The 55,683-nt window shown below is 32.6% G+C and overlaps 3 protein-coding genes across 3 annotated transcripts; 2 read left to right on the top strand and 1 right to left on the bottom strand.

The window, feature by feature from the left end:
- The first annotated feature begins 29,056 nt into the window (after nt 1-29,056).
- On the top strand, nt 29,057-37,329 carry LOC133195042 (sterile alpha motif domain-containing protein 9-like). Its single transcript, XM_061330927.1, has 5 exons — nt 29,057-29,354; nt 29,524-29,734; nt 30,931-31,052; nt 31,588-36,425; nt 37,234-37,329. Exons 1-5 carry the CDS (start codon nt 29,057-29,059, stop codon nt 37,327-37,329), a joined length of 5,565 nt encoding a protein of 1,854 aa, XP_061186911.1.
- Nucleotides 37,330-41,431: 4,102 nt separating this feature from the next.
- LOC133195658 (uncharacterized) lies at nt 41,432-45,781 on the top strand. Its single transcript, XM_061331548.1, has 2 exons — nt 41,432-41,970; nt 44,913-45,781. The coding sequence occupies exons 1-2, from the start codon at nt 41,591-41,593 to the stop codon at nt 45,736-45,738; spliced, it is 1,206 nt and encodes a 401-aa protein (XP_061187532.1). The 5' UTR covers nt 41,432-41,590; the 3' UTR covers nt 45,739-45,781.
- On the bottom strand, nt 42,159-46,838 carry LOC133195656 (uncharacterized). Its single transcript, XM_061331547.1, has 5 exons — nt 46,733-46,838; nt 45,775-45,947; nt 44,443-44,597; nt 43,827-44,098; nt 42,159-43,687 (listed from the first exon to the last, which is right to left on the bottom strand). Exons 1-5 carry the CDS (start codon nt 46,821-46,823, stop codon nt 42,948-42,950), a joined length of 1,431 nt encoding a protein of 476 aa, XP_061187531.1. The 5' UTR covers nt 46,824-46,838; the 3' UTR covers nt 42,159-42,947.
- Between the last annotated feature and the right edge of the window lie 8,845 nt (nt 46,839-55,683).

Below are 55,683 nucleotides of genomic sequence, written 5' to 3'. Positions count from 1 at the left end.
TTAGATTCAAGCTACATTTACATGATCGTACAAAACTGGAAGTTGAAAGTTGGATAAAAAATAGACTTGGCAACAACAAAGAAAGCATAATTTGATTGTCACTGGAATAGTGCGGGTTGTTGAATAGGGTCAAAAATGCACATTTTAGAACAAGGACTTAGTCTACAAAAACAACAAAAGAGTTTTTACATGCATGTAGCACAATTCTCTACGTACAAGTCACTCAATATGGTAAGTGTATAGGCTTTCATTGTTTTGACTTGGCTACATTTTTATCAATAAATGACCTTAAAAAACATTTTCATAGCATTTTCACATTATGCATCAAGCTAAAGGTGAGAATGTAATTTATTTACCAGTTTCAGTATAAAACAGGATACGCTTTCACAATATCCAAGTATAAATGCAATACTAACAAGCTAATTCAGAGAATCTGTGTCCCCTGTTTAAGGAAAAAAGAAGAGCATGTACGGATCTAGAGGGGTGATTGGGGTTGGGGGACGGGACACTTTAAGAGGAGCGGGCGGGACCATAGGGAGTTATGATATAAAATTTCATTGCAAAAGCTTAAAAGCTTCTTGAGATATCGCTCGGAAATGAAAGTTTTACACACAAACAGAATGTATAAATTTTTGACATGACCTTTGACCTTTTGACATCGAAATCAATAGGGGTTTTCTTTAGTTCATATGGAGTTGTGGTTTAAAATTTAAATGCAAAAGCTCGAAGGCTTCTCGAGACATCGCACAGAAATAAAGTGTTTAAACAGACAGAATTTATGAATTCATGACCTTGACCTTTGACCTTAAAATCAATGGGAATCTTCCCTAGGCCACAGGAATTTTTTATGCAAAATTTCATTGCAAAGACTCACAGGCTTCTCGAGACATCGGGCCGAAACGAAAGTGTTACAGAAAGACAGACTGACGGACAGATGGACGGACAGACAGACCAAAATCAATATCCCCCACTTTCAGTGAAAGCGGGGGACAAAAATGCAATTTTTATATACCATTGTGACCTTGAACTTTGATCTTCTGTCCATATTTACCAATTCATGTGATGCTACATGTAGTTATTGTCCACCAGAAATGTAATTTTGTTTATTCATGCTGTTTAAAACAAAAGTATTAGTTGGGACACAGAAAAAAATGTGCTTAGTTTCCCTTAAATTTCTATCTAAATCGAGCCATTTTGACCTTTGACCTTTTGTCATGAAAATTGATATTTCTCTTTGTTTTTGCTATTGTGTAACTAAATTTAGGTTTAATCCATTTTAAAATACTCAGGTATTTATATGGAAACTGACTGTAGATATATATTGCTCTTGTCTGGAATTCTTTAAAAAAGCATAAGTTTGTAACCATGGTAACATGAAAACAAAATATGAATACCAAGTGTTATATGGACTTTCAAACCAATGTATTTATTTTTTCCCATATGTCCGCAAAATTTTATACCAGGCTTTTCAAAAGAGCCTAAAATCTACAATTTTTCCACAGAAAAATCCTACCTAAAACGGGCGATATATTTAAAAATTTAGCATTTTTGGGCCATAAAAAATGTATGTTGGTTGCCATGGTAACCATTGACCATAGCAAACATTTTTTGATGAATTTTAGTTTCATACATCAATAAAGGAATGTGTGCCAAGTTTCATAAAAATCTAAGATCTAGCGTGCCACACTCCCTAAATAAGAGTTTAAATGCTTACAGAGAATGGCTATTAATACTTGAAAAATGTCATATAGATCACAAGCAGCATTAATGAGAGTCAAGTATCTATGCATACCCAATTATTTAAGGAGTGCAGCATTTGAAGTTTTGTTCCCCAGAATGGAAAAACTTTAATCAACTTATTGTTCTCTGATTTATATTTTGGAAAATAAATAAAAAAAGAACATTTTTACCAAATAGAGTTATCATTTACTGGGTCTGTCTTTCAGATCTATATTTGTATGATCAAGAGTGCAATACATTAATTTTAAAAATCCAACATATACGACAAAAATACTTCTATTCATGGTTATAAATATTTTATAATCAATAATGATTTATTTGGATAAGTTAGCATTAAATCATTTTCAGGTTAATTAGTAAAATCTGTCTCTTTTTCAATTATGTCAATCCAAATGTGTTTCATCTTTTTTTTTTGAAGTTTTTTTTTATGAATGTTAAAAACACTATGAAAAATTGTTGTATTATTTAAAAAATTCCCACCCAACTTCATTGAACAACAGGCACATTCTGAATTATTTAATGCTTTACAATTCTATTTTATAAAGACTCGCTTCCTCTTGGTCAGGAGTGCAAAAAATATGCTAGAATAATACGAATATAGAAAATTCGATGAGTAGAATTTTTCACTTAGATCAGCTGTGTGTCACGTGACATGTTAAACTATCATTGTGAAAAGTTTCATGAAAAAAGATATGTACAGCTACAAAGATCGTGAAAGTTCAACGATATACGAATATCTTTTCGCTATGAAATTGATTGTGTTTTCTTTGAGAAAAAATTCATATCATAAAAAGTGCTGGGAACATTCTTATGCCAAGGAATTATGTAAAATTTAGCTTTTTTTCGATAAACTTCCTACAATGACATAATACTCACTGAAATAATGTTAAATTACAGAATAAACGAACAGCGCACAGCCAGCTCCCAGCACTTTTCAAAATAGTAGAAATACTTGTAACATTTTTTTTAGAAACTCATAATTTGTACTGAAACGGATATCGATGGACTTTTGAGATTTTCGAGGAGCTGCATCTGTCATTCAAGTACTTTACTGTTTAAGAGTGTGCCTTACTGCGGCTGTAGATGAAGTCTTTACATTTTCAATTTAATTAGATTATAAATAATTGATAAATATATTCAAGAATATATATCTGGTTGATATGTTTTTCAAATTTGGCTGGAAATTCCCACCTCATATGTTTTTCCAAAAAATATTGTTGGATCATATGAGTGTTGAGTAATTACCATGAAAACGGTATCTAAATTTGACTTTTTCTGAAAAAAGCAATTTTTTGGAATGTATTTTTTGTTATTTTTGAAATGCAGCTTCTTCATGTTAGTCACAGATATAAGAAATATGACATCTAATTTTAAAAGACATTCAAAAACATTGTTGGTATTCTATCTCTAAATATGAGAAATCTATGGTTAAAATAACTGAAATTCATTTAAAAATTGAATTATATCCCTTTCCTAATTGTGAGCTCTTTAGTGTAAGAGATAAAAAATACCTTTTTGTATAATCTGCACGCAAAAGAGTAATTTTCATATGTGAAATTGACAAGACCACATGGTACAGGAAATCAGCTCTGTACACATTCATGACATTGATGCCCTAGCTTCAAGGAGTTTCAAAATGGATAAAAGATATGACTGAGATATCAAAATTATATTGAATTGGTTGTAAGATTGATTGATTGATTGTATGTTGTTTAACGTCCCATTCGAGATTTTTTTAACTCATAGAGAGACGTCACCATATACCGGTGAAGGGTTTCATATTTTGACCTTTATTCGGCAATCAGGGCCATTGAGCAGTGAGGGATCTTTATCGTGCCATTTTATCTGAACATGTTCAGCAGATTTTTACATTAAGATATTTGATTAAATTTTGGATATAGCAGATCTATTACGTAGATCCAGGCATATTTCGGACGAAATATTTATCAACAATGTAAGTTATAGCGAAGATTGCACAGACAGACGGACGGACTGACAAGGTAATTTCTATATACCCCCAAAAACTTCGTTTGCATGGGTGGGGTGGGAAGGGGTGGTATGGGGTTATAATAACAAAACTCGGCCTTTTCCTCTTTATTTAATAGACCTTCAGATATTCGACTGGCATGTTTTTTTTTAAATTGGTTTTCCAACCCCTCAAAACTTTCGCGGTTTTTGTCTTGCTTGATAAATGTCAGAAGCCTTGGAATTTTAATTTTTCAGAATTTTTGAGTTTCTTTGTGAAAAGTTACGAAACAATGACTTTTGATCCCCCCTGAAGAAATCCTGAATCTGCCCCTTAGAAGAGAGAACTCAAGATAAGGAGACGAAGAGAAAGGAAAGATAGAAATGTTGCACCATTTTATCTTAATACTCGTACATATGATATTTATCAAAAATACAAGAAATATGTCCAAAGGACATGAAAGCCCAAGGATCCATTAGAAATGAAACATGAAAATTTGTATTAGTGTATGAAGTTTGAAGAAGATACCTTGAACAGTTTCTTTAAAACTTAGTTTCATACACAATAAATAGTAAAGTCAAAGGTCACAGAGAAGACCAAGGTAAAAAAAAAATATGGACACAGTTGATTAATTCTCACCAAATAATGTATCAGTTCATAGGCTTACCAAAAAAAAAAATAAATTGAAAGTTTCTTTGAAATAACCGTTCACGGTAGCTCAGTCGGTAGAGCGCTCGCTCTGTGATCGGGAGGTCGTGAGTTCGAATCTCGGCCGCGACAGACCTAAGTCGATAAAAAATAGGTAGCAACTGTTACTTCGCCATGCGCTCGGCACTTTGAAGTGAAAGTTGCGGGTCCTTCGGATGAGACCTTAAAAACCGAGGCCCCGTGTCACGGCAGGCGTTGGCACGATAAAGATCCCTCACTGCTCAATGGTCCTGAGTGCCGAGTAAAGGTCAAAATTTGAAGCCCTTCACCGGTATATGGTGACGTCTCTATATGAGTGAAAAATTCTCGAATGGGACGTAAAACAACATAAAATCAATCAATCAATCTTTGAAATATATTTTTTTTTTGAAAAGTAGATCAAGTTCCAAGGTCACAGGGCGTAAATTAAATTAAAAAAGCAACAATCATGGAACTTCTGAATGTTGTGAACCCATTTTAGTCTCAAATTGCAACATTTACAAATACATTTTCAAAAGATATTACTTTTTTATTTCGTACGATGGAACCTATATAGTCTTAATGATATTACAAACACTTAATGATATTATTAACAAGCACGCTATGCTAAAACTGTTTGCATTTCTATAATAAAGCAAGCAAAATGGGCCGAAGAAAGAGTCTAAAGAAAAAAAAATCAAAGTAGAACTATTGCAAAAAAAAAAAAAAAAAAAAAAAAAATCTAAGATTACTAATTATGAATGTCTGAATGCTATCAAAAAGGGCGTACAAACTCAACTTGCTGATACCCTGAATCTTTGTCACGTAAAATTTTATGCCAATGATATGAATCACAATAAATGTGAAATGTAGAAAAAAATATTGTCTCATTCTGCAACTTTAGTGTATTCAGAACAAAATTCTATTTCCCTTGAACGTTTTACAATTTTATAATTATTTTAGGTACTGTAATTCAAATCCGGAAACGTAATACATTTTTTATATCTCATACACGCCCAAGTTGGGGAGAAGTTCATATCACAACATTTCATAAAATCATAAATTAATAATTATCTGATGGAAAATAAATAACAAACTGAAACGTTATAAGAACCAATTAGACAATATTAAGCAAATTTTAAAAACTTTTGTTCATAACTTTTATGTATGTTATTCCATCAAAGCAAAGAAAAAAAATAAACGCCTCATTTTCCCATGTGCACATTCTAACACAACCACAAAGAGATCGGCCGATAATAGTTTTCTTTTAAATACAAAAGTAGCAAACAACGAACATCTAACTTTTGCCGACCCATTTTAGCTTCATATTGCAAATTTGCATGCACATTTTCAAAAGATAACATAATTTAATGTCGTGCGGGGAAACAGATAGACTTACAAATTAAATATGAAACCGTTTCTTTTGTTATGAAAATTGCAGACAAAAGGAGTCCATGATATCATCACTCTGACTCATCGAGATATGAAAATATTAAGCAGTCAGTGGTGTGAAAAAATTTAAGGTATCTATCTATATTACCCGGTAGCCGCTTTATTCAATTTTGATGGTTATATGGTGGAAGGTTGATCAATTTTTAAATGTTAAGACACGGATATATTTTGTGGGGTAAGTGGAACATTTTTATTTAATTTTTTTTTTATTAATTACATCGTTCACGTTCTTTTATTTTCAATCATCCCCTCCCAAACTATACGTTCATGCCTTTTGAGAAGACTGAGGGATTTAAACAATTACATTTGCAAAACTACAAAAAAAGACCTTAAGCAAACCATGACAGTGATGGAAGGTACATATATTTGCCGTCGTCAATATATAAATGTAATATTTTTTTTTATATAAATATAATATATATAAATGTAATTTTTTACGCAGCTATGATATGAGTCATAGACAGCATTATCGTCTATATTCATGTGGTTAAGTGTGTCATCTTACATTTTCTTGTCAGAAACAAAACGATGATGTTTTTAAAGTGCTTAGTATACGAAAAGATTTTAACTTCAATGAATAAAGGTTAAACTAAGGAAATCGCTTTGAAATACATCAAGATGCTCGATTAAAACTAATTGTATCAGGAAATACTCAGAAATCTCAGGATACAAACTACATATAAGGTATGCACAGAAAATCGCAGAAATATAATCCAGGCCAACATACTTCATCAATTGATATCGCAAAAGCAAAATAAGCAAAAAATAAGCAAATAAATAAATAAAAAAAATCTGTTTTAAGAAGATGTTTCCAGATTACTGCTAATTAAGAAAATCGTGATAGCTCTTAAAAAAGTACAATTAAATTCTAAATTCTTTTGCCTTAAAAGCCTACTACCTTTGATGTTTATCATGTTAGAAAACTATAAGAAAGATATACATTTTCGCAAGTCTATAGCTATAGAATGCAAACCCTCCTTTTAAAAAAAAAAAATGTTGATATGTTATCATATCTGTTTACTTTTAATACAGCACTTATATGAAATACAAATCCTGCCTTTGAAAACACCAAGGATCGGATTAATTTGACTTATCAAAACAATCTCGAATGCCTTTGGAGTATCTATAGAAAAATATTGTTGATGCTTTTCTTACTGCAAGGGGTCTGGGGTCGCAGTAATCCCTCTCCACAGCGGATCCAAGTGGAAGATCCCTCCCCCCAAAAACTTCAAAGAAATTGACAATATGTATGAATGTTAGTTTGATTTGAGTTTAAGCTAATGCAAAGAAAAAATATCTTTGATTAATGAAACAAATTTATCACACGAATAATTGTCTACTTTTTTGGTTTTATTTCTTCGGTATTTATGCCAATTACAAATTATCACAAGAGCCAATTGCTTGATCATCGTCATAAAACAAAAAAAAATCTGACAGCTAGTCCTTTATATTTATATGATTCCATAAATTTACGAGCGCAAACCACGTCCCGCCCATTTCTCTCTCTCCCGACCCGCACGTGATTTTTAAACCAAAGAAATCAAGTTAATTTATTTATTTGAAGTATTACCTCGGACAAAGAAATTTGAACATGCAAATATTGAAATCTATTCATGTATTGTGTATTCATTTATGTTATTTCTATTTATTTATTTTTCTTTGAAAAAAATAATGTTGTTTTGGTATACAGGCATATATGGTAGCGACGCCACTGAATGCTATTTTTTAAAGAGCCAAATAATTATCTTTTTTGTGAATTACATTACAATGATTTACGTTACATTTGATTCGTGTAATATAGTATCTATAGCCGAATTTATCTGTGAGCGATTATTATTTTATATTTCACTTTTTTCCCAACAAAAGTTGACAATTAGAAAAATACCGAAAAATTTCTCTCTATTATAAGGTATGAAATATAGTGGAGACATTTAAATGGACATTGTCATAGCTTACTGAAATTAAGAGCATTTTGTGTAATGACAATGTGTGTATATTTTCGCTGCCAACAATATGTACAAAATGACAATATCTACAAAACGAATATTTTCATACAAAAATATTTACATTTGCTGTGTTTTTCTTCTAAGTCAACTGTGGAATTAATTTGAATGTCATTTTTTATATACTCACGCGTAGAAATATGCACAGAGAAAATCGCGCTAAAATGACGTCACAATGAGCTACGGAGACGTTAATAAAAATGTAACGATATAGGGCAACGAATAAATCAAACATTAAATATATTTTTGGTGCTTTTGAACATACATGTATAAAATGTAAATATAAGGAATGTTTTTAAGTTTATCGTGAATTATTGGTGTGTAAATCACACATACTTGCACGTAGGCATATTTATCATGAAGCACTAGCGCGCTTCATGAAATATGCCTACGTGACAAGTCTGTGTGATTTACACAACAATAATTCATACAAAACTTAAAAACATTCCTGAATTAAAGCACAAAACACTCCTCAGACCCTCCCCTTCCTTTCACGTACTTACATGGAGCTAAGGTCCTGCATGCTAATATTTTTCCTACAAGAGTGTCAATAATCATGTTTTAAGGTAGAACCAATGTCGGAAAAGTCTTTGTCACAAGATTTTCAAACTTTTCAAAATGATAAATTAGCACTCGGTTATCAATAAGTTAAAAATATATGGTATGTTTCTTTGTTATTAAATGTAGTGCAGTCTGTGCAACTTGGAATGATAATTTTACACTGCGACTACATATTTTCAGCCATTTTTAGGGGTACTGGTCATAAGGAGAATATAATAAATCACTAAAATACTTCTTCAAACATCGTCGTTTATGGACTTTATTAACTGAACCGTATTAAGCAATATTATTCAAGAATAAATTCTTTTTTATTCAATTTACATAAAAGATTAAATCCACATTTCAACGAATATAGGCAAATGTGCTCAATATTTTTTTAATCAATTTACCACCTAAATTTGAAAATATTTTTTCAAAAGTCTTTGTCAGAATGTTTTCAATCTTTAAAATGATGAAAAACATACCCAAATATTTGCAAAAAGTGATTAGAATATATACCTTTCCCCGCAAAACGAATGAAAACACTCTATTTATCCATACTTTTGTTGACCTTTTTGCACTTACACAGGGTTTAATTCTCAAATGACTGTTTTGGGGCTACGTTCAGATTTATAATGTAAGTATTTCTCAAAAAATGTATTTTTTTATTTAAAAAGATAATATTCTAGGTAAACATTATTATTATACACCAACCATTATGAATAATTAACAAATAATTATGAAGGGGAATGCACGTCATTTCATGATAGACATTACAAAATTCACACACAATTTATAAAAGATCTTTGACTCAGACACATTTCATCAAGATATTGTACTATTTAGATTTCTGAGAATTTTTGATTTCCTTCAAAATAGTTGCATATCATTTACATTATCACAGTTGTGTAACTTCATTACATGAGACAGTCTTAAAGAAAGTACGGGAAAAAGTAACATTAAATTAATTATGGCGTCATAATGGATCTACCTTCAAAAAGACGGTCTAAACTCATTTACTTGGTATGACGTCATACGACGTAGGTTCTACGTTGATAGAGTTGACCAGCTGCCTAATATTGCAAAGTTAGGCCATCTTTAAAAAAAATTATTGTTTGCCCTCTTCCGACCAACTGCCTAAAAATGGTCCGATCCAAAACGTTTTAACCCCCAGAAACGATAAAAATTTTACTTTCTATTCCTGAATTTTCTCATTCTGTCAATATGAATGTTGAAATTTTCCAGGAAAATATTTCCCCTCTTATCTACGGACCATTTTTCCCCGAGTCGAAAGAGGGCAAACAAACATTACTTAAAAGATGGTCATTTAAAAAAAAAAAAAAAAACTTTCTGATATGTATGTAGGTAAAAAATAAATGACCAGAAAAATTTTTATGAACCTGCACTGAAAATACAATAAAGGGAATACATTTCTTCATCTCAGCATTTGTCTTTTGATATTGTCTAAATACCTGGCAAATATCTCTCTGATAACTCAAGTCACAAAAAGTTATTCCCTAAAATGATATTAAAAATGTCAGTAGTGCAACAACTTTTTGTGACTTTTGAACATTCGTTGTTTTTAAAGATATGTGAAATAAATAAAAAATAGATTATGTTGGAAATTAAGACTTTTCCGATAACATTCGGAGTATTGATGTTTAAGTGTAAACTTTTGTTTGACAAAGTTGTGGTTATGGCTGATGCTGAAAAAAAAATGTTATACCATCTCAGGATTGCAACAGAAAAAATGAAGTGATGTCTAAAAGATTGATTTTTAAAATCTGCATGACAATAAAAAAAAAGAATTTTCAAAGAGTGAAACAATAACTGATTTACCATTTAATACTTGAAAAATGTCATATAGATCACAAGCAGCATTAATGAGAGTCAAGTAATTATGTATACCCAATTATTTAAGGAGTGCAGCATTTGAAGTTTTGTTCCCCAGAATGGAAAAACTTTAATCAACTTATTGTTCTCTGATTTATATTTTGGAAAATAAATAAAAAAAGAACATTTTTACCAAATAGAGTAATCGTTTACTGGGTCTGTCTTTCAGATCAATATTTGTATGATCAAGAGTGCAATACATTAATTTTAAAAGTACAAAATATACGACAAAAATACTTCTATTCATGGTTATAAATATTTTATAATCAATAATGTTTTATTTGGATAATTTAGCATTAAATCATTTTCAGGTTAATTAGTAAAATTTGTCTCTTTTTCAATTATGTCAATCCAAATGTGTTTCATCTTTTCTTTGAAGTTTTTTTTATGAATGTTAAAAACACACTGAAAAATTGTTGTATTATTTAAAAAATTCCCACCCAACTTCAGTGAACAACAGACACATTCTGAATTATTTAATGCTTTACAATTCTATTTATAAAGACTCGCTCCGTCTTGGTCAGGAGTGCAAAAAATATGCTAGAATAATACGAATATAGAAAATTCGATGAGTAGAATTTTTCACTTAGATCAGCTGTGTGTCACGTGACATGTTAAACTATCATTGTGAAAAGTTTCATGAAAAAAGATATGTACAGCTACAAAGATCGTGAAAGTTCAACGATATACGAATATCTTTTCGCTATGAAATTGATTGTGTTTTCTTTGAGAAAAATTTCATATCATAAAAAGTGCTGGGAACATTCTTATGCCAAGGAATTATGTAAAATTTAGCTTTTTTTCGATAAACTTTCCACAATGACATAATACTCACTGAAATAATGTTAAATTACAGAATAAACGAACAGCGCACAGCCAGCTCCCAGCACTTTTCAAAATAGTAGGAATAATTGCAACATGTTTTTAGAAACTCATAATTTCCACTGAAGCGGAATCGATGGACTTTTGAGATTTTCGAGGGGATGCACCTGTCATTCAAGTACTTTACTGTTTAAGAGTGTGCCTTACTGCGGCTGTAGATGAAGTCTTTACATTTTCAATTTAATTAGACTATAAAATATTGATTAATATATTCAAGACTATATCTCTATTTTGGTCAGAGCACACTTTTTTAAAATCTTAATTTTCATATTTACATGACAAATAATAGCGTGATCTACGCCTCAGAGAAACTGCGTGTCAAAGTAGTCCCTGACGTCACCTGCATCTCAATGCAGAGAGATCAAGATGGCTTTAATTCTACAATTAAATACTGTTATTATGGCAAGTTAAGTTTCACATTGATTTATGTTTACACTATTTATGAAAAAAGACTGTATTGGAGTGTGTATAGTTTTCAGGTGACGTCATAAACGTTTTCCAGAACATCTGCTTAAGCTGATGTAAGAATGAAAGTCCTTAACCTAGCTGAGCATACTTTTATCTTCAAAAATACTTTTAGTTAGTTTTTAACATAAATAGGGAATATAAGATATAAAGTCAAGCTAAAATATTTTATGTGTTTTAACCATTAACTATTTACATCCACTGAATATTATATACTATTTCCTTTATTTCGAAATAATCAGAAGAAATCAAATATAAATTAATATTTAATTAAATATCAAATGTGTCATTTGCAAAAGAAATATCTAGTGACCGACCCTTCAGCTCCTTAATGGAGACGTTGAGCAATTGTTAGAAGGTTACATATTGTTCAGAACATTATTTTGAACTTCTTTTGTTCAATATTGTTTATCAAAATATTTCCCACTTTCGAGATACAAAGCGTCAAAGATTAAGCATTCCGGCACCTTTTGGTCCCCTAGTTACGTAACCTATGATCACAATTTTAAATAATATAGTTGCAGATTGCTTTGATAAACAGTTTTCCTTTAGTAATTTATAACAAAATATTGATCGTTAAAGAGTTATGATGAATAAATTTTGGCTTCTCTGAGCCCCTTATTTGGCGGGTCAGCCCTTTTTTCTGATATCATTTGAAAGATCTTGCCATTCTACACACATTTTTTTCCTTACATTTGAAGAAAATATACATAGTAAAAAATTCATGATACGAAATGTCTCTAAAATTAAGTCATAAATCAAGTTCTAAATTTTGACCCCTACCGAAAATTCCCGATTTGGTACTTCCGGAAAATTTGAAAACCTAGGTGCCAACTAGAACATGTCGTCTATCATCACTGAAAGTTTTAACACTCTAGCTTTTGTCCTGCACGCAAAAAAGTAATTTTCATATGTGAAATTGACAAGACCACATCCCTGACGTTCCCCTGTCTGTCCCTGACATTTTCCTGTCTCCCCCTGACTTTCTCCTATGATCCCCTGTCGTTGTCCCTGACTACCCTGTCTACTCCCTGACGTCCCCTGACTTTGCCCCTGTTATCACTTTCTAACCCCTGATGTCCCCTGACATTCCCTGACGTCCCTGTCAACTCCCTGATGTCCCCTGACTAAGTCCCTGACCACCCTGCCAACCCCCTGTCGTCCCCTGACATTCATTTTGACCAGGAAAAAGGGTTAAAATATGTTTTTGTTGCTATTTACTTGTGAGAAATACATGCAATTCTTTAGTTTTGTGAAAATATATATTTAGTCAATTGTCATTTGTTTGAATATCTTTAGTAATTTATTTCTTAATATGATTGTATTTGACTGTTTTAGTTTAGTACATGTAGCTTTTAGATAAGTTTTAAGGATAGTGAATGCAAGTTACTTCGAAAAGAATGAATTACAATTTTATTGCATCTTGTCATAAATGGCAAGTAAATATAGTGGTCAGGGACTTAGTCAGGGGACATCAGGGAGTTGACAGGGACGTCAGGGAATGTCAGGGGACATCAGGGGTTAGACAGTGATAACAGGGGCAAAGTCAGGGGACGTCAGGGAGTAGACAGGGTAGTCAGGGACAACGACAGGGGATCATAGGAGAAAGTCAGGGGGAGACAGGAAAATGTCAGGGACAGACAGGGGAACGTCAGGGGATTTTTTGGAATCTAAGGGGAAAATCATTACAGTAGTGATATAGGAAAATATCTTTAAAAATCTTCTTCTTAAGAACAGCAAAGTCATGATTGGTCAAATTTATATGGAAGCATCCTCAGGTAGTGTAGATTCAAATTTGTTCAAATCATGACGCCTGAGGAAAGGGTGGGGCCACAATGGGGGATCAAAATTTTACATAGAAATATACAGGAAAAAATCTTTTTCTCAAGAACAGAAAAGCCATGGTTAGTAAAATTGATATGGAGGCATCCTTGGGTAGTGTAGAATGAAATTTTTCAAATGCGGGACCCCGGGGGTAGGGTGGGGCCACAATGGGGGATCAAATTTTTACAAATGAATTAATGGGAAAAAATCTTCTGCTCAAGAACAGCAATGCCATTTGTTATATTGATATGAAAGCATCATCAGGTAGTTTAAAAATCCCCCCCCCCTTCATTAACTTTTCAATACTAAACTGATTTTTGCATTTTTTTCCCTAGCCAATGTGCTCAGGTGAGCGATGTGGCCCATGGGCCTCTTGTTTTTATTTAATTTCAAGTTTCTGTAATTGTTTAGCTAAAACACAGAATAGAAGTAAAGATTTGTTTCATTTCTTTTTTACAATAAAAGCTAGGTCAAGAAAGTAGTTCTGATTTAGAATTTATCGATGTGTAAACGTTTTCTTGAATTTTTTCTCGTCCAATCAAAACACAGGAAATCAATAAATAAAATTAAGATTGGAATTATGTAGTATTATGAACCGTTTGCGTTTGTATAGATTATATAGGGGCTATTTATAGATTATATAATAAACTCTTTTATTTGACAATTAGAGCGAAGTACATGTATTTTGTCAAAATATATAAAAGTTGTTGAGAATTTTGTATGAGACAATTAGAGCAAACCACACGTCAATGGACGTTCCTTCGTATTAAATCACCTATATTATATTGTCTTCACTACTAATATATGAACTGAATTTCAAAGCATTTCGAAGTAAATATGAACATTAAAGCTATTTCCATTATATTAGTCATACCACTCATTGCACTGACATGCAAACCTTGAGAAAAAAAGTAAAATAGAATCAAAAAATTTACCTGACATCATTTTAAAGATAAAACCCTCAATATAAACTGAAAAATAATAAGAAAAAAAATTCGGACATTCTGGGGAATGAACTCGGGTCGCCCGCTTGCAAATCCAGCACCTTAACTATTTCGTCACCAAAGCAAGCGGCGAAAAATGAAAATAGCGAATTTCCAGAGTATATGTGAATCAATTCTAAACAAATTTATATATTTAGCATTCTGAGTTAGATACCTCTATTATCCCTACTTATATCACAGAAAAATATTTAAGAGAGAATGTCACGAATCATCAAGCTTACTCAGTGTAACCGACGGAAACTATAAAATTTAAAATTTTCGGGATTTTTTTGTTAATTAACTTCTTTAACAGTTTTATCATTTGTGGTAAAATTTTACAATGATTAGCCAAAGTGTTTCCATGATAACCATATATCAAAGTAAGTAAAATAGACACTTTAGAAAATATTCAGATTCAGTCAATTTGCAGCACTTTTGCATAGTACAACAAATAAAAAAATCAATAAATATTTATTTAATAGAACTGATTAAAACTATTTTCAAAAAACTAGCATTTTTATATTTTGTCTGCATGTGAACGAAAACGTTTAAATTTCTATTAGTTTTTCTACATGCACTTAGCCTACTTTTGACCCTGTTACGGTGACTGAATTCTCAAATATACAACAAGAAAATAAATATCTGATGCTATTCTCAAAAACGTGAACATTATTACTGTTTATATCAAAATTAAATTTGAGAAGTTCTTAAGTGGGATTAAATTGAAAAGATTTTTTATCATACTGATGGGTACATGTACTTTTCCCATCTTTTATTGTCATATATTACCTCCCTTGGAAGCTCTTCTGTGTTAGAATCAAAAAATGTCGGTAACCTTTGGATGTTCTGGAGCACTGACTCAAGGAAAATTCCTGTGTTTCAAGAGGGAAAAAGATTCATAAGCTTGGAATCCCAACAACAAAAACCTTATGACAAATCAGGTAATACATTTAAAAAAAATATTTCTAAAAGCGACCACTTTCTTCCTTATCCGAATTTTCTCCATCTCTCTCCATCTGTTCTCTATCTGTTTACAGTAAACGGGTAACTAAATGCATGTGAAATCCAAATGAATTAGTTTCCTTTGTTTATTATCCAAAAAATCGCCACACACATTACTTCAATTTATAAATATTTCTAATTTCCTTTTTGCAGAAGTATGTAGAAATAATTATATTCATTTGATGCAAATATTCTAATAACACGAATAATGCACAGCTGATGCAGTGGCAATCAAGACCGACACCTATCTAACTGGTACATGTATGTATTTTCTCTATATTTATTTGTTATTGAAATGCCTAATACATCTATGTACATGTTATAATCACAGATTTTTTAATCACTATTTAAATTTTTTTAACAGTTTTACTTTAAAATGTTCTTAAAGCGAAACATTACTTTGTATAAATACATTTAAAAAACCCCATTAAAATTCAGGTTGCGGATCAAAGTTTTTTTTTTTTTGCAGTGGATGGAGTTGGGGGGGGGGGGGTTCACATTAACTTTAACAGATGCCAAACATAAAAATTTTGACATGGAAGAAAAAAATTTAAAAAATCTCTGAAAAACCTTTTCAATTTCAGGATTTCAGGATGGGGGGTGGAGGGTGGGGTTTATGAAAAGATACTTTCTTAAGTCAATTCCTTCAGCTATATCATTATGCTTACCAATATAAGAGGGATCCTCGGCAAAGGTCATTTTACTGTTTCTTTTACTATGAAAGTCTGTAGATCAGATTTGCACATGGAAATTGCAAATTGCAATACATTAATTAATTTTGCCAGATGACAGTGTCAAACTGATTTTTTTTTCAGATAAAAGATAATGCATGAATGTATTATAGATGTATTTCTTATATTTCTTTCCTTTTATACTCTACAAAAGCTAACTTGAAGAAAAACTCTTGTTAGCAGCAGTACAGAACTATTATAAATCATACAGGGTAGCTCTACATGCAGATACATGTACTCTACAATCTACATTTAAAAAATGCTGCTAGCATCTAAAAAAAGACAATTTAGCCTTTTGCAGTCATTCACTGGTATAAGCAGTCATTTATTTTTGAATAGAAAGACTTATAAATAAGAACAGAAATATAAATCATTATTAATTTTATTTATTTGTTGTTTATGTCTCTGATCAGAAGAAAAGAAATACTGTAATATATATATTTTTTTAATTTTGAGTGGTCAAATTTCAAGGTTTGAGAAAAAATATTTAATTTCATGGTTGAAGATGTGTGGCATTGTTAAAATTCATAAATCTCCATAAAATTAATGTTTCCACAGAACAATACTGCATCATGATGTACATGCCCATGCATGTAAAACCTTCCAATAGTAATCACTGAATTTTAATTCCCTCTGTCTATTAAAAAAAAAACATGTTCTTAAATGTATTTTATTTCCTCCATTGAATATTTCTCAATTTTCAAGTTAAAGTATGTGTGTCATAACATTTTGACATTCACAGAAAGTCAGTATAATAACAGGCATATTTTCAAGGTCAAACCTATAATTATATTTTTTTTTAATACTTTCATAGAGAGAATGAAGAAATTATCTATTGAAACCAGTATTAGTTATATTAGCACAGATGGATCTTAAGATAATGTAAGTATATTATCATGTATGATAATTATTGTTTTTTTTCATTTGCACCATTTAACTCACCTGAGCTGTAAGCTCAAGTCGTCACATTTGTTCAGTGTTCGTCTGTCTGTCCAGTTGTAAACTTTTTGATTTCCTCTTCAGAACTACTGGGCCAATTTCAACCAAAAGTGTTACATAGCATCCCTGGGTAAAGGAAATCCAAGTTTATTCATAGAAAGGCCACACAATCTTTCAATAGGGAGAAAGCCTAGTGAAAATTTAGTAGCATCTTTAAAAAAAAAACCCAGAACCACTTAGCCAGATACATGTAAGTTGAAACTTATGTGAAACTTTAATTACATAGTGTAGAACCAGTTTTGTTCAAATCTTGACCTTTTTGGGGTAGGATGGGGCCAAAAAGGACAATCAAAGTTTTTCATAGGGATATATAGGGAAAAATCTTTAAAAATCTTCTTCTCTAAAACAGCAAGACCATGATCAGTCATATTGATATGGGAGCATCCACAGGTATGTAGAAAGCATCCTAATTTATGTCCTTATGAATTCTCAAAAGTTGAATTCCTTTCTTAAATGAACTCATTGTATCCTAGTGTGCCAAGAACAAGGAAATTATAAATGGTGTGCAATATATTTAATGTGAAAATCAAAATTCCCAAGTCTTGTAGATATAAGCTGGGATGAGTGGGGCTAAAATATGGAAGCAAATTTAACATTATACAGATCGGCTACATAAGTCATATTGCAATCCAGCAAATACATTTGTTGTGAGTGTATTCAAATATGCATAAGTCATAGCCTCTTGATGCTAGGGTACAGGCCCAGTAAAAACATGAACGTTTCATGGGAATATAGATTGGAATGTTTTTCAAAAACTTCTAAAAAATAATAGTATTACATAGGTGGCTCAGGTGAGCAGTGTGGCCTATGGAACTCTTCTTATTAATTGTTTTTCTTTTAGTTGATAAATTGCTAATTTGAAACCAAGGTAATATTTTAATTTTACTCAGATTAAAGGAAAAAAAATATCCTTTGAGACTGTCAATTTTTCTCCATTTAAGTAATGGATATATGCCGAATACTGTTCTATATGTAAAATTATCAGACTGTTTGAGGCCCGTTAGGGCCGAAAACTGTCTGATAATTTTACATATAGAATTGTATGAGGCATATATCTTACTTAAAACATTGCTATTTAAATGTCCAAAAGTTACCTGGAGGAGTCCGATAATTACACAATAGGAGTTCAGGCATCAATAGTTTTCTACCTGAAACCATCTAATAAGTAGACAAAAGAAAAGAGAAAGTTTTTTTTCTTTAGATAGTAAAATCAGTGAGTGAACTCTTTTGTTTCATACATTCAATGGAAATCGTTTGGCTTAGCAGGAACTATGGACAGTGGTCAGTTGATGAAGGATTTTTTTTTATGATTCGGAATATTTTTTTATTAAGTGCGTTTGACATTGATACAGATTCAGTGTTGGATGATATCTTCAAAATACATTTAAAGTAAAAATGCAGATTTTTATCTAAAATTTTGATTGGATGATATAATGAAAATCTTGGGTTTTAAAAGTGTGGTCACTGGCAAACAAACCTTGTTAAATGAAGAGATTTGCAGACTGGTTCTTTATCAGAAATGGATTTAAATTGGCTTATTCACAGTGCTGTATCGAAAAAGCTTTGCATAAAACCGCATGGAAAGTGTTACTTTTGAGGAAGGTTAAAACTCCAGTTTCTTCTTGGGTTTGCTATTTTTAGCAACTTAATTTCCTCACGTTCCCTTTCCCTGAATTTTTTCTCCCTAACTTTTTTTTTGGTTTCTGGACAAATTAAACCTTGATCTCACTCTAGTTGTTGTTTTTTAACTACTGTCCGATTTTGTTATCACTGCCGTCCGAAAATATATTATTGGACTGCTCGGCTACAGGTAAATTTTTAGACTGCAAGAACAAAGGCATGACGTCACAGCAATGTTTTAAGAAAATGTAGTTTGGGCAACTTTGTTTGATATTTTTTGTTTTTGCACAGAAGTCAGATTCTCATGAGAGACTGTGATTGCCAGGGAGTCAAGACACAGATATGACTGAGACAAGTGAGATGACAGAAGCCACCAGCATTATTGGTCTCTCTGATTATGTTCTAAAAAGTACAGTTTGAGATGATTTGTTTGAATGCTGTAAACATGGACATTGCCCTTTCAAGAAACAGATGAAAATTAAATGGATTGAAGCTTTTATTGAATTAAAAAGAAGAGAAATATTGAATTTAAGACAAATTATATAAAGGTTAAACCTTAAAAAAATTCTCATAAATAAATTGATCATGCTTTTGTTTGAATTTTCATAAATAGTTCATTGGAATGTTACCAACAATGTTTTGATAATTTAAGGATTACAAAATGTTCAGCCCTGTTGCTGTGGACCTCATTTGGTTGCTATACACAAATTACATAACTGATGCAGAAAATTGAATATGTTTTTATAATTCATAAATGAGATAAAGCTTAAATGTCTTGTTTTCTGTATATGAATTCATATTTTCCTTCATGTTTTGTCTGTGTTTTGAAAATACATTGGTTACTATGCAGTAAAATCGGTTGCTAAGGACACATTACATAATTATTTCAAAATCTTATCACTTTATTTATTAATGTTGCAAGAGTATATTAGCAAATATAAATGAAATAGTATCAATGTGGAAGAAATTGATTGTTTTTCCCTTAAAAATTGATATGTGTTTTTAACCTTTATTTGGTGTAAAAACTTAAAATTTAGCTGTTGCTACGGACATCGTTTGGTTGCTATGCACAGAATATGATTGATGCTGAAATTTAAGTATGTTTTATTATTCCTTAGTGAAATTAAGGTTGTTTATCTAATTTTTTTTTATATTTAAATACATCCTTTATTTTTTGACACGATCTCTTGAAAATGCCTTGGTTGCTATGCAGTAAAATTAGTTGCTATGGGCACATTGCAGGATTTTTATCTCATAATATCACTATATTTATTGATAATGCAAGAGTATAATAGCAAATATACATTAACAATTATGAATTTGGAAGAAATTGAAAGTTTTCCTTAAAAAATTGCTGTGTATATTTATCATTTTTAAAGAGTAAAAACATAAAATTTAACCGTTTTTTTCCCACAAAAACAGTAAAAATGCTTTTCAAATTTAAATGTCATTCTTGAAGATCAACCTGTATTGTGTAAGAATAAAATTCATTTTAATGCTCAGCTTGTTGTAGATTTTATATATATAAGTTTAAACTTGAGAGGTAATTTTCAATTTTTCACACTGTAAAGCTGTAGAATATTTGTGTTGCCATGGCAACAGATGCCTAAGGTATTTAGACTTGCTTTTAAACTTTTTTGTATACTATACTTCTTTAATAATTAGCATAAAGTCTGTTGTAGGTAAAAATTTTTGTAAAAATATTCTTTAAAAAAAAGTTAAAATTGAAGCTATTTTTCTTAACTTATGATTGTTTCCATGGCAACACAACCAATAAAAGAAAACAGTAGGCTAAAATTTTCAGTTTCCATCTGAAGCTTGATGATTCGTGACATTCTATCTGAAAAACAAAAAAAGTGAAAGAACCGATTTTTGAAATTCACTTCCTGTATCGACAGATAGTGCCTACGGTGTAGGAAAATTAGCTTTCTGGCAAGTGTATTTCAAGATCTTTTATCCCTGAAAGTATGACATTGATATCTTTAGTCATTCTTGAGATTATTCCGGGACAAATTTTCATTTAAAAATCAGGAAATGGCCCATAACTTGGCAGCGGATGTGATTAATGGAATTTGCTCCCGGATAAAATAACCTTAGGTTACGGCACGTTTTCCCTTCAAATTTCAACCAACAGTCTCCGAGAAATCGCAAGCACAAAATTAAAAAGTAAAAAACAATATACTGTATGTGCACATAAATTAACGTATTCAAAATTTAGCGCAATCACCGGGTATGGAGTGGTTGGCGTTGTCATGAATTAGCGCTACACATGCAGCGCTAAAAAATAAAATTAAAAAAATGTACCTATATTGTCTATGAGTTAAAGTGAAATTCTAATATCTTACTCTAAATAATTTTTAAACATCGTATTAGATTATTGCTGTTCAATAATCGTGTCCACCTGGCTGAAAATGAGCTTTAAGGTATTTATTGTGCGGTCGTAGTTTTCTTATTGAGCATTTTATTACCGTTTACTATTAATTAAAAACAATTCACTTAATATTTTCCTATCCAGGAGGATCAATAATGTGTAATTATATATGTTAGAATTGCATTGTGTAACTTATACTGTTCGTACACGACCTATATACATTGTCGAGGTTCACATATAGAGTATGTGGGTCGACACGGTTGAACTGAATGGTCCAAGTGACAAATGCCAATAACCCATTTTATATTAAAATCAAATTTGATTAAAAGTGAATTTGGAAAAAAAATCACATTACACATAGATATATTTACATACATTATATATGCCTATTGCCTGGTGAAATAGATGACGACTAAATCGGGTTCGATATTCAAGCCCTGATAAAATGGCATATCGAAGCAAGTAATGAAAAACATCATATCGTATTCATTTTAAACGGTAATCATGAATTAGCGCATCGCTGTCTGCACCAAACCGCTAAAATATGAAGCCCGCTTTTTAAAGTACACATACAGTAATAAGTATAGCAATGAGAAGAAACAGTTGAATCACTATAAGGTCCAATCTCCTATGCAAAGTTGTCGTACGTTCCTCTCTTATACACCTCTGCAATTGGCTCGCGTCAAGATTTTTGACATAAGGTAAAAAACATGATATTCCAAGGAGCATTTCAAATTAAACTAATAGTTCTAGATCTATTCAGTAAATATATACCTGAAAAAGACAAACATTAGTGCTGGAATATAATTATAATGAATTAAAACAAACGCACTATTTCTTGTGCTTAACACTGTGATATACGCGAGCCAATAACAGAGGTGAATGTATGAGCCGGTGGTAGAGAGTCCTTGAAGACGTAAGAACTAATAATAACAATAACATGAATAATGATCATCAGAAACAGAGTAAAAACAATATGTTTAGGAACAAAATAAGGATCCGAGAGCTGAGGCAAGTTGTAACTTAACCTTTATAAGGCCAACAAGCACATCGAACTGCAACGTCTAAATGCCCTTACATGTAAATCCCCATTTCCCTTTTCAGCTCACTTGAGCTGAAAAATCAAGTGAGTTTTTCTGATCACATTTCGTCTGGCGTCCGTCTAGCTGTCCGCCTGTCTGTCCGCCTGTAAACTTTTCACATTTTCGAGTCCTTCTGAAGAAACACTGGACCACAAATCATCCTTTGGTAAAAGGGATTCAACTTTGTTCAAATGAAGGAACACACCCTCTTTCAAGGGGAGATAATTAAGAATTGGAGAAAATTTGGTGTCATATTTTAAAATCTTCTTCTCGAGAACCATTGGGCCAGAAAAATTGAAACTTATATGAAACCTTCATTACTTACTGAAGTTTCAATTTTTTTTCCCATTTTTTTTAAATCTCTGACCCCCGGAGATAGGGTGGGGCCACAATGGGGGATCAGAGTCTAACATATAGATTTACTTAGAAAAAAAAAATTAAAAATATTCTTATAAAGAACAAAAGACCCTGATTAGTCATAATGATATGGAAACATCTTCTGATAGTGTAGAATTCAAGTTTGTTCATATCATGACCCCTAGGGGTAGGATGGTTCTACAATGGGGGATCAAAGTTTTACATAGGACTATATAGGAATTTTTTGGGGAAAATCTTCTCAAGAAAAACAAAGCCACAATTAGACCTATTAATATGAAAGCATCTTAGGTAGTGCAGAATTAAATTTGTTCAAATTATGAAACTGGGGAATGTTTGGGACACAATGGGAGTGAGAAGTTTTACAAAGGAATATATATAAAGGGAAAAAAAATCTTTAAAATTTTTTGTTTCTCAACAACAAAGCCATCATCAGACATATAGATATGGATGCATCCTCAGATAGTCTAGAATCAAATTTGTTCAAATCTTGACACCGGAGGGGGACACAATGGGGGATCAAGAACAACAAAGTCACAATTAGTCATATTGATACATGTATAGAAGCATGCATAGATAGTATAGATTCGAGTTTGTTCGTACTATGACCCCTGGGGCCACAATGGGGGATCAAATTCTTACAAAGAAATATATAGGAACATTTCTTTAAAAATATCTTCTCAAGAACAACAAAGCCAAAATTAGACCTATTGATTTGAAAGCATCCTTATGTAGTGTAGAATGATATTTGTTGAAATGATGACGCCCGGGTGTAGGATGGGGTCACAATTGGGATCAATGTTTCACATACCATAATACTGGAAAAGAAATTAAAAAATCTTCTCCTCAAGCAAAACTGAACCATGATTAGTCATATGGATATGGAAGCTTCCTCAGGTAGTGTAGATTCAAGTTTGTTCAAATCATGACCCATGGGAGTAGGGTTGGGCCATAATAGGGGATGAAAGTTTTGCATAGGGATATATAAGAAAAAATCTTTTAAAATATTTTGTCAAAAACAACAAAGCCACAATTAGACATTTTGATATGGAAGCACACTCAGATATTGTAAATTCAAGTTTGTTCCAATCATCACCCCAGAGTGTATGTACATATCTATATATATATATATATATATATATATATATATATATATATATATATATATATATATATATATATATATATATATATATATCTATCTATCTATCTATCTATCTATCTATCTATATATATCTGTATGTGTGTGTGTGTGTGTGTGAAAAACTTTTTTTTCTCAAGCACAATAATGCTACCATCAGACATATAGATATGGCTAGAAATGGAGGCATCCCCAGGTATTATAGAATAAAATTTGTTCAAATCATGACCCCGGGGGCAAAATTGGGAATGAAAGTTATACATATGAATAGATGGAGGAAAATCATTAAAAAATACATTTCTGGATAACAACAAAGCCACAATTAGTCATACTGATATGGAAGCATCCTCAGCAGGGATGGGGTAATCGTAATCGAGTAATCGTAATCGATTATAATGATTACTTTTTTTCAAGTAATCGACAGTAATCTGTAATCGAAGAGATTTTTCGATTACTTGTAATCGTAATTTAATCGATTACAGCTAAAATTTTCAAAGTAATTATAATTACTTTTTCGATTACTTTCGATTATTTTATACACAAATGGATGTTATTTTGGAGAATTATTTACAGTCAGTCACCCATAAATATCAGATATAAACCTCCTATAGTGTAATGTTTGGATTTCCTAACTTTTATTATCATAAGTTTAATAATGTTCTCAATAAAATTTGCATCATAGACCTACTGGTCTAGTATTTAATAATTCAGAAGTGTATTTCAACCATTTATTAATAGAATATACAGATTTTTCGTGTGCATTTTACATTTGACCCACTGTCCTCTTGCTTCATGTCCTTTTTCATATTTCAGATGTTGAAAAACTTTGTCTTGTAATAGAAAATTATAAATAGCAAAAACAGATTTAAGTGTTGTAAAAAATTCATATCTGGAAATGTTTAAACAATTTCAAACTTGTGCTTTAGTAACTTTAAAATTGCAAAATCATTTTCATGTTTTCATTCAAAATTGTAAGGATGTTTTTATATCAGTGAGAGGTTATAAGTGACTGTTAGAGAGGGAGTGTGTCACTGTGTTTGCTTATCTTAATTGGCTAATTAATTGACTGAGACATCCCTGATTGGCAGATAATGAGGTGTAAACTGTGAACTACCTAGTGTTTAACTTTCATTCCATTGAAGACAACAATATTACTAAAACAATTGATAGCTCTCAAAACACTTATTTCAAAATAGAATGAAATTGTGCTATTAATTTAATTACTTAAAGACACATTTAATCTACATGTTTATTACCAAGAGTTATAATTTACTAAATTTTTGTAAAAGACACGTACAGGAACTTTTAATGTGTACCGTCAACATACGGGCAGCCCAAATACTTCTAATGAAGTAATTCACAATAAAATATTAAATAATTTTTGCAACAAGTCAATAAATATGGAGGTTCAGATCCAAGGTTGAAAGGAATAATTGATACCTTGGCATATTTTATTCAAGGAATCGTGTCTCCACTTTCCATGGTAGAGAATCCCTCATTTGGGCATTTAGTGAGAATGTTAGCCAGAATAAAACCTTAAAAGAATCTGCACTGAAACTGCAGGAACACATTCAAACTTCAGTGGATAACATCAACATTTAGTGATTTACCATTAAATATTGCTTTGATATTTGAAGGGATAAAAACTTTAAAGTAATCGATTATTAATCGATTACAGTACAGGCCACGAGTTTTCCCCGTCGCACGGTGGAAAACACACCGTGTGAAATGCTCTGTGTTACACCGTGTACACGGTGTAGCACGGTGTGCGTGGATTTGAAATACACAGATAGGCACACCGTGCCGCACCGTGTCTAGAAAAATCCCTCCATGCCGCACCGTGTCCATAAATCATTTTGTTTTGATAAAATATTTTAAGATTTTAAAACAATTATCACATTGATTTATATCTATAATTATCGTTTTCTAATCTAGAAGACATTGACACGTGTTCTGAATTGTACCAATGATACATGTAACAGGATTAAATATCAGTAACAGAAATATTAAATGGAGTTAAATTTACCGTTCGCCCAGAAGGTTAAAAAATATAGGTTATTTCAACTTTTTGTGTGCCGTGGTTAAGTTTTGTTAAACCAATCATTAATGAAGGTTAGAAAGTCTATCAAGCATTCGTGTTTTCGGTCACATTTCACCTTCGCGGAGCTTCCTCCATGCTTAAATTTTCAAATGTGGAGAACCCTGAAAGGCCGACCAGGATACGTAAATAGCTGACTGTCTTCAACAGAAGATAGAATCGATGAAAATAAATTAGCATACCTTTTTAACAAACTTGAACTTCAAATGAATCATACACAGTATTCACGGCATTTGCTTCTAAACCCCATTTTATGTATCTTTTTACATGCCGTTTTAGCCAAAATTCTCGTTACACAACATGATCAATTCTCAAGTTTCTTGTTGAACAGTTATGACGTCATCGGTCGGGGATTTTAATTCAAGTGACAGATACAGCATAACAAAATAAAAACATTTAATTTTTGTTAATATTTGCAAGTTTCTATTCATTTTCAGGAGTTATATTATATCTCTAAATAACAATATTAAGAAAACTTGTGTTCTAAAATTGACATCATCTCGCCTACTATGACGTCATCTTGTATCACTGATTTAGTCAAGTCAGATTATCTTAGTGCTTCCTTAACACACCTGCGCATTTAATAAGTTATTTTTGTCTCATTTTGATTTATTTATTATTTACAAGTCTATCTGATCATTCAAACTATGAAAGTACTTTTTATATTATACAACAACATTTCTTGCATAATTCTCTTAGTGTATTTACTTTCAAATACAGTACCGACCAGACACAACCTAACAGAAAGCGAACCCAGAGCGCACCCCGGGTTCGCTCTCTGGGTTTGCTTTGGGTTTGCTTGGGGTCCGCTAGGGCTGACCCCCGAGCAAAAGCGTTTGAATGTACAGTGCAAAAATATTATTAATATGATTTTTAAACATGATATATTTATATATTTTAATTCTCCAGACAGCATGCAATATTTACATATTTATTTTTATTATTTTATTTTTAAAATCTATCGACACATTATATATATTTATTATCCAGGTAGCATGTTACATGTATAGTTACATATTTATTTTCTTTATATTTTTAAAATCCATTAATATACAAATATACATTGCGTAAAATATCAGACAATAGGTACTTTAATGCATAAAAGAAAGAGAAAAAGAGGATAATAATGGTTATAACAATTGTTACCAAAAAAAAAAAAAAAAAAAAAAAAAAAAAAAAAAAAAAAATCCCAACGTACAGTATAAGAACTGTATCTTTAATTTAATTATTTTATTATTATTATTTCAATTACATGTACGTTTTAATTTATCCAGATCAAAATTATCGATCTTAATAATTGATCTTGAAAAAAATAAATAAATGTGCATTGTACAGTATAAATGAGCATTATGTCAATTCGTAAATTGGAAAAAAATCTTATTTTTTAAAAACTACTATGATATTTTTTTTTCATTAATCTTTTACCAAAAATTAATAAATAGCTTGATTTAAATACATGTATATAGGGAAATATTATTTTGTCAATTCTATTTATCCTACATGTAGATCTTACAGTGTATGTTTTTGAATTTTTGTAATTACTTGCAAATCAGTCCAAAAAAGACAAAAATGCATATCACTTTCTTTTGCGTCGATATACCGTATATACTCGCCTTTAAGTCGGTCCGCCTATAAGTCGGTTGTAATTTTTAAGGTTATTTTGGAAGGATTTGCTACTGACCCGCATATAAGTCGGTACAACTTTTTGCAAGAAACCGACTGACAATTTCAAATCAATGTTTTAATGATGTTTTAACCTGGTTTAAGTAATTTTTTTAAGAAATGACGCCAATATTTTAAAATTAAAAAAAAAAAAAAAAGAAATGCAAAGTTTAGATAAAATCAAAATTATTGAAATATGTAAATACTTGTACTTCATGCATAATCCTAGAATACAAAATGATATAATATATCCAGACTTTATACAACGATAATCGTCGGACACGTTATAAAATACTTTATTTTGCTGCTCAAAATAATGTCAATTTTTTATGGCTCGCCTAAAAGTCGGACATAGAGTTTTGGACCAAAATTTAACTCCCCAAAAAAAGACTTATAGGCGAGTATATATATATACTCTATATATATATATACAGGTACCTATGAAAGCTTTTTTGTTAAGATACTCTTATCAATTTTACTCCATCCGATACATCGAAAATAAATTCAACACCTTTTCTTCTTTTTTTCCCGACATACTTGTAAGTTAAGAAAAATAAAAGTGATAATTATACGTCGAATATACGGTGAAATTCTTGAAAAATTATCAACGTTATCCATATTGTCACTTATATGTACATGTTTCGATCGCCATAAAAACAACAATGTTCGATTTCACGACTGTATTTGGAATATACAAGGGGCGGGGCTTACTGGCGGCAAGATTAAAGCGTGGTCCGCTTCACGCATGAGTGCGTAAAGCGAACCCGGAAAGCGAACGCTGGGTTCGCTCTAGCGGACCCAGAGCTGACCCCGAGCGAACCCGAAGCGTATCCAGAGCGGTCCCAAAATTTCTGAAAGCGGACCCGCAGCGGACCCCAAAGCGAACCCAGGGTCCGCTTTGGGTTCGCTCTGGTGTTAGGTTGTGTCCGGTCGGTACTGTACATATTACATTATTTACAGTGATTAATTATCAAAAGTGAATGGCAAAGGGGAATAACTTCTCTCAGTAGAAAACAAATTAATAGAGCGCTGGCCAGGACCAGAACACTTGATCAAATGGTCCTCATGTTCAAAAATCTGGTAAAAAATATCCTTGCTTATTAAAACTTCTATTCTGTTTGCCTGCGATTTGCCAAGAAGCAGAAAAGATTTTCAAAGAAATAATGCATTTTCACTACAGATTCAACACACCCTATCCTAACACTAAAACCCATGTCCCAGGGTCATGAAATTCACAAATTTGGTAGAGGTATCCTCATCATCATATCTATGCACTCAGTTGAGGATTTTCAAAGAATTAACACATTTTCACTATATTATGAATATAGCCCCCCCCCCCCCCCGGCCCCTTCCTACGAAACACCAAAACCTGGAACCACAAGTTTAAAAAAAAAATGTAAGAAGCACATTTGTTCATCATAACTATGCACTTTGTTTATCTGCTCAATACTAAGGGACAGACAGGATTATACAAATATACACTGCGTAAAATATCAGATGTTATAATTGAAATCTGAAAATATAGAGCTTTTCTTTTTTAGGTAGACAGTTACAGTAAACCATGGATAAAGCCGAGAAGAAGAAAATACAGAAAAATTGGAGTTATCTTAAAGAAAACATTGATATAGAAAGTACAACCTTTCTTGATACGTTATTTGAATCTGATATTTCTCAGGATGATTTTGAAAGAGTTAAGGCCGAATGTACGAGTGGCGATAAAATTGATAGGTGCCTGCGCATACTGTACACAAAGACAAATGGTTACAGTGGGTTATGCCGTGCGTTAGAATCCAGTCACCATGATTTTGTACTGGAAACTCTCCAGAAAACTGTAATAAACTTAAAAGAAATAGAAGAAGGTAAACTAACCAACTTAGTAATATTATATTATTTAGAGGATAGAGCAAATGGGGCATAATGTTTTTTTCGTGAACACTTTCGTAGATGACTTTACGTCATTATCTCCAATTCAATGTTTTTTTTTGTTTTTTTAATTTGAACATGTACGAGTGGGTTTTTTTTTTCCAGAGGAACAGAAGACTATTGACACTCTAAAGGAAATTTTGCATGATTACTATAGAGCAGACCAAACTTGCTTTGTGATGAAGAAGGATATTGAAGATGATGTTCATTACGAATTCAGTCAACAACAGCAGTCCTCTGATTGTGATTCTTGGGACTATATATACAGAACATTGAAGGAAGAGTTTCCAGATGTACAATATAAGCAAAAGAAAAGGTACAATTTTCAGCAATAGATAAAACACTGTGTATACTTATTTATTACTGTCCGACAGAAAGATGTTTTGTTTTCTCAGACTTCTGCGACATATTGTAACCCTCTCTTTTCTATGTTTATTATCAAATGCTTTGACAGAAACAAATATAAATGACAAAGCTGCATATTTCCAATATTGCCAGTTAACCTTCCCGGTCTAGAAGTAACATTTAGTTTAAACAAAGTGAAAAAAAAATCGGACAATCTTGGAATTGAACTCCGGTAGTGACTGATCTAAAAAAAATCTTTAAACTATGCAAATTTGTGTGAAGGCATAAAGCATGGACCCTTGGAAACTCCAGAAGTTGGATAAGGTGCCTAGGAGGAGTAAGCACCACCCGTTAACTGGTCACTCCGCCGTGAACCCTGTGTATTGATTAGCTAACCATCACGCCATTAGAACCGCCGCTTCCAAGTGAAAAGTGCCATATATCTAGAAAATTGTTTTGAAAGAAATATAATATATTACCTCTACAAATGTCATAGAAAAACAATTTTTTTAAAAATAAAAATCGAGTTTTGAAATTCACTTCCGTAAGCGACCGGATGTGTCGAAAACAAATAAAAAGTAGCGACAAAGCGAGTTTCGATAAAGATCTATACTCCCTGAAAGTCTCATCTTGATATCTCGCTTTTGTTCAGATAAGGGCAAAAAATTCTAATTTCAGAAAATGGTATTGACTTTCTTTTCATTTCAATTTTCAAATTTATATCAAATAAACATACAATATAAATATATATACCTAGGAAAAATATTTTATTGAATATAGCAATATAAAAGTGCTATATGGAGTTGTAGCGTAACGTAATACTGAGCTGTCTGGAGCTCTTGTGTCCCTGTGTGCCTAGTAAAGGTCAAAATTTGAAGCTCTTCACTGGTGTTTGGTGAAGTCTCTATATGAGTGAAAATCTCGAACGGTACGTAAAACAGCAATCAATCAATCATTTGAGTACTCTATGGAGCATAAGGAAAAAATGAATTTTTCAGCAAACAAAATTGCGTATTGCCTAGTCATTAACATGTAAAAGACTTAGGTATAATATATAAATTCACATTATTTGCGCACATATTGAAGTGATAAGCTGGGGATACTTCATAACATTCAGTATATTAGTTTCCTTGCAAAATTGTGACTGACTGTTTTGCTTTTAATTAGGAAGGAAAGGATCTTTGGAATTAAAAGAAAAATAGATTTTTCCAGTGACGAAGACAACTCAGTATCTGACCCGGAAAATGCAGAAAGATTTGTTCGGAATATGAATTTAAAAGACCATACAGGTAAACGAGAAAAGACTTAAGCATTAACTTACTGCATACTTAGTATCCACAAATATTCTTGTGATATGCTCACCCGAGCTTTCTTTTTATCCTGATCAAAATTTGTCCGTAAATTGGTATCCATTAGAATTCCAACAAATTTTTAGAAGACCTGATCTCGAATATATTTTCAATCACAAAGCCGTTACAAGATATAGACAAAAATGCACTATGCGGTATCTTAAGGGCAAGTTTCTTAATAAGATTATCAACCATAAATTTTTAGAGATCTTGGTAAAAGAGGAAGTTAATGGGAGGATCTGGTTTATCTAGAAAAAATCTTTTCCCAAAGTTTTCTACATTATTAATATTCGCAATGAAATGATTTAGACAGAAGAAAGGGTATTTGTTTGGACAATCAGTTTAAATCAGTTTTTTTTTAGGAATGAATTCGGTTGCAGAGGATTTCAAACCAAATTAACAACTTAAACAGTTCAAAATTGTACTTGTATATTAATTCATATTTTTTGTTTAATTTGTTTAATTTTTTTCATAGATAATGAAAGCCAAGGAAAAACGTCTACAATCACAAAATCATTAAAGGATAAAGACGTGCATGGCCTTTGTAATATCTTGAAAGCCAGGTTTCTAGAAAAAGGAATTGAAAAATCCATTTTAGAAACTTTTGTAAAAGAGGGCGTTAATGGGGAAGTATTTTGTACGCTTTCAATTGAGGATATGCACTATCTATTTCCGAGAGAAAACTTCCCTAACTTTTCATTTGGGCAAAGAAAACTCATCATTAACATTCGTGATGAAATGGTCCGGGCAGAAAATAATGTACCTCTATTTCCTGATAACCAGCCGGAGGAAGAACAGTCAGGTATGAAAGATATTGGTCAGGGGGCAGAATACCCAACAGATTATGCGATTTCAGACAAATTTCGCGAAACGTTTCGAAAATTTGGATTTGCCGCCAATGACAGAGACAAATATATTTTTGATTCTATCCTTACATCAGAAAACCAAATCACCAACAGTCTTTTGGAAACGGTGCACAATTTTATGTATGAAGAAATGGCTGAATCTTTAATCCCAGGATGGATAGCTAGAACATCCATACCTTTTATTGCTAGCTGTCTGAATGAACGTATAAATGGTACCATTCATTTTGGAGTGAAGATACTATCCAATGAAGGCCTATTAAAAGGAAATATAATCGGACTGTCTGCAAACAAACAAAAGATAAAACGATGTATTTATGAAGCTCTACGGAATGCCTTCTTTGACGATGATTTTGAAATTGTTAGTCGATGTGTGCAACCTCCCCAATTCATCCCTGTTGTAGATTATGAGGAGGGTAAAACAGGAAAACGCTTTATTATTGAAATAGACATAATTCCTAGTTCTACCCTCGTAGAAGAGACTGCATTCTTTGTGAGAAATCCAACCATCTCCTCAACGAAAGTACCAAAAAGATGTCTGTTTAGATTTAAAAAAGGAACAGCCATTCCAATGATTCTGTCAGATGAACAAGAACATTCATTTATGAATACTAAGTCCAAATTATCCCAGGAACGCAGAAATCAGGAAGAAAATAGGAATCAGTCATCTTCAAAGACTCAAAACCTTCGCCAACAGTTTTTAAATTTATTTTCAGCTGGAAATGACGTATTACTTGAGGAAATTTATCCTATTTTATTTTTAAGTCCACTGGGCAGTGATATAGGAGAGGAATTCACTGCAGAGAATTTTGAATTTCTAAATGACATCGATCCCAGTGTTATATTTGATTTTGACTCCTGTAGTGAAGGGAAGGGCATGTTCCATTTCGTTGAAGATGATCAAAAGAAGATCTTTAAAGTCCTTACTACGGATACATTTGATAAAAACAGTGAAGAAAACGTGGGTAAAGACACCTTAAACAATGCCTTAGAAGACTTGAGAACATCTGCTATCAAGCCATGGGTATTCTGCAATGGTTATCAACCCATTAGAAAAGACCCTTTCAAAAAATTAGCATGGAAACAAAGCAGAAGCAATGGATTTAAAGAGGCAGTTCGTTTTTTCTATGGGGAAATACCGGAAGATCGTGCTATTATTGTATTCCTCCTTTTTTCGAAAAACTATGATATTATGTTGGACGCTGCAGATGAAGTTTTGTCTAAATTTCCAGACCAATGGCTTCTTCTTGCTACAAATGAATCAATTGCCAATAACTGGAAAGAAAATTTATTAGACAGAGAAAGTGTAGACAAAAAGACTTTGGACAAACGATGCGTGATAGGGATGCCATGGAAACATGTAAATGAAATGATAAAAAAGGTCATGGGAACAAAAGAAAAATCTGTAAGTGAAATAGCAATATCAACTGGTGGATGCTGCCCCCTGAAAGAAAAAACAAAGAATGAACTATTTGATCTTGAAATTTTGTGTGCTAATGAGTGTGATAACGATCTCAGCGTCACAAAAGAAAATGAAGAACAACACAGAAAGATCGTTGAAGAGGCTTTCTTTAGAGGAGGTGTTGTGCAATGGTGGAACCTCTGGTTCGAAGAGGATCACGTTTTAAAGCGCCATATACACAAACGCTTGGTGGAGGAAATTTGTAATATTTGTGAAGGGAATGAAATGGATGATGAAAGCAAAGTGAGTATTGTTCGCTTAGTTCATCAACCAGGTGCTGGTGGCACTACTTCTGCTAAACAAGTCTTATGGGAACTTAGGGAAAAATATCGATGTGCGGTAGCTCGTCGAATTACTGAGCAGACCTGTGACCAAATTGAAAAGTTCAGATGCTATGAAGAATCAGAAAACCCCAAACCACCAATTATTTTCATAGATAACGAGGACGAGGAAAAATTAACAAATCTCTTTGCACGATTAGAAAATAGGGCGAGAATCCTTTCCAGAAGAAGTGAAATACCATGCAAGGTGTTCTGTGTATTTCTTCTTTGCTTTCGATGTGCAAATCTTCCAAAACATTTGCTTGATCATACATTTCAGTTACGTCATGAGCTGAATGAACAGGAGCTAAAATGGTTTCGTAGTAAAAATGAAAAGCTTGAAGAACAGTTTAAAACTAAAGGAGGCGTTAACCCAATGTTACTTATTTCATTCAACATGCTGAAAGAAAATTTTAACAAAGATTACATAAAGAGAGCTGTGCAAGAATTTGTGGATGATATAAAAAACGAGCAAGAACAAGCTTTGCTTTGTTATCTTTCTCTGATGAATACATATGACTTAGATTTTCAGTCTGTGCCAATCAGTGCTTTCGATCCACTAATGTCAAACTTTAAAAACATTAGAAATGTAGCTTTTGGTTCGGTTACTCAACAGAGACGAGGATTTCGGGAAACATCATGGGAAGTCAATCTCAATCCTTCATTGTTGGTGCTTGTAAATAGAAGTGCAAGGGTGGATTTCAGCAGTCAACTAAAAGGGTTTTGCATCATTAACCAATTATTTGCAAAAGAAATATTTACCTATATTTCATCAAAGAAAGGTATAACAACAAGTGCAATGATGATGCAATTTCTGGATTCAGCACTTTTTAAATCGTTTAACAGGTCGTACGAAGCTCTCAAAAAGATGGTCAAAGATATTATGAAGAAGCGTGAATTGTTATCTACGGGAAGAAAAGAAAACTTTTCAAAGCTTATTATGGAGGTTATAAATAATGAGAGCGTAGACAATGCTGCTAAAATCTTGGAAAAGGGATTCGACATGTTCAATGACGCAATGATTGCTCAGCAGATAGCACGACTGTACATGCATGCTAAGAACTGGGAACAAGCTGAAAAGTATGCAAAAATTGCAACACAGATGAAACCAGAAAACTCATATCTATGGGATACATATGGTCAGGTATTTAAACGCCAGTTGACAGACATGTATTTGGAAACGTCCAAAGAAATGACAGACTTGCAAGAGAAAGATGCGTTTGAAGCAATTCAGCTCGGTATCAAAGCAATAAAGAATTTTAATAAAGAACAAGAAAAAAGTGAAAAAGAACATAGCCCAAAATTAAATGACGCTGGGTACTTCGCTGAGTTGCGCACGGTACTGATATTACTTGAAATTCTGCATTTTTGTCCCGAAACGAATGTCCCTAGTGATCTTAAAAGATTTCTCAGTGACAGTCATTTTATACCAAAAATTTTCGAGAATTTGCCATCAGAAGACTTAGAGAGCATAAAAAGCTTTCAGTTTCGAACAAACGACGTTATGCGAATAATTGAAGAGCAAAGTTCGCAATTGAAGAGCGATATAATGACCAATGCAACTGTTTGTAAACCAGACTTTACACAACGAAATTCTTTAGCAAACTTGAGGGAAAATTTAGATAACTATTTTGGAGAGGATTCTGACAATATTCCTGCATCGTTAAATGCTCAAGAAAGGGCAGAGTTTATTCGACGAAGAGTTCGAAGACTTGTCGGGAATACATTAACAACATTATTAAGAATGAAATCAAAAGGAGAAGGACCATCGATACTAAAAAAGGTTGAAACTTTGCTGTTTGAAAACTGTAAATCACCATACTGCACATTAACTGATGTGAGATTATTGGTAGGTGTTTCTATCGTGAGGAATCTTTCCGAGGAAAACAGAGATAAAGAATATAGAGAATTGCTGCAGTGGAGTAAACGGGCCCTAGACATGACTGGAAAAACAGAGGAGAGACCATTTCTAGAGTTATACATGTTTCTAGTTTTGTTGCACTGGCCAACATTTCAAAGATACGAAAAATTTGCAGACGAACTGTGTACAATAAAACAGTTGCAAGATGTCATCAAAAAATGGAAAAATATATTTTTCCAGATTTATCCAAGGCAGCGTGAAGACACTTTTTTGCATCGAGGAGATACTACATTTTTCTTCCTTGGGCGTGGATCAGCATTTAGCGAGATAGTACACTACGAAGATCTTCATGAAAAAGGTGACTCTCGGTATTTTCGAGGAGATTCAGTATGGAGAAAGCAAAATGTTAGAGATCGACTTCAAAGGGTGCAGGGGCATTTAAAACCACAGGGTTTGGAAGTTATAATCGATATTAAGAGCCAACGAGGAAATATTGAAACGCTAGTGATAACAACCTCTCTTCCTGTTGCACAGAGACATCTGTGGAATAAGAAGGTTTATTTTTATGTAGGATTTAGTTGGTCTGGTCCCAAAGCTTTTGATGTTTCTCTGGAGGAGACTCCTTCATTGGAAACACCGAGGCAGATTACGTCTCCCCCTGGATCTTCAGTCAAAAGCAACAGTGGACAAAAATATCGTGATGTCAGCAAGCATGAAGACTATCAAAAAAAGATGCAAGAATTCAAACATCGCCTCGAAAATGTTGAAACGCAAAAGAAAAAGAAAAACCTAACGAAGCAAAAAAAGGTAATCCATATATATATATATATATATATATATATATATATATATATATATATATATATATATATATATATATTTATTCAGAATATCGTTTTGGTTAAAAGAGTTTAATAGAGTAGTCAAACGCAGCTTTTCAATCTCGTCGCCTGCGTGGCGTAGTGGTTAGAGCGTTCGCTCTAGATTAAGGAGTTGATCCTTACGTTGCGGGTTCGAATCCCACTGTGGGACGTGGAGACCGGTCCTTCGGATGAGACCGTATAAACGGAGGTCCCGTCTCGCAGTAGGTGCTGGCACAAAAAAGATCCCTCACTGCTTAATGGCCCTAAGTGCCGAGCACAGGTCAAAATTTTCAGCTCTCAACCGGCAAGTGGTGGCGTCTCCATATGAGTGAAAAATTCTCGAGAGGGACGTTAAGCAACAACAAACAGACATTCTGATTTGAAAATTCTAAACGTTCTCCTGCCTCTTTTTGCAAAATGATTACAGCATGAAGTATTATGGACACAAGGGTCTTTAATTTGTTGTTTATATACACGTGACGGGGCTTTAAGTTTCCTCCTTTTTCCAATGTTGTATTCTTTGCAAGTCTGACATACGATACAGTAGAAATATTTTCAGATTTTCCGTTAATTCGTGAGTTCGTTTGAATTTTAATTTTATTTTATTGAATATTGAACTATAATGTTATATAATCCTTTTTGTTAAATAAATTGAGTATCTTTTTCGCTGATATCAATATGCTCATTGGTAATTTCATTTTGTCACTTTTTCAGACTATATAGTATCATTATCTTATCAATTTTATTTTCAGAGAGAGTTGATCATGAAAGAGGACAAGATCAAACAAGAAAGAGAAGAATTAATGAAGAGAAGAGAGGAGTTTCTCTCGGGGGCGCCTTCTACATAGTATTTCCGAATATCTAGGCCAATATTCCGCTGGATGACTTCAATGTGAATGACTATGGATGCTCACAGAGGAAAATTTCATTTTGATCCCAAATATTTTTTTTCAGCAAAGGTTGTTTTACTACAGAATAACCTACATTATTGTAGCTACAACTGCATTTCACATAAGATGTCTAATTGTGTATTATTTGCAAAAATCATGTTAACACATTTTGTCTTTGGCAATGTGAACAATCTATAATATATGATCAATAAACCCTAAGTATTGATTACATAATAATACATGTATACTACATGTAAACTATTAGTGGATATGTTTATCAACCAACCTGTATGTCTGGAAAAATATGATATTTTTGATAAAATTATATTGTGAAAAGACAGTTACTGGAAAATATGTAAAAAGTCACTCTCCGGTTTTAAGAATAACAGAAAAGATGTGAATAATTTAAGAGTCAAAGCTTAAGGAGAGTTTTTCTGTTCGAAGATTTTCCAACACAGTTTGTCTAATTGTCCATCCAACTGGTTTATTTTCATTTTTTGACTTCTTCTTTAGCACCGGTAGAACAATTGTAACTAAACTTGCCACACAGCATTGATACATGTAATAAGAATTCAAGTTTTTTCACATGAAGGGGTACACTCATTCATTTTATGTTTTGAAATAGCGTAAAAGAGGTGGGTCAATGAGAAATGTTCTCAGTATCTCATTGTCATTAAAGACGAAAAATGTAAAAATGTAAAAATATGAACACTTCCTTAATGTGTGTTTATACAAGTTTTTACAAATCCTGGCCCTGGGGCAGGGTGGTCCACAACCGTGTTACTCAATATAGGGAATAAACAGGAAAATATTAAAAATCTTCTAAAGAAATAATGTCCATAATAAGTCATATTAAAATGCACACATTCTCAGGTAATTTATAATCGGACCATAACCCCGGAGTATGGGCTAAGCTACGATAGGAGATATAAGTTCAACGAAGAAATATATAGGATTTTTGAATATCACCTCACCAAATTTTTTGCATGAGAAAAAAAATTACTTTTCATATTTTCCCTGGATAATATTTTTATAATCTAAGTAAATTCAAAATATCCTTTACGTTTTAAATATTGAGAATGTTGTGTTTTGATATGTTCCATGACATGTAGTATGTTAACCGAAATTAGAGACACTGCTACAATATTTGATTTATTAATCAGTGTAAATATATTTAGTATATCTAGGACCATTTACTTTGTCAATAAATGTCATTATCCACAAACTTTTTGGACGATCTTCGTATAAAAAGTAACATCTTCCAAACCAGCAGGCCATATTGGTAAAACTGGTACTTACCATGCCCATGTACTTTGGATTTGTGTTTCTGTGAATTATAAACCATTTGGGCTAGGATGGGGCACAATATTGGTAAAATTTTTCACATGAATATAGCAGTCATTAGGAGGTGTTCACAGATAAAGAAAACGTTAGAGGCTAATGATATAAGTGATTTATGTTGCATTTTGTACGAATTTACCAATACTTGTTTTAATCATTAATTTCAAGTGAAAGAGAACAAAAACTGAATTAGAATAAAGTATGGGATACATTGATGACTTTTAATTTGAAGGACGTTACCACTGCCTGGAGTGGAGATAATTGCACTCCATCATCTACTAAATCACCAGAACTGTATCCGTTGCATGAACTTGAGAGGTAACACAGTGAACTGATATTGTGGAATATAACTAATTTTGATCTATACCTAAGAGTGACATGAGAACATTGAATGCAAAGGGAACAATACTAGTGGAAAGTACTGTAGCGTAGTTAAGAAATATATTCATACGTACATAGTAATGTAAACATTTATTGGACACATATTCGACCAATATTATCGATGTTACTACGTATAACCTTATATCTTGGAATTAACCTCGGGAACAAGAAGAAGATGTCGAGGAACCAAGCATGCTGTGCGATTAAAGTTATTTAAGTTATTAATAATGAGATTAACAAGATGTAAACAATGAATAAGTTCAAATTATTTTCAAAGACTGAGGATATTTTTTAAATAAAAATGAGAATAGTTTTGTAGACCAATTCCAATATTGTGAGCAAAATGAACTGTTTCGAAGCTTAAAATCATGTTCAATAACTGAGAATTTTTACGCAGTTAGAAATTTCCGCTGGGAAATTCCTAACTGCGTGGGGACGAATGTAAATCTAAAGGGCTTAGAACATTTGAATACTTTAAGCTTGGAATATAGTCATATATCATAATAATTTTAGTTATTAACAGTAAATTTATTAGTAACAGTAAAATAAAATAAAAGTTTTTAAAAAGAAATATCGCAGCATTGTAAAGGCTACAAAAAGGGGGAGGGACCTAATTTATACGGGAAATGTTTACTGTAATATCACACAAAATAGGAATTCTTCAAAATACCAGAAAATGACAACTGTATATAAGAGCAGTGAACTACATCAAAACTTACCACTGCATTCATTTTTGTCGCTAGTTAAATCCCACATAACAGTCATAATATCAACAAGTCACTGATCGGAATGCACTTGTCGACATGACGTCATCCTGAAAAATCTGACACATTTTATTTGCAGTATATATAAATTCGATCAGTGCATACTATCTATTCAAGAACTAAAGTCAGGTACTCTTCACACAATTGCTCTGCAAAAATATAGTTCCATTCATGATCAGCAGATACAACATTACAACAAAAGTTTAGAAAAATGATGTGTACATGTGTATGTAATAAGTGAAAGAAAACAAAATTAACGTAAAATGATTTTAAGAAAATCAGGTTTTCCCTAAAAAATGCAGATAAAATGTATTCATATCCCTACACCAGCTCTTCGGTTGATAATGTTAAATCTTTTCACCAATTATATTACTTTTTTGATTATTGTTAGTTTATTGTCGTTCATTATCTTCTGAGAGAGAATGTTATTCATTAATTGTGTGTGTGTGTGTGTTTTCTCATTTTTTTAAATAACGGAATGGTGGAATGGTTATACAACACCTGCAATCGTAACTTCTCGGCCAAACGTGTTTTTCCGAGCTCGCCAGAAAGGTCAGAGAAGATGCGAATGACAGTCTCATCGCACGTGTGTAGACCTAGGCTATTTGGTCTTGCAAGCACGGGTGTGTGCACTGTTTGCTAGTGACGCTTACACTGGTAACAGTATTTGCTATAGACATGGAGAACTATACAGCAGTTCCATAACAAGTGCAGTTTTTTTTTCTCAGAAATCATCTGAGCAAAGTGAAAATTCGAGTAACTTGAACAGGTTAAAAGTCGAATACCGGTATCTTGGATATGGGGTAACCTATTTCTATTCTTTTTATGTCAGGTCCTCCCCCCCCCCCCCCTTCAACTGAAAGTGCATCCTCCGAGCGCGCCAACTGGATGCAGAAAACTGATGTAGATGAAATTTGTCCTATCTTTTGAAGTGTAACTATTGAATATATATATATATATATATATATATATATATATATATATATATATATATATATATATATATATATATTGTAGATAAAACATTTGTAGTATCAAAAATGAAAAAAAGTCTATATATAAATATATTAAGTGTTAAATGTCGGATTCTATTCTATGATGAAGGAATATGTGATGCTCCGCAACCGCTGTACAGTTTCTGTACAGAGATTTTGCACCTTTCACAGGTAAGTTTTACACACTGTACAACGGCCCGTCAATGCATTCTTGGACGAGTTCATTGGTTACTCTTAAAGGTGACAGAGCATTCTATATTTAGAGGTCGCGTCATCAAGCTAACACTAACCTCTATCCTAGGACGCATCACAAGCAAAATTTCGCTTTTTACTCATACGCGGCGGTAAAAAGGAAACGTAAACAATCCGCCTGTTAAGAAAGATAACCAGCTAGATTATATTTCAAATATGCGTTATTTTTGTGAATGTCGCGTTTTATTTTTATAAATTATGTTTAGTTACATGTTAACTGTTCATTTAAAAATACAATACTCGAAATAAATAATGGAATAAACTTTATATTTTCTACTTTCATTTTCGTCTTGATTTCAACACGTGTTTATGGATTAGGAAATGGATTTTATAAGAGAAACTGTAAAAGCTGTTGGCTTTAAAAAGCCTTTAAAGGAAGAGCAAGTTTTGTGTTTGTCTTACATTTTAGAAGGTAAAGACATATTGGCGATTCTTCCCACTGGTTATGGGAAAAGCTTAATTTTTCAATTAGCTCCTCAAGTAATTATGCGGAGCAGGAACATTCCGGCCTCCAAAAGTGTAGGTTTAATAATTACACCATTGAACAGTATAATGCTCAATCAAATACAGGCCTTACATTCAATGGGAATATCAGCATGTTCCTTGGACTACTCTTGTAGTAAGGCCCAGACATTTCAATACGACAGGGACAGTGATGAGAGCGGGGATGATGCTGACTACTGTGACAGTCAAATCTTGACAACTGCCCCTATTTCAGATATACTGGAAGGGAAGTATTCCCTTATCTATGCACACCCCGAGGCACTGCTTAGCTGTGCTCAAGGCGAAAGACTGCTAAAGCAACTTCAGAAAAGTGAAATGCTTGTTTGCATTGCAATTGATGAGGCTCACATCATACTAGAATGGTAAGATACAATATTATTCTTGAAATCACTTTGTTGACTGTATAGAAATTACCAGTCCTTCTCCTAGGCGTCTGAATTTCTATCAATAAGTCATACATATATTATGATTAATAAGAGTAAAAATCTATACCCCCTCTACATATAATATACAGAAGGGGGTGTTAATATATTTAACTATATATTAATTGTTCTTTCTGCTTAACCAGAATAAAAATTGACTTTTATTGCAGAGAATAATTTATTTTCAAAATAATATTCAACAAAACATGTAGGTGTTATAAACTGTAAAAGCTGTTGGCTTTAAAAAGCCTTTAAAGGAATAACAATGTTTATCTTACTTTTTCAATTAGCTTCTTAAGTATTATTAGGAGCAAGAACATTCCGTCATACATATATTATACATTGATAAGACATATCTATACCCCCTCTACATATGATATACCGGGGTGAGGGATGAATATATCTAATATCTATAATCAATCATGCAATGCTAGGAATTTAAAGGCCTAAAACATGTAGGTATTGATGTTATAAATGCAATGCTGTGTTACCTTAACTAGCAAGTAAATCTTTTCCCTAATCTTAGCAAAAATCACAAAGGTATATATGTCACTTGTTTACTACATGTACTAGGAATGCAATTTCATGTGCAATGTAAAATGGTCACAAATTATTGAAATCAAAATCCTCAACTAGCAGGAATGATACAGAAGTCTAATTAATCCACTAACTAAATCACAGGGAAATTATGATGATTAATATATATCTTAAGATTTGATGATCATCAATATTACTAGTTTTAAGATATGTATTGCATTTCAATATGTCAAAACAGACTAACATTAGAACACTGTTAAAATTGCTACACATTATTGTTTATATCAATCAAAAAAATCTAGTACATGAAAAATGTACACAAGCTATTCTCATTCATCGCATATAAAAATGCATGTTACCAACTGTGAAATGCTGAGTAACTAAACCTCAAAATCCTGTTCTTCATTATTAAGATCACATGCGGTTCTGTTTAAAGTCCGTTTACTGTGCCTTGTAATAAAATCTCTGAGTTTAAATTTATCTACATTGTTAACAACATTGTCTGAAGACCCCGAAAAAGCAGGCAGTGCTCTGTTCACATGCACTTCAAAAGGTCTCAACTGTCTCATTTTGTCGAATAAAACAGACAGGTCTTCAACAGAAGACTTCTTGTTTCTCTTACTGTTGGTTGTAATGCCAAGTGATGATTCCAAATCAGAAATCAATTCATATATCACAGGAGCTGCCTTTGATGATCTTTCCATGGCCTTGTCCGTTTTACTTGCACCTAAGCTCCTAATGACATTCTTGACTTGTTTAATGTTATTTTCCTGCTGCATATCTGCTGCCTTGTTCTTACCAGGTTTTCCAGAAACATTGACAAATGCACCTAACTTCACTCTTACACTTTCGAACTCGGAAAGAATATGTTCCGTTTTTGCTAGAAAATTAACACATTCAATTGCATATTTCGATTTGAAGGATGTCAGTCCTATAAACAAAGGAATGAAACGTTTCATCAAAACTGTCAATCTGTCAATATCTCCAGCCTTTATTACATAGTGGAGCAGCATCAGATCCATGCTTGCCCTTAAAAAGCTGAGCGAGTAGTTGTAAACGTCATCACCGATATAAACAGGACTCCTTGCTTCAGGTGGTACATCTATTCTAACTTTGTCCCCTGTAGTAAAAAAAGAAAAAAAAATATAAGTTGCTAAAGTCCTTGCACGAACATTGGTATTAATGATTTATTTTCAATATTTATATTCAAAACTCATTGGGAAAGTGTACCCTTCTAAATAATCAAAATTGTCATTTACCATTTATGTTTACATCTATATTCTTCCCTCTGGAAGAAGCTGGTATTTTTAGCATGTATAAACCACCCTTGTACAGGACACGTATCTCCACATCACTCATGTCTGGAGCCTTGTAGGTGTTCATGATGGTATCTACAACTGGTTCAACAAAACGGTCTAACCATTCAATTTTTTTGGCGGTTTTCCACACTTTGATATGCTCTGGCATCTGAATATCTGATGTTTTATTCTGTATCTGTTGTTTTTCACACATTAATTCAACTACCATTGCTCTGAAAGTTAACAAGTAAATTTAAACAATTTAATTTCACATAAAGTCAAATTGTTATTGCAACATGCATCAATTTAAAAAATAATTAAAACAATATTTCATTGAAGTTCAAACAGACTACACAGAGATACTGCCCCTGCAGCAGTCTTGAAGGTGGTAGAAATGGGTATCAATTGATTCACAAAAACCATCTGATGAGTATCCATTTTTGGCTTGTGTATTACGATACATTATATACACATTGATTCGTTGTAATTTTACATAGAAAATATTCACAGAGGTATAACAAACCAATATGCATCAAAAGGAAAGAGGGTTTCAAAGTCAGTAATCAATAAAGCTTACCTTGCAACTGTGTGTACAAAATCTTTATGGGGTTCAAACCCATTTGTGGACTTGACTTGGCCATTTACATTTGTTCTATGTAAGACTGCTTTATAATTTGCCAGAGTTCCTACTTCCCTTGATGATTTGCTTGAAAAGAAGTGGTTCACAATTTTCTGCAAAATAAATTCATATATATTAACACAAACATACATACACAGCACAATATATACACACAAATAATATTCCACTTTTAAGCAAATGTAAAAATACATTCTTCTAGCTTTACTTTAAAGGAACAATGAATAGTACACATGAAGCTCAACACTAGATCCTACTTCAACCATACTTGTGTAACACATTATTAAAATTAATATGGACAAGAAAAGAAATTAATTAATTTGCCCCCCCCCCCACCAAATAAAAAAGTAAATATATACATGTATTTTAAGAAAAAATATTACCAATGAAAAAAATTCCACATATTTTAGGGGAGCTGAATTCCGAAAGGATTTTTCCAGGATAGGAGAAAATTTGTTGTCAAGATTTCCAGACATTCCTGTTATGGTGTTCACTGCCACGGCTCCTCCAAAGGCTCAACAGCTAATTATAAGGAATCTTAATCTCCGAAATCCCCAAATTATTTCCATTAACCCTGACAGGCCAAACATAAAATACAGCAATATTATGCGACCACCATCTAGCCAAACTGAGGAGCATTTAGAAGAGATTTTAATACCAATTGTGGAGGGGCTTGCCACTGAGAAGCAAAACTACCCGTTAACTATTATGTATACAGATACAAGTGTTATAAGCTACTGTTATACATATCTAGAAAAGAATTTGGGCAACAGACAGTACATTGGTGACTCTATTCCTGAAAACAGAATCTTTGCACAATACCACCAAACCTATACCGACAAAATGAAATCTTTCATTGTGCAGGAAATATGCAAATCTAATAGCAGAATTCGATTTGTGATGTGCACTGTAGCACTAGGAATGGGACTGAATGCCTTGCATGTCAGACATGTTATTCACTACAAGCCTCCAACAACAATTGAAAGATATTTCCAAGAGACTGGCAGAGCAGGACGGGATGGAGAACCCAGCTATGCTACCCTTTACTACAACAACACTGACATCAGATCAAACCGACCAGGGATTGACAAAGCAATAGTAAAATATTGCAAAAACACATCTTCTTGCAAGAGAGCTGTGATGCTAGAGTGTTTTGGTTTTCAACCTATTCAGGAAAATCAAAATTGTTGTGACTTTTGTGATTCAAATCATGGCCAGGAAGCTTCAAGTGACTGAAGTTGAAGTGAAACATATATCCTCTAAGAATCATACCTCAAGTAAATCCTGTTCAATATGAAACAGTTCTTCAATAACTGGTGAAAACTGTTCTAAACGATCTGATCGACTGTGTGCTCCAGCCCTCAAACTGCGTGCCGAATCAAACGTAACCCTTGTCAGCTGGTCACCGCCCAGTGGAATTGTTGCCGTATTTTCAAATTCATCATCTATGAAATCAAAAATAAATAAAATTCAACCATCTGTTTAAATGTATTGTTCAGAAAATCTTAGGAGACATTATTCAAATCTGTATTAGAAATAACATCGATGAAATTTACTCGTCACTATGATGATCATAAATATGTTATAGTAAAATCATTAAAATATGTATATATTGAACTCTTGTTACACAACTGTTCAAAGAAAATGGCCTTCTTCATAGAAGCATACAACAGTATTATTTTATAAACAGAAAATGAACAATAAATATTGAAAATATTATCTGAAAAGTTTCAACAAAAATAAGACCTCAATATTCAGATTGACCATAAATGAGCAACCAATGTGAAAGCAATTTCAAAGCTGTTTTCAATAGTACATTTCTGAAATGGAAAACTATTTAGACTAGATATATGTAACAGGGTTACCTGGTGCACTTTACATAAAATTGACAAATAAAATTAGTTGTTTTAGATCTTTATTGCTATATTAAACTTGAAACTTCTTTAAATATTGAGCAAATGCAATGAATATTGAGATTTTATTTCTGTTTCAAATCTAATAAGGGAATGAAATATTTTTAAAACAATATTTTCATAAACAGCCAATCAATACTGAAAATATATAAAGAAGTGAAATTTATCAGACTAAAACATCATCCTAAAAACCTTTTTTCACACATTTTTGTGCGGATTGTTTTAAACATAGTTACTAAGTAACTATAAAATGTGACATGTATAACAATAAACAAACAAAGGAAAAAATTAAACTAGAACAGGTTGAACATTGGTACCTCTCTGTGCATCATGATAAAATGATTTAATTGTATCATGAATGATGCTCATGATTTCCACACAGTTTGGCAAATATTTAGGATCCTTCATAATAACCTGTCAATGTATACTCTCTTTTTATATTTTTTATCCTTGCAGAATTTTTTTAAATTTACATGTAGGTACATAAGTTTTCCAAACCTATGGTTTTGTTTGTTCAAAGAAGGTGCAAGGTTAAAAAAAGTTCTCACTTACAAACATTGGGTGCACAAAAGAAGCCCTGTCAGTTATGCATCTATAACGGTGTTCTAAGACACTGAGGACTTTGTCTTTGAAGACAGAAAGAGACGTAAACTCTTCGGTAAGGATCTTCTCCACCAACCAAGTGTAACTACTCCTGGAAAGTTAAATACTAAAAAATATATACCCCTGGTAATGCAAAGAAATACTTACAGAATCAAATTTAGTAGTACACAAAGCCTTTTACCTAAATTGTGATAACTTTTCCATGCTAATAAATAAATGTACATGTATTGGAATTTCAATGCTCTTAATAAATGCTACATCTTTGAAATTTTCCAATCTCAGAAGGGGAAAATAGAATTATGAACTTGCTTGAGAACGGCACACTCCTCGTCTGACAAAAAGAAAAGATTTGGGTCTAGTCCATCAGGTGGTATGGCCTTGGGTTGTCTGCTGAGTTCTTGGACATCTATAGGTAGTAACCTGTCCACAAGTATTGTCCAGTGTGTATAATGGTAATCTTTATTACCACTGCCAACACGAACCTTCAATAAAAAATTTTTAGTGAGAAATGTTAAATCAATGACTGTTAATTTTTTTTCCTAGTTAATTGAAATGTGCTGTGGTAACAATGTGTTAATATCATATGTGGTTATACCTGATTAGCTTTAATTCTGCCATCTATGTTATCCACTGTTACTTTAATAGTCCTACCATTTGTCAGAGCTGCACATACACCTTTCCCATTGATAAGGCCAATATCAGACAACATGGGTATCTTGCTCCTCTCTGGAAGGGAAATGCCCATCTTGCTTAATAAATGAAACAACTGAAAGAAAAAAAGGAGCTCTTTTAAGTACCAGCCATAAGTATCTTCGCTGGTCACAACACATGGTGAAAGAGGGACACTGTATCATCACCCTTGGCTATCTAAATGAGCATTATGTAAATCAGTCACAATTAATAATATTATACTTTCATGTAAATTGGTTGAATCTGATTCTTCGAGAAACATTTGTTAAAATACACTATTACCCGCTGAATGATGATGCCACGCCCTCCAGCGTAGCAACAGTCAACATTGCTTGTCGATGGATGATATTAAAAAAAATAGTGACTGCACAGAATTCATGTGCGCAAGGTTCACGTCATATGTATTTGTATAAAACATTTAGTATAATATAATAAATATTGCATGTAGTTGTGTGTGACATTGAATATTTTCACCCCTCGAAAACCATTGTCAACCTCAGCTGCGCCTCAGCTGACAATGTATTTCTTGGGGTGTAAATTTTCAATGTTACACTCAACTACATGCAATATTTATAATGCCTAAAACATGTAAAGATCTGTTTGAAAAAAAAATCTGCTTACCCCATTTCCTGCACCATATCTGATGCATGCAGCAGACAATAACTTTTGCATTAGATTCATTTGGTTGTTCCTTGCATTTAAAGCAATGCTGTACATTGCAGCAACGGCTGGATTCTTTTGTGTTGATTTGATGTGCATTGGTGTGCACAGACTGACTAGAATATCAAATACACAGGGGCATCTTTGGTCCATTTCTCTACATATACTTTCAACAAACAGCTCTGGCGAAATGTCAACAATTTTCTCCCTCAAAACACTTTTTTTCACTTGTGACACACATTCTGTCTATTTCAAGATTTAAATCCATCACAAATTTTGTCCAAAATGCTTCACGGACATCAGGTATCATCAAAACTTTGTCAACAAAGTCACACAAATTAATAATTCCCGAGGAAATAATTTCCTTTACCTTGTTCAATGGGTTATTACTATTTGTCGAGTCACCAAGAACATCTGTAGTAGGACTCGCTGTCCTTGAAGAACATTTTATGGACAAAGGGTGGTGTTTGACATACAGTTCTTCCACGTTCAACTTTGGCTGGCCTGCATAGCTGTGTTCACTAACTTCTTTACACTCTTTTAGATTTTCTTTATTGCAGGATTCAGGATGAGAAATAAACAATTTCTTTCCACATTTTCTGGTAATGTTAGACAATGAAGTAACTCGTTTCACTTTGTCTTTGGGGGAAACGGAATGAATAATGACTCTTTTTTGTCTATTCTGATGCAAAGATATATTAGCGAGATTCATTTTACATTTCTCACGAAGGTCTCTAGTTTTTGTAATGATCAGTCTAGTCGAACCCTCAAACGGGGGTATACCCCCAAACGAGGGTTTTCCGTCCCGTCATGCAATGCGCAAGAACAGTAACTCTTGCCGTATCCAACATAAACAAACTTGCCTTTATATCATTTATCTAAGGAAAAAGATCGATAATAATGTTATTTCTGCTATGAAATTGGAAAAATTTCAACAGGAAAAAAATTGACAGGTTAAGTTTTCCATAGTTTGAATTTATACTGTAGGAATAACGAAATATTTTCCGTCATTTCATGAAATTATTTATTATTTTGTAGGACGTCTCGTGGAATTTAAAACACAAGGAAAAATATTCTAAGAATGAGGAAAATATTAATTAGAACCTAGATTTAAATAAAAAAAAAATACAATCGTGTTTTCTCAAACAATCATATTTATTAATATAAAAAAAAAACAAACTACAACAACATGTTGCCAAACATTTTATTTAATTCTTATAAGATATAAAAGACAATAAATACGATAGATTTCATTTGAATTTTATTTTTATATGTATTTTTGTTACACTTCCTGGGCATGATTATCGATAATAAAGACCGTTGATTGCTAGTCAGAGGAAACGCGGACTGAAACCCACGATCATAAACAATTCGATATTAGCACCATTTTTTCTTGCATTTTATTATGAAAATAAAAGATATAATGTAGAATAATACATTTTTTATATAATTTCAATTTAGTATTAGTTGCTTATGTCTGTTTATCGAATGTTTTATCTTAAATACCTGCATGTCAAGGAGCAAAAGATCGCCAACTTTGCCAGTGAATAAATCCCGATTTGTACAATAAAGTTGTATTTTTGTAAAATACAAACTCTAAAAACACCTTTAATCTATCATTTCCGAGTGGTTTTACATTTGCCAAATAATCCGTTACTTTGCACCGGCGATTTTTGTAAACCCCTACTTTTTGCGTGAAATACGCACATTTTTAAGCATCTGCGCATGCTCGTACCCCCGTTTGGGGGTATGGATTTCCCATTTCCGTTTACCCCCGTTCGGGGGTTCGACCAGACTGATGATTGTTAGACATGTGTCACAAATATAAATGTTATCAAGGTTCGGAAAATTGACGTCCAACACCGATAAAATGTCTAAGAAAATGCTTTTTAAGGCTATGTTTTTCATTAAACGCACATGTCCTGAAGTACTCTTACTGCACACAATGCAGGACTTCACCTGCTTAACTGGTGTGGCAAAATTCATCTGTCCTGTAACTGGTAAATCTTCACCTTACTTTCCCGCCATCTTTGTTTACATTTCGTGAAAAGTAGTCCGTACCCAGCATACTATGCGCGATGTTACACAGGTTGATGTGAGGATCACGTGACCTGGTGTACACATTGGGTGACAGAGGTTAACCCATCGATGACATTTCCTACAATGGTCTGCCTAATTTGAGTGATAGTAGTTTAAAGCACAAGATTAATTCTAAATTCTTTCCCTGATAGGTCTATAGTTTTTTTTTCCTTTTAAATCGTATATTAATGTCTGGTAGGGGTACCCAGCGCAGTCACGAAATCAAATGTTGAAAATATATATGTAACACCAACGTTAAAACTCCCGGTGGACCAATAGTAGAATCGAGCGAGAATAAATCTTATTATTTTCCAATTTAAGTTTGTCTTCATTTTGTGCAAGTTTGTTAGAAGGTCGATGAGAAATACGGAGATAATTAAAAGATTAAAGACCGGTACATAGAAATCTGATAACCTGATGACGACGAACATACGTAAAATTTTGATTAGCGCTATGGAGAACTCTTGTCCAAACTAAATGACCTGCTAAAACAAAGACAATTCGAAAAACAATGTCTAAAGGTTTGTTTCTTCATTGGTATATATATATATATATATATATATATATATATATATATATATATATATATATATATATATATATATATATATATATATATATATATATATATATATATATAAAGACATTATCACTTTTATCACTTTTCATTTAAAGTTCTGCACAATGACTCCACTCCATGACTCCTTTCCAAGGCATAATTTACCCAAAGCGCCTATCAGGAACTACACTGTAAAAAATGTGTTTACAATTCAAACACTTTTCTAAACACTTTCTTGTCACCTCCTTTTTATATGTTTAATTTCTAAACATGTAAAATTCCTAAACATGTCTTAGAAAGTGTTTAGAATTTAAACACTTGTGTGCTTAGAAATTAAACACATCTAAACACATAAACACAAGTGTTTAAATTCTAAACACATAACAGCAGATGTGTTTAAAATCTAAACACATAATAAGTTTAAATTGGACCTGCAGAAAAACAAAACACTCTCGTAAATTTAGGCACAAAAAGTATATGTTTTTTAAATGCGCATAATTGTCAAAATTTTCAAAATATGTGACCACTATTTATTATTTTCCATAAAGCCACTGAACGTTGGGATATGTATTTAATTATACAATACAATGGACACTGTGTGATGTACATGTACTTAATTTACACAAATAATGTAGGAGATAGAACTGAATTGATTTGATTAGTCTCAACATGTCTATCAGAATGACACATAATTTCTAACGTACACATAGATAACAAGCTTTTAATCTTCAAAATTATTAAGAAAAAAATATTAAGCTGACAATTTAATATAAAAACTTCATTGAATATTTCTAAAAGGCTTTATTAAAGAATTGTTGAATTAAAAATATAACATGTATATTTATGCATATATTTATTATAATCATTATAATTTGTATCGGCTGCAGAGTTTTCCTCATGTCAATCACAAAAATATTTAATTTTATTAACTTTCAGCAAGTCCCAAAGCATCACATATTATAATCTACATGTATATCCCATCAATAACTGCCAGAAAGTAATCCATTTCGAATGCACGAGGATAATTGTAAACACTGTCGAATTAACACAGTAGTCTTCAACAAATGAAGTTTCAAAGTGTTGATTATGGAACAACAAAATTGCACTTGAAGATGACACCAGGTACTCTGATACGTGTATTTTGAGTTCGATCTGGACTACAGTGCCTGTAGGAAAGAAAGCCAGATTTTAGAAAAAGTATAGTATCACTGATATTTTACATTACTTGGAAAAACAAAATTGTTCAAATTTTAGTGAAACTACACTTCCTCTCCTGCAAGTCTATGAACGAATTCAAGATATCCCAAGTCAACTTTATTTACGTTGCTCATCGTGGTTAATTAATTCAAAGAAGAAGAACACAAACCTTTAATGTATTGCAGTAACAAGATGCCCTTTCACGTATTTCACTATTTCGTCATGGTTATCCCTTGAATGGGGTTGTCATAACTCTCACTGATACATCACCTTAGCTTGTTGTGTTTTCTTTGTTTAGATAGCCGCTCAAATTAACGTTCAAATATATGTGTGTCATTTCCGGGAAGATAACTCTGCACTTTACAGTAAAACGTGTTTAATTTCTAAACGCGTTTAGATATAAAACATGTTAAGACATAAGTGTTTAGTTGTTAATCACAATACTATACAAGTTTAGATCTAAACATGTAATAGAAGTGTTTATTTCCTAAACGCAATTTTTACAGTGTAATAAAGAGAAAATAGGTTGGAAATCTGATACGAAAACATAAGCTAAAATTATGTGTTTGTAAGAAATATTGGAAGCATTTTTTTAACACGTGTTATCTTAATGTTAGTCAGATAAAAATCTAATTTTATGTACAGTAGTGAAACAAACAAGAAATACTGCACAAAATACAAATATGAGCACAGTGCTAGAGATATTGTCTCTGGAACTGATGGTAACTGTTTACCTCTCTCTTTCTAAAATTTAGAATTTTAAACGTGTTTCTTCTTTAATAAATGTAAGTTGAAATGACTACCTGTATTTTGTGTTGACAGGTAAATATTGTACAGTGCCATGTGATCTTGTTTAAGATAGTATACATAATGATTCATTTAATTCTGTATAGTGATGAAATTTTCAATCCCTATTCTCACCCAATCGCATGGCTACCACGATTTCATGACAACAAATATTACGACTAGGACGTATTACTGCAATCTGTATCCTAGAATATGATATTATTAGGATGTATTTATAAATCTCTATAAATAAAAGAGGAAATACCGAAGATAAATTTAGGCTCTGAGAGGTGTTATTGATACTATGATTTAAATCTATTTTTTTTAGTATTCCTTAAACAACGTGTATATCCCAGCATGCGGGGTGTATGCTATATGTTGTGAACGGGGTGTAGGCCTTTGAAGCGGCGAGAAGGGGTTCGAGGTACGTTTTTTCTCTTATTTCTCAATTTATGAATATCTTTCGCTGGAAAGCACATGCTTACGGAAGAAAGCATTGATTTAGGAGTATATGGATGTTTATGAATCCACTCTACGCTTTTTAGTTGCTTCATACACTTCAACACAATTCCGACGATCGCAGCGAAATTCACAAAACCTTGTGTTTATGGTGAAATATCAGAAGAAATCTTTGGTTTATCTTCGTTTTTATATTACTGTTAATGACAATTTATTTATGCACGTATGCATATCTTGTCTAAGAATAAAATCAATCGGATTTTAAATATATTGACGAAAAACTAATGTTGTGCACGAGGTGTATGCACCTTGTTGCACGCGAGGTCTTTTTTCATACATATTTGTGAGTATTATCATTAAAATATAGGGTAAATAGTGATTGTTGTAGTAGTTTATCATTTTTACACTCTATTCGCTAGTCACTATTGGGTGAAATATTGGAAGTACAAAGCATGGGTACACAAATCTATTTACAGGTTACATTGATACTAATAGATCTTTGTACAAAACTTGCACAGTACAGCAGATGCCTTATTGTCATCAGTGTTTCGCGAGAAAATTCGCGCAACCGATACAAAGAAGCTCGTAATCCGCTTATTATATATTCATATTTTTAGTCCCCCCCCCCCCTCATTCCTTTAAATTTATTTAATCCAAACGTCTTTCTAAACAATCAGATCTCGTGTACCACCTAGGCGTGTTGAAATTTGGTGAGGAGTTTGAAGAATTAAAAAAGGGCAGAGTGGATTAATGAACATCCATATACTCCTAAATCAATGATATCTCATGTAAGCATATGAAATTGAGAAATTGGACAAAAAACGTACCTCGAATCCCGTCTCACTGCTTCAAAAGCCTACTGTAAACGGGGTGTTCACAACATAGTATACACCCCCATGTTGGGATATACACGGTGTTACAAATAATTGGGAATAATATAAAATATAAAACAAAGATAATGTAGACTCTTTCTTCAGTGCAAATCTGTTTTAAATTTTCACTGTACTCGGTATGTTTCCATGCATTTTAGGGACAATTAATACAAAGTGATCCAAATAAATCAGTGTTGGTGTAAACTGACAACGTTAAAAAATAAGATATCATTAGAGATTGTTCTTTCTGACGTATCCGTATACGTATCCGTATCCGTATACGTATCGAGGTATGAGAGGCATCTCGATCCCGATGATTTAACCGTTGGGTACCATTTCCATCGTTTCTTGTTTGATTTTAACCTCATTCATTGGAAAATAAGATAAACAGTAATATTTCTAATAAAACGTATCAAGTTGTTGTTCACACCTATCATTTTATGGAAGGATTTAAAAAAAAATAAAATTAGTAAAAAAGTATGTATATTTTCATTAAATTGTTTAAAAATTAAAAAAAAGGTTAAAAAGGGACTTCCCCTCTCCCTCTCCCCCCCCCCTCTCTCTCTCTCAATATCAGGATATATTATTGTTTCATTTTCGAAGTAACCTTTACCAATACAAGACATATTCCCCATAATGCATACAGTCAACGCTCGTTATCTCATGCAACTTGATTGGACCAATTAAAACTTCGATATATCCAAGGATTTGAGTTAACAAAGTTTAACTGTACAAGGTGTCAGAGATCAAACATTCTAGTTGAGTATAAGTTTGTATACCTCAAGCAGACACTTAAAATTGATTAACAAAGTGGAGAAGGGGGAAGCTGGGCCGAGGCAGGGAGAAACCAAAAAATGACAAGTCACCTTAGCAAAACTTTGACAATAAAAATGTGTAGAAATTAATCAAACTCTTAAAAACCCATTACTGGGTATGTAAGTGTGTGTGTGTGTGTGTGTGTGTGTGTGTGTGTGTGTGTGTGGGGGGGGGGGTTATGGATATTAAGTTTTGAGTTCCTCTTTTCCACAAAAATAATTACATATACATTAACTGTGAAAGATTAATTTGACCATACTGCATACGCTGTGTGTATGTCATCTTCGCTAGCCAAGGGTTTCTGATACGCTACTCTCTCATAAGAGTAGCGTATCAGACACCCTTGGCTAGCGAAGATGTGTGTATGTTTGTGTGTGTGTGTGTCGGGGGGGGGGGGTCACTGAAAATTTCCATCCTCATTTTCTTTTTTATCATCATAAACATTCTGTATATCATTTGATTATATATGATGGACATAGTTTTCCAAAAAAGCTTTGGAAAGCTGGCAATTGGGATGGTTTGAAGACTTTAAATTCCCCAAATTGTT

Source organism: Saccostrea echinata, unplaced genomic scaffold (assembly GCF_033153115.1).
Source record: "Saccostrea echinata isolate AGI-Se365-2 ecotype Australia unplaced genomic scaffold, CSIRO_AGI_Sech_v1 ptg000029l, whole genome shotgun sequence".
NCBI lineage: Eukaryota > Metazoa > Mollusca > Bivalvia > Ostreida > Ostreidae > Saccostrea > Saccostrea echinata.
This window is presented reverse-complemented; position numbering and strand designations above follow the sequence as displayed.

Coding starts and splice junctions, on each gene's coding strand:
- LOC133195658 (XM_061331548.1), top strand. CDS start 41,591: ATGCGGAGCAGGAACATTCCGGCCTCCAAAAGTGTAGGTTTAATAATT. Junction 41,971..44,912: donor GCTCACATCATACTAGAATG/GTAAGATACAAT, acceptor CACATATTTTAG/GGGAGCTGAATTCCGAAAGG.
- LOC133195042 (XM_061330927.1), top strand. CDS start 29,057: ATGGATAAAGCCGAGAAGAAGAAAATACAGAAAAATTGGAGTTATCTT. Junction 29,735..30,930: donor CAATATAAGCAAAAGAAAAG/GTACAATTTTCA, acceptor GCTTTTAATTAG/GAAGGAAAGGATCTTTGGAA. Junction 36,426..37,233: donor ACCTAACGAAGCAAAAAAAG/GTAATCCATATA, acceptor TTTTATTTTCAG/AGAGAGTTGATCATGAAAGA.
- LOC133195656 (XM_061331547.1), bottom strand. CDS start 46,823: ATGAAGGATCCTAAATATTTGCCAAACTGTGTGGAAATCATGAGCATC. Junction 44,598..45,774: donor TTGAACAGGATTTACTTGAG/GTATGATTCTTA, acceptor TTTATTTTGCAG/AAAATTGTGAACCACTTCTT. Junction 43,688..43,826: donor TATAGATGTAAACATAAATG/GTAAATGACAAT, acceptor TTTTTACTACAG/GGGACAAAGTTAGAATAGAT.